We start from the raw sequence: 55994 nt of genomic DNA, 5'->3' as shown, positions 1-55994 counted from the left end.
TTTCGCCAGTTTTCATGAGCTCTTGGCCTGGGTCTGTGATCACCAAAGGAATCTGGTCCTATTTGCTTTCACAATTTGGTCCATTTGGCACCAAAGAAATCAGGTGAGAACCCAACAAAACCATCATCCTTTAAACCATCTCTCTCAGTGGGCTTATGACAGGTACATGGAGTTCAAAGCTCTAAAAGTAGCGCCAACTTCTAGTAGACCAAAGAGTAGAATCCGGTGGAAACCTCCTGTTCAGGGAATATTTAAAATCAATTTTGACGGAGCCATTTTTGTTGAAGAAAAATGCTCCGGCCTAGGAGCTATCATTCATGGCAAGGATGGTCTTGTAATCGCCTCTATGGTTGCTTGGGTTCCTCAAAAGCTCCAACCTATTGAGATTGAAGCATTGGCTACAAACAAGGCGCTAGAGTTTGCTAGAGAGTTGGGTATATCAGTGGCTATACTAGAGGGTGACTCTTCACTGGTGATGACAACTTTGGCCTTAAAGAAAACCGTGTTTGCTCCTTTTGGCTTATTATTACAAGACTCTTTAAATGTTTCTACAGGCTTCTCTAAATTGTCTTACTCTCACACTAAGAGAGAGGGCAACACAGTTGCACATAACTTGGCTCAATTAGCAGTTATCCACCTAAATTGTGTAATATGGATGGAAGATGTTCCATTGGATGTACTATCTTCTAACCATGCTGATTTAGCTGGTATTACTTAATTGAATGCACCATAGTACTGTTTCTCAAAAAAAGAAAAAAGAAAAAAAAGTAGGTTATAGTGACTAAACATATAAGTGGATATTCATTTGAGTGGGATAAATTTACTTTTAAATAAGTTTGAAGTGACTCATTATGTGGCGATTTAAAAAAAAAAAATCATCAATATGTACATTTAGTCATATGACATTTTTAATAAGTCATGTAATTTGTTTAAATAATTTAATAAGTTATGTGATTTAATATAAATAGATGGTTTTATTAAGATAACTGCTACGTCTACAATATTTTCACAACAAATTATATGTGATAAGTTGTTGTTAGTTATAATTTGAACCTACTATTGAAATTACTTTTTGGTCAATCAATAACAGCCAATAGCAACCTGCCACTTAAAATTTGTTGTGAAAATACTATGAACATAACATTTCTTTTTTATTAATAGGTTCATAGTATTTCTCTTTCATTAATGGCCACATTAATCTTTGAGACAGGTTTTCTCATGGAAATTTTCCAAGATTGTAACTTCAGAAAGAAATTTCTCGTCTTTCACAAGGATCACTTTTGGTGAGTTCTTATTTCACTAAATTCAAGACTCTTTGGAATGAATGTACCAACTATCAGCCTTTTAATACTTGTACTTGTGGTACTGAGCAATCTCAAATGGAAGCTCAGCAAAAATAGCATGTATTTTGCTTTCTTATGGGATTGAATAATAGCTATGGAAATGTGACTAGTCAGATCTTGTTGACTAAGCCACTTCCTCCTATCAACAAGGTTTGTTCTTTGATTCTGTAAGAAGAAAAGAGAAGAAGTATAGGTCATGGGGTAAATGTGGTCTATCCAGTTGAAGCTACTGCTATGTATGCTATCATTGGCTACAATGCTAAGGGATATCAAGGTCAAGGATAAGGCCATCAAGGTCAGGGTCAAGGTTACCATGGTGGGAAATGTGGAAACTTTAAAAAGGAGAGACCAATTTGCACTTACTGTGGATCACAGGACATATAGTAGATGAATGTAATAAATTGCATCAAAATCCCCCAGGTTACAAGCCAAAAGGAGGAATTAGGCCTATAGCTAATCGAGTCTCATCTAGCTTACCATCATGAAATTTGGGAAATTTGGATTTTGCTACTGAGAATCTAACTTCTTTCTCAAATGGTGGTTCTTAATCTGAAACTATGACCTTTTCATTGTAGAATTCCTTTCCTTTATTACCATAGGTTGCTATGTCCCAATGTCCCATCTTACAAGTTTAATGTGAGCAATTGCTTTAATTCCTCTCTTCTCTTAAAGAGGTTTCAGGTTCAAGTATTGGTACACAACCTACTCATTAAGCTACTTCTGTGATGATTTCTACTTCTTCCCTTCAACTGACATTCAATTCAGCTATTCCATCTCAATTCCCTACTAATATTTTAGGTAATCCTTATTGGATTATGCCAAATTTGTCTCATTCAATTTTTTTTGCACATGTTTATAGGCATGCTTATTAATCTGAGGATTGAATCATTGACACTAAGGCTACTGATCATATGATTCATTCTATAACTTAACTCATAACCATCACTTTGTTGTTCATTCTTGTGTATATTTCCCAAATGGGGAACAAGCTATAGTGATACGCATAGGCATTGCTCAAATATGTTCAAGTTTAATCTTGACTAGTGTTTTATGTGATCCGTCTTTTAGCTTTAACCTCATCTCTGTTAGTCTACTTATCAAGTCTTATTTTTGTTGCCTCATATTCCTTGGTAATTGTTTTTTTTTTTTTTCTAGGACCTTACTCATTGAAGCACGATTGGTCTGGGTAAATAATGCAGAGGTCTTTACCTATTGCAAGATTCATCTTCTTCCATTACTTTAGTTGCCCATTTTGATCACTCAACATCTTCAGAATTGTGGCATTGTCGTTTAGGACACCCTTCTTATTCCAAGTTAGTTTTACTCAATAAAATTGTACTTTATGTTTTTTCAAGTAAACCACATTGCAATGATGTATGTCATTTTTCATAGTAGAAGAGACTTTCTTTTTCTTCTAGTACTCATGTTTCTAAGGCTCGTTTTGAACTTGTACATTGTGACCTCTGGGGTCCCTTTTTTATTGCTACTATCAAAGGTTTCAAATATTTTCTAATTCTTGTGGATGAGTACTCTAAGTGTACTTGGGTACACTTGCTTAAACATAAATTTGAAACTCAAGATTTGATTCCACAATTTACTTGTATGGTTGATATCGAATTTAACATGAAAGTTAAATGTCTAAGAAGTGATAATAGTACATAATTTTTCTTAAAAGATATTTTTAAAGCTATGGGTATTAAACATTAGTTGTCATGTGTTGATACTCAACAAAATCCTATTGTTGATACAAAGCATCAACACATCCTGAATGTTGCCATGGCTTTGAAATTTCTATCTCAAGTACCATTATCCTTATGGGATGATTGTATTCTCACTACTGTGTATCTCATCAATAGAACTCCCTCTAAGTCTTTAGGTAATAAGAGTTCATATGAACTTATTTTCAATCATTCACCATCTTATTCACATTTAAGGTGTTTTGGTTGTTTGTGTTTCATTTCAACCTTATCACATAATAGACACAAGTTTGAACCAAAGGCCAGGAAATTTGTGTTTCTAGGTTATCCCTATGGAATCAAAGATTATAAGGTTTCAGACCTTGAATCCAACTCTATTCATGTATCTAGAGATATAATCTTTTATGAGCATATCTTTCCTTTTGTTAAATCTTCTCATCCTTATGTTCTTGATATTTCTCCCTCAATATCGCTTGACACTTTTGTTTTCCCAAATTGTGTTTTTGACATACCTGATTCTTTTTATACTTCTTATTCATTGACCATTCGCTCAACTGATTCTTTTTCACCAGGTCCTATAATTTCCACTTTCATCGCATAATTAGATTCTATGCAGAATTAGATTGTACTATAGAAACTAGCTCTTTTATTATCTTTATTCCTTCTCCAGCCATTCCTATTTCTTCACCACCTCTTCCTTTTAATCTTCTTGTCCTGAGAAAATCTTCTAGACCTCATCACCCTCCAGCCTATCTTAAAAAATATTATTATAATTCAGTTAGTTTCAAACCTGCTTCTGGTCTCCCTTATGACATATTAGATGGCTTGAGCTATTTTCATCTTGGGACTACTTTCCATTCCTTTGTTATGACTGTCATTGCTACTCCATTAGAACCTACTTCTTTCACCAAGCAGTTAAATCTTCTGATTGGAGGGCAGCCATGGACAAAGAGATAGTTGCTTTGGAGTTAAACAACAGTTGGACACTTCTTTACCTCCTAATAAATTTCTCATAGGTTGCAAATGGGTATATCGAGTTAAGTATAATTTAGTTGGGACAATAGAGAGGTATAAGGCTAGACTTATAGCCAAAGGTTATACATAATAGGAAGTGGCCAAATTTGTTTCAGTTAGAATAGTCTTGGCTCTAGTTGTTGTGAAATGGGTTTTTGCATTGAATGGATGTAAATAATGCCTTTTTACATGGAGATTTGGATGAGAAAGTTTATATGTGTTTACCACCTAGCTTTCACAGGAAGGGGGAGAACTTGGTATGAAAATTGAAAAAAAGCTTGTATGTTTTAAAACAAGCATCTAGGAAATGGTTTGAAAAGTTTTCCACAACCATTTGGAGATGGGTTTTATACAATATAAATCTGATTATTCACACTTTACTCACACACAAGGATCTTCAATCACTATTCTCTTGGTATATATGGATGATATCTCGTTGACTTGAAACAATGTTGCTTGTGTTAACAATATGAAGAAGCTTCTTGATAAAAGGTTTGGTTTGAAGGACCTTGGATCTACTTCTTAGGTCTTAAAGTGGCAAGGAATGATGAAGACACTAGTTTAAATCAATAGAAGTATGCCTTGGAAATTTTAAATGATACACAATTTCTAGGATCCAAGCCTGTCAAGATTTCCATGGAGCAAAACTTGAGGTTGTCAAAGCATGAGGGAAAACTTCTTGCTGATCTTACTTGATAAGGGTAATTTTGGAAGAAGGATAAATTCGTTCATGTATGAGGAAGCTGATGGTCCCAATGAACCTGTCAGCTTTTGTTGTGCATTTAGAGAGACGAAAACAACGATATCATAAGCTGACAACTCCATCTCAATGCCCGATGACGTTTGTGTGAGACGGCGAAATGCCTAGACGAGATAAGAGGTCGACGAAAGGAAGCTGACGGGGAGAAAGAGGCCTATGACGGGTCCAGTGTGGCCTTGCTTGGCCGCCACGAATGTCTATATAAAGAACCATCTTGCGCTCCATGGTTAACCCTAATCAAGAGGATTCTTACAAGGAAAGGATCCTGTAAAATACATGCATTAATGAGGATCTTCCCTACAAGGAAAGATCATTTCTGCCAAGACACAGATGTCAACTCTACGCTACTATAAAAAATCCAAAACTTTCACAAATCAAGGTACGCATAATTTACCTTTGCTTTGGTACTCTAGAGTGTGAAAGTTCTCTAACTTGATCTTCAGAAAGTATTTAATCGGTACCACACCGGTACTTTCTAAGCCGAAAAGGCAGTTTTTTATTCTTTCAAGAACAATTTTTTACTTATGCATGCATCTATCATAATAAGATGAGTTATTCAGATATGACATGTCTATGTATATGCCTTCACGAAACTACATCTATGACTAAAGTCCACAAGTGGACAAGTTCATCTCGTGGAGATGCCTTGAAATTATTAAGTCCATAAGTGGAAGAGTTCATTATTAAATCCACAAGTGGACGAGTTTATTATTAAGTTCGTAAGTGGACAAGTTCATCCCACGGGGATGCCTTGAAATTATTAAGTCCACAAGTGGAAGAGTTTATTATTTAGTCCACAAGTGGACAAGTTCATCCCATGAGGATGCCTTGAAATTATTAAGTTTACAAGTGGACGAGTTCATTATTAAGTCCACAAGTGGACAAGTTTATTATTAAGTCCACAAGTGGACGAGTTCATCCCATACAGATGCTTTGAAATCATTAAGTTCACAAATGGATGAGTTTATTATTAAGTCCACAAGTGGACGAGTTCATTATTAAGTTCACAAGTGGACGAGTTTATCATTAAGTCCACAAGTGGACACGTTCATTATTGGGTCCACAAGTGGACGAGTTCATCCTATAGGGATGCTTTGAAATCAATAAGTCCACAAGTGGATGAGTTTATTATTAGGTCCTCAAACAAGACGAGTTCATTGTTAATTCTATGTGGACGAGTCCACCAAAGTAGACGGGTTCATCCCAGATATCCACCAAGTTGTTTGGGAGACAGGTACATCCTAACGTGTATGCACAGAACCAGACGGACATACACATATCTCAGAATAAAGATCAACACATAGGAAAAATATACTAAAAGTGATGGATGTAAAATAATAAAAATACACCATGAATAAAATGAAGTGTTTATAAACAAGGCCCAAAAACAGAAGGGCACTTAATATTGTCTGAAAATAAGATACAAGAAAAATAAAAATTAAGCTGAAAGGTTCTGGGTGTCTTGAGAAGGAAGGTTTTCGTTGTCTTCAACAAGAGGGTTCTGGGCATCTTGGGCAGGATGGTTCCCGGCGTCCTTAGGAGGAGGATCATTAGTAGATGTAGCCAAGGGAGTGACGAGCCCTTCGATTGTAGGTTGGGCAAGGATCACACCATCATCTTTTGGATCCTGCTCCAACTGAATAGAGTCGTTGGTCTCCTCACTAACGGTGTCGTCACCTACAGGGGTAGTTGGAAGAGGGTCGTCCATGGTGACTTTGGATAAATTCAAGTTTGGGTAGGTGGACCTGGCTTGCTTCAAGCAGTCCTCAAACCCGTCACCATAGTAGACTGCGTAGGCATCAATGAAAGGCTGGGAAGCCTTGAACTTTGTTATGGTGTCAGCCTTGGCTGTCTCAACTTGCCCACAATGGTCGTCAGCTCTGCCTTTAGATTCATTTTTTCGTCTTGCACCTTCTCTCGGAGATAGGCTTCCTCCTTCAGCTTTTCAGTTAAAGCCGTCACCTCCTTGTTAAGCGTATGGAGAGCCCCCTTGTATTGCTCTTGCTTGTTGGTCAAGGTCTCTTTACGCTTACGAAGCCTGCTGATCGCCCCTTCCCAAGTGACACTCCTATCTTGAAGCGCCTTCATACGCACAAGTGCCTAAAAACAAGAGAACCGTTAGCTAGTGAATGAACAACAGTAAAAGAAAGTTTGAAAAAAGCAAAGAAAAGGGAGACATACGCTAGAAAGGTCAAAAAGACCCGACGCTCCCAACTCTTCTGTCCTCTGCTCGGCACAAGGATCCAAGTCCGTGTCCTTGATGATTGACTCAACCATCTCAATGGCATGTTCCTTATGCATGAGAAGATGACAGACGATTCCCTGAGTGACGGGACCAGTTGCTGTCATTAAACCCTTGCCAGCTCTATGGCTAGGTTTGGGAGGTGACGACTTCTTTAGTTTATCACCTGCAGGGAGGGCCGGTCCTTTCTGAGTAGATGGTTGTCCTTCTCCTCACTCTTTTCCTTAGACTACCCTTTAATGACGCCTTTGGGAGTTGGCGAGGAGGCCCCTTCTTTCTCCTTTTTCTTGTGCGTCGCAGTTGATGCCTTTATTAAAGCCCTTTGCTTAGCTGCCTCCATTTCTGCAAAAGGTAAAAGACGAACGTTATGCAAACAGGCATAAGTATGAAGTAGACGGAAGGAAAGAACTAAGATGAAAGAACTTACGTCGACGAGAATAAGCGTTCTGTCTACAAGCTGCAGGCGTTGACTTAGAACCACTGCAGTAGGCATGCAACATGTCAAGGGTGATCAAGTTCTTGCACTTCCGCTTGTCCAAGGGGATCTTGAGCACCCGACGGATGAAAGCCTCCTGCTCGTCAGTTATGCACGGATGAATGCTAGTTGAAGAAGAAAAAAAAGCAGATGACGTTAGACACTTGAACAAATAAATAAAGAAAAAATGAAAATGTAGACGGTACTAGACCTGAATACTTGACAATACCCTAAGTATTGTCAAAACCATAAGGCATCGTCACCCACTCTTCCTAACGGCACCCAGTCTGTCCATTGAACAAAAAAGTATCTGCCTTACCAATTTCTATTGGAGTTGGGCATGTCAAACACTAGCCTAAGTGTTTTCTTCCTCGCTGCAAATTGGTACATCCCCTGAGACGAGGAGATATGTTGGGGTCTGTAACACCAAAAGAACTCGTCCAATGTCAGTTGACTGTTCCCCCCACTAAGATGAACCTAAAGGATCTCAGCCCCTATGAATATCCTTCAAGCATTTGGGGTGATTTGACTGACAGAAAACCCAATGAAAATGGCCAACTAACGGTGTAGCGCCATTCGAGGCAATCTCAATCCTATCGCGAATATGGCATCATACATGTTGACATCCGCGATCTTCCCAGAATAGCACTTTTCATACTTTCCAGGCAGACGGATTGGAATGTTATCAGGAATTTGGTAACAGTCCCTTAAGTTGTTAAAAATTTTGGTCGTCAATGTCAGCTTAAAGTCATTAATAGTCCATATCGCGGGAAGAATAAAGTGACGGGTATGACCATTCACTGGGCTTCCTGAACTTCCTTCCATAGAAGCTCCCTCGTCACTCTCATCCTCATCCTCATCATCTTCTCCCTCAAGATCCTCCTTATTCTCTCCTTCACCCTCATCATACTCATCCTTATCTCCCTTCTCTTTCTTCTACTTCATAGTCTTCCTCCTCGTCGATAGGAGAGTGGGCAGACGGGTCCCTCTTTAATGACTAGGACAAGCCCTCCTCGGGCCCATGACTTGACTGGAAGACTTCGTCGTAGCCTGCTCCCTCACGGACCGACGATGACTGCTTACTTGTCGCTTCACTATCTCCTGACATCTATTCACCTACAAGAGATGGAGGTATTCTAAGAACCTAGTTAATGGGTCTCTCTAGAGAAGTAATGACCAACTAGAAAAACGGAAGTAGAAAAAGAATGAAAAAGAGGACTTACAAGGTTAATAGACGAGTCTGTAGAGGTGATGGGATCAGCAAGTAGATGGTGGCAAAGATGATGGAATGACAGCTCTCTCTGGGTTTGCAAAGATGAAATACGGAAAAATGAGAGAAGGAGATGAGATATTTATAGGATGAAAATACATGGGAAACGAAGTGACGCTTTTGTTTAGAAACGAGGCCAATCAACTTGTGCCACGTGTCCCAGCATTTAATGATAGCTGCTCGGTGAACCATTAATAAACACCTATTTTTTTTTTTGAACAAATAAAAATAACAAAAAATATACAAATCAAACTCCATAACCTGTCAGCTAAAGCCGACAGAGCCATGGAGTGGGGGCAGCTGATAAGGGTAATTTTGGAAGAAGGATAAACTCGTTCACGTATGAGGAAATCGACAGTCCCAATGAACCCGTTAGCTTTTATTGTGCATTTAGAGAGATGAAAACAACGATATCATAAGCTGACGACTCCATCTCAACGGCCGACGACGTCTGTATGAGACGATGAAACACCTAGACAGGATAAGAGGCTGACAGAAGGAAGCTGATAGGGAGAAAAAGGCCTATGACGGTCCAGCGTGGCCTTGCTTGGCCTCCACAAATGTGTATATAAGGAAACATCTTGCACTCCACGGTTAACCCTAATCAAGAGGATTCTTACAATGAAAGGATCTTGCAAAATATGCGTATTAATGAGGATCTTCCCTACAAGGAAAGACCTTCTTTGCCAAGAAACGAATGTCAGTTACGCTACTATAAAAACTCCAAAACCCTCACAAATCAAAGTATGCATAATTTACCCCAACTCTGACACTCTAGAGTTGTGAAAGTTCTCTAACTTGACCTTCGGAGGGTATTTGGCTGGTACCACACTGGTACTCTCTACAAGATTTTCTTTGTTTTTGTTTCACAAGTGTTGTTTGGAGCACTGTGTGACTTACTGATGATTTTTGGCATCATCATTATTTAATACAAAAGGTTGATTGAGAAACTTTTGAATCTAACCTTGACTAGACCGGATATTGCATATGCAGTACATAGGCTTATCCAATTCCTATCAGAACCAAGAGAGCCTCACATGTTACCTGTTAATAGGGTCCTTCAATATATCAATGTTTCACCTAGAAAAAGGAATTTTCTTTACTAGTAATTTAGATTTGCACATAAAGCCCTTTTGTGATGTTGACTGGGTTGGTTGTCTAGACATTAGGAGGTTTTTAATAGGTTATGGTGTATTTTTGGGAGAAACTTTGGTTTCTTAAAGATCAAAAAAGTAAGTTGTTGTCTCTAAGTCATCAACTGAAGCTGAATACAAGGCCACAGGTAGTGTGGCTTGTGAAATTACTTGGGTGTTGCAGTTGCTCAAAGATTTGAAGATACAATATCCCAAACATGCTATGTTGTTTTGTGATAACTAGGTTGCATTACATATTGCAGCCAACCCTGTTTTCCATGAAAGAGCTGGAAGTTCAGCTTTTACTAGACTTTCTGGAAAATTGGGCTTGATAGATATCTTCATTCCAAAACCTTCAAAGACTTGTTCATTAGTTCAAATCCCAAAACCTGAGGTTTAGGACTTGAGGAAGAGTGTTGAAGCTGCATCAAAAAAGAAAGTAAAGCAAGCAGCTGAAACGGGATCGTTTTGTAAGAAGAAAGCTAAAACACCAAATGGTGTTGATGTCATTCACTTTAATGAAGGTAGTAACAAGCAGATGAAAACGACACCGGATTACTTTGCCAAAAAAAAAAAATGATGAAGTAAAAGAAACGATTGCATTTTGTTTAATGATGACACGAAACCAACACATGTGAAGTTGTAAACCAAAATCGGTTATAAAGGACAGCTGTCAGTTTCCTATTAGACAAGTCTTAAAATATTGTTAGTGGAGTTAGTTAATATGTTTTGTTACTTTCTTTCTTTGGTTTTGTAATTGCTCTATTATAGTATATAAAAACCAGAGCAGATATTTATTTGGCACGCTCTCTCATTTTCATTTTAATTCAATAAGAAAATACCTTTATATTTAGAGAGTTTTTCATTTTAATAAACCATTCACAATAACATGTTCACCGTTGTGAAAAATATTGTATACCTAAACTTAGTCAAAAGAATACTAGGAAATAAATAATGCCGGGCAACAATATCTAAACAAAGGCGTGGGTGCTCTTGCAGAGCTGCTAAGCTAGTCCCAAAAGAAATGTCCATTAATTGAGCACCAATTAACATCCATCTGTAGCTGAACCCAATCCTACTAGTCATCCCATGTGAGGGAAAACCTATGTGGGACCAATGAGAGAGAGAGAGAGGGAGAGTTTTTATTTTATTTTATTTTATTTTATGTATAGGGACTCATTTAATTGAACCACCATTACACTACACTTTTGTTCTCGTTTTTTCAACCCCAATATCCCCCATCAAAATTCTGTTGAATCACAAAATAGTGGGTCTCATAGGAAAAGTTTAGATTCAATCCAAGAAAATAAAAAGAGGCTTAGATTAATTGCAATCCTCAAAATTTAATGTACGATATATATATATATATATATAAAAGTCAATATACACAATCTTGAATCTTGATCCTTGTAATTACCATTGGCATTGTTCTTTTCCCTCCATATCTAGCCATTTTACCCTCATTGAGCATTTCATCTTTTATTACTAGCCAACTTTAGTCTCTTCAACTCAATTAAGAGACATTCATCAACAACGCGAGCCCTTCTTGCACTTAAGTATACCAGCTCCGGCTGTGATAGTACTCACAAGAGAAGATGGTCTTGCACTCAAGCTAGATGCCTTGGCGTAGCTAGAAGACGCTCCGGCCCCAGAAGGCGTGAAGAAAGCACCATTCCCCATCAAATCTCCTTCGGACCTCCAATTCCATTTCTTCCACTCGCTTTGTGGTGCATCTTCATGTTTAGTAACCTGGTCATGTCACATTCTTGTATAAGTGCTACAAACTCATATCATAGCTAATGGTGCATGATTAAGCTATAATACAACGGAAAAACCATTTCATTAAGTAAGGTTGAAAAACAAAAAATCATTACCTCCTTGTTATAACTGTCATTGGGAGCAAGGAATCTATTCCCTTGGCTATTAATAGTAGGAGCTGCACTGCCACCAATTGCATACATTTCCCAATGAGAGTAGTCATTGTTCACAACATGGAAATAGCCATGTCTACATCTGCAATTATGGGTTAAACAGAGAGCAAATTCAATATGAATCAAAACCATGGCCCTATTGTAGATTTCAATGACCTGATCAGAAAATAAAAACAAGCTCATTTTAGAACTTAATTATACCTTGGCATCCTCTGCACAAGCCCTTCTCCAAAATGATTGAAAGCTATAGTGACTTGCATGAATTTGTCTTGTGTGTATGAGTCACTATGACCCAAGAGCATGACTTTGTTATGGTGGGTCATGTAATTGTTAGAGATGGTGATGGCTGTGGATCCATGAATGGCATCAATTAGCCCATCATGACAATTAGATAAAGAACAATGATCCACCCAAATGTGACTTCCTCCAAAAATCGAAACCCCATCACCGTCCGACATAGTCCTCCATCCATAATGATCAGGCGAGTCCCTCACATAAGCATTCCCACCTTGCTTGCAGTCATGTATATTTAGGCCGTGGATAATAATGTTGGACACAAATTGTATAGTAATGCATGGACCGCCAGCAATGTGCACATTTGCACCACGACCATCAATTGTCTTATATGAATTCACGAGAAGCTCTTCCTTTAGCTTGATCACCATGTCATGTTTGAAAATGATCCATAGTGGTTCATTTTGAATCACAGCATGTCTAAGAGTGCCTATCTTGGGGTTCACTGGATTATCATCACCAGGGTCTGTGACCACATATATTTTACCATCTCTGCCTCCAGTGGCATGCTTACCAAACCCAATTGCACAATCGGCTAGGCGTTGCCGGTTCTTTTCCCAATTCGGATCACACCTCCAGCAATCATCAATTGGATTCCCAGAACCACAAGAGAAATAGCCTAAATCCCTCCTAGAGGCATTGATGTTCCTGCAACCAAAACAACCCAGAAAAAGAAAACAATGTCACACATTAGTACATTACATTATATTATACGATACATTATTATGTATTACTAACTAATCAAAGGTTTAATTGTCCTACTTGTGTACTTCTTGTACTACTAGTTCAGGGTCTTGGATTATTGAAGAGGATATGCAGGTTGGAGCTAGAAGAGCCAAAAGTACCAAAAGAATAAGTGGGATTCCCATTACTATTGTGTATTTTAATATTGATACACAAAGAGAAGAAAGTGGGCAGAGAGCTAACCGTTGTGAGGAAGTTGAGAGAGTTTTAATCTTATATAGGGAATAAAGAGGGTGAATATATTTAAAAAAAAAAAAAAATTCTATATCTATTTTTCTTTTTGTGATTCTTTATAAAATTTTCATTTACCCCAAAAGACAATAAATAAAGAGGTTGTCACAGCCTGATTAAACAAAAGGTTTGGGGCCACCATTCCAATTCCATGATTCATGGTTTTTAACTTTTAAGGGTGTCCAATCCAAAGGTTTGGCCTTCAATCAAACTCTCATTGAGAATTTCTTTCTAGCTTTTACGCTTTTCTTGCCTAAAATTTACTGGAATCTAGTGTCATTAGCATACTATTATATATGTACTATAGGTAAAAACTACTATTGAGCTAGCTATAGTGTCTTAGGATGACATAGACAGGCACTTACATAGTTACATTTCATTTGTGACATTATTTACTCTTTTTGCTATTTTAACTATACACACCGACACTTCGTTGATGAATTTTTAGTGTCGGTGTTGAGCTGAAAATGTTGACAATCCCTATAATTTCTTTCTCCATCACACAAAGCTTCTGTTGCATCTAGTTATGGTCGTTACTCGTTAAGCATTGGCTTCATCTTTCATTTTCCCTTTGATTTATTTCTACATTTAAACCATCTTTCCTTCTCATTGACTAATCTAAGGTTTCAGCTTCCAACCGTTGCAGTTTCCCTCATAATGAGGGGACATTGAAAGCAACTTAAAATACTCCTTAATCACAATTTTGTTCTAAGGTTTAATTTGTTATGTATTCATTGAAAATTGTTCATTTATGTTTGTTACCCTTCTTTCAATTTTCAAAGCTTGTAATAATGAGGTGTATTTGTGACAAGGTTTTATACTATCAGAGTTATTGCTTTCACACAGCCTAGCTATACCTCTGAATGTGGCAGAAATATCATCTTGCTTTCAATTAAAATTGGGATTTTTTTTTTGTGGGGTGGATCAAATTTTCTATAGATTCTTATCTATATCGTGGATCTGATTGATTTATTTGAATATCTTCAATGTTCATGCTCTCTGCCCGGTCACATGTTTCAATCCTATTCATATCATGTGAAGGATAGAAAGACCAACCCTAGTTAACCATTGATAATGAGCAATTATCCCATCTTTTATTACTTTGATCTTTTAATTTTTTTAGTTATAAATAAGAATCACGAACTACTTGATGTGATTTGGTGGGCCATCAAATATCATTACAGATACACATAGATTTTGTTTAAACGAGTTCATTGAGTTGTTTTCTGGATCATTCCAAAAACTATTAAGGATGTAAGAAACACAAATTTGTCCCATTCTCTGTTAGCACCAAAAAATAAAAAAATTTGCCCCATTCACAATACTAAATTGACTATAATCATAAAAAATACATAATTACAAAATCAACTTCAAAATGAAAGTCCAATTATGTATTCTAAAAAATGCAATAAAATATTTTGAGTATAATAATGACAAACTTTCTCCTTCACATAAATATAAATAGTTTCATAAAAAATTTAATGGTAAAACTTATATTTATGTGAGAGAAGGGAACACAATATTATCGTATTCTTATAATATTGTATAATTAGGCCGAGCCTAGTAGTGTAGACTTATCACCAAGAGAGACAATAAAAGTGATTGAATTTATGTTGAATTTGTTAAAGTGAAGCTTTGTTTCATTTTGACAAAGACCCTAGCCCATGGGTTAATGGGCCAAACCTCAATCCACTATAGATGGGTAGCCAACAATATTGTATAATTACTCGATATTCTAGTAATGTTTCAAATTGATTATCCTAATTAACTTGTTTCATCGATTTAGTTTTAACTGCAAGATCAAAACGATGTTTGTTCATGATGGTTGTTTTTAGGGATGGAGTTAGGGGGCAAAAGTATAAACAATTTTGTTGTTGTTGAAACTCCAAATAAGTATTCATTTAGAGAGTTTTTTTTTTTTTTTTTTGGGGGGGGGGGGGGGGGGGGGGGGNTTAATACACATATTATTATATATATATATATATTATTTTTTTTTTGAAAAAACAATACAGACACAGTCATGCGCTTACACTTTTTTTCCCTCTTTTTTTTTTTGATAAGCTTTTTTTTTTCCCTCTTTTTTTTCCCTCTTAAGATCCAAATCCAACCTCTTTTCTTTGTTTGGAATTCAATTTTCATACTAAAAAACAGTCAGTTTGTTACATTATTCGCAATAGTATATTAATTCATAAAGAATGAATGCCATGCAGAAAGCACATGCTCGATAACACTGCACGGGAATTTGAAGCCGGCAAACAAATAAACTGACGTGGATCTTGCTGATTTCTTTACCCTCTTTAGCTTCCACTTGTCAAGCTTGTATCCATTTCTTTTCTTTCTTTCTTTCTTTCTTTTTTTTTTTTTTTTTTTTTTTTTTTTTTGTAATTTTCTCTTAACCTTTTCCTCTTGAAAAAAAAATGTTAGAACTAAAAAAAAAAATTAAAATTTTTTTACTGCAATTCGACAGATGACTAGTTTTGACTCTTTAGTAGTGAGAAAAAAAAAGTATTTGTTTGAGAATAATTTATTTAGTTGAAACTGAAATTTTTTTGATGAAAATACTAATTAAAAATAAAAGTTAGCAAAATAGTATAGTATAATTCATGAATGATATTAAAAGTATAGTGAGAATTATAAATAGTAAAAAAAAAACTGAAAGTGGAAGTAAATTAAAAAATTTAGCTCATCCTAAACACATACTAAATATTGATCTATACTTTCACTATTTTATAACTCCATAAGTTGTAATTGTGGCAAAATTTGTGTAATTTTTTTTAATACGAGCTTATAGAGATCACATGGGAGGTCCGTACTATCCGTGAACAGTGAAGAATTGCTGACATGGCCATCTTTTTCTAGGGAGGCACGTTCTCCCATGTGAGCTTTGTTCCCTTGATTATATTCCTCACTGGGGCCCAAGAATTTGATTTTAAATCTACACCCATAGATTCATTTACCTGGGATTTGTAGCCGTTACTTAGTGGTGTTAGTTGATCAACTTATCCAACTGTGTGGTGGGGTCGTTCTGTGGGGCCTGATAAGAAGAAAAAAGGATAGGTGATTGGAATTACCAATGACTCATCCACTAATCATTGTGTATTTGATGTCATTCCTTTCTCGACCTTTTGGCTAAGATCAAAAGTGTTTGATTGCTTTTTTGGCCAAATAGTAGTATTTTGCTAATGCAATTTTTATTTTTATTTTTATTGAAAAGCTTCTTTCTAACTTTATTTAGTTATGCAGAAATTTTTGAAAATCGAATTTACTAAATATGAATTTGATTTATCTTGAAATTTTTTTCAATTACATTGCATTTTTTTACTATAATATTTGAAATTTGAGTTTGATAAACTCGAGTTTCGCTTGAAATTAAATTCGAGTTTCAAAAAAGGGTTACATAATTAAATAAGTTTGGAAAGAACTTTTTAAGTATATATATACTTTTGAAATTTAAAAAAAAAACATTTTTTAGCCTTGAAAAAACAAAAGACGTGTTTGATGCTGATGGTGTCTAGTTAGGCCATATAAGATGATTTTCAGCCATTGGCTTTTGGAGAGTACATGGGCATGGAACCCATGATGTAATATACAGCATACACCCACTTTTGTGCATTATTAAGTGTGTAGTAGAGGTGGATAAGATTACTACGTAAGGTAATTATTTGGGCTTTGAACTTGCTTTAGCTTATTCTAAATATGCTGCATGTTTTATGGAAAAATATTCCCTTCTTTTCGTTGGTGGTCCCCATCAAATCCACTCATGCTTTAAGAAATAAACTTTATAATTGATATGAAGTAAAAGACTTAATAATTGATATGAAGCCAATTCATTTTTTTATATTAAAAAAAAAACAAAAAATGTTTTGTTTAATTGGAGACACTAGAGTGATAGACTTAAAAAACATGTTGTAAATCAGAAAATTTCAAATGTCAAATTCTATATTATCGATCCATGAGGTTCACAAAATGTCTCTTGGGTAGAAAGCGAAATAATTTGACTAGAAATAATCACTTCCTTATACACAAAAAAAAAAAAAAAAAGAAAAAAAAAAGAAGAAAAATGAAAAAAGAAGAAGTTTGGAGCAACAAACACAAATTTCAATGAGTACTAAACACACACACTTTCAGTTAACTTTATGAACAATAAGGGTGGCGATATAATTTTTAATAAAAATTTATTGAGCTCTTAAAATAAAATTTTGAACCCTGGACCTAAATTTTGTTTAAACCCAACTGATATAAGTTTGAATATGATAATTTAATACTACTTTTACAATATTTTCATAATAATTTAACATTAAAGGTTAAATGACAAGTTGTAACTAATTTTTATTAGGACCCACAACTAACATCACTTTTTCCTACTTTAACAACTTGCTATCTAGGTTTTGTTGTGAAAGAGTTGTGTTAATACCACTACTCTTAAAATAATTATTTTAGAAGAAAGAAAAAAAAAGTTTCAAATTTTTGCTCATTTGTTATTATTATTTTATATTTTTGGGTCTTTGGCTTACTTTTCCATTGACAGTTGAAAAAAGTTGTTTTTCTCTGCATTTTTCTTCTTCATCAACAAAAAAGTACACTACTGTTACAACCAATAGATCTCTATCTATATATGTGATTCTTTCATCATTCTCTCTAGCTATCTTTCTTTTCTTTTCTATGTTTTTTTAGTTTTTCTCTCTATTTGATCATGTTGTTTGATAAATACTAGGGGTGTCAATGTTCGACCTAACCCACGAACACGACACGAACCTAACACAGGTTTTTGCAAGTTAGGATTGGGTCTTAGCGAGTTTGGGTCATGAATAGGTTGACTCGAATGCGATAAGATAAGAAATGTGTCATAAGCTGGTCAATCCACATGACTCGCAATAGACATGTTTGATACACTAATTTATTTGTATCAACCTGAAATGACATATTTAACACAACCCGTTTAACTCATATAATAAATAAATATTCATTTTATTTTAGATTTGTCAAATAACTTTTATATACAATCTATATTTTAAACTTAAAAAGAAAAGTAAACAATTAGAAAAACTTACAAGGAATATAATTAGAAATTGAAATAGGTTGAAGACTTAAAGTGTATGACACTATTTTTGGGATGTAAAAAATAAATTTATTTCTAGATAGATGTTATATTTAATATTAAGCAGGTTGAAATGGGTTGTGTCACATAAGATGTCAATCCATTACAACTCGTTTATTAAACGTGTCAAGTGGGTTGAGTTAGGTTAACCTACCTTATTTACAAGTTGGTTTAGGGTGAAAGATTATAACGCGATTATTAAATGGGTCGAGTTGAGTCATTTAGTCGAATACTCCTACCTCAACATGATACGAACCCAACACACTAACCGAATTGACACCCTTAATAAATACACTATAGATTTCCAAATCCAATAAGTCTTTTAGTACTTGTTCCAATTCCAAGAGACTGACCACATTTATGGTTAAGAAGTCATACACTTCAAAAGTAAAAATTATATTAGTTACTATTTTTTTTTTTAGTTTCACATTTAACATTGGTCCAACTCCAGGAGATTGACTATGTGTATGGTTAGTTATTTAATTATATTTGTTTATGCATTCAATGACAATTGTCTTACCAATATTTATACTAAATTATATTAAGAATATTATTTTAAATTATTGTATAATGTATATCCAACAAGCAATAGTCAGTCTTATAACAAATTAATTAGTTATCCAACAAGCAATAGCTTCTTAACCTCTTATACATTGAATATTGTGCTTTTTGAATGGTGTTTAAATTTTAGAACAAAATTTAGCTATAAAATTAGTTGTAGTCTAAGACTTCAACTTTACTCAATAAAATAAACATAAATTAGTTGTAGTCTAAGACTACAACTTTACTCAATAAAATAAACATTACAGCATATTTTGAATGTCTACCCATTGAATTGCATGTTTTTTACGCTTTTAATACACATGTCAAATTTTGTGTCAATCAGATATTATTTATGTGGGGCTAGAAAGTCAGACAGCCCCAGCCCACTTCGAACTGGGCCCAAAAGCCCACACCGAGGATGTATGTAGGGTCTGAGGATGAAAGTAAGAAGCCTAGTGTCTAAGAAACTGGTCCGAGGACGACTCTGTCCTCGGACATCCGAGACCATAAAAGTGAACAGGCAACACACCATCAAGGGGGATCTTCCTAAATATCCAAAGAGGAAAGAGCAAGTACCACGCGTCGGTAATGGAAGCACGGTGGAGGAGCAAGTCTAGGACGAATTGTCACCTCCACATTAAATGCCCACAACTAATGTCCTAGCCGCATTAATTAGGAAGGGACTCCAGAACAGTGCTGCCTTAATTGCTACAACCCACAGGAAGAATGGGAAGGTGGCTGATGGGACAGGCACTCAAGTAATGGCCTGGTTGCTCAACAAATGTAGGTTTAGGATCAATTGAGAAAGGAGTATATAATGTAAGGAATCCCTCTTGGAAAGAGGGGATGGGAAAAAGAAGAGGAAGATGGTAGCAACTTGTATTCTCCCAGAAGCAATTGTAACCAATCACGAAAGAAGTAATAAGAACTGTAAGCTCCCAAGAGAAAGGCCGAGGAGCATCATTGTTCATTTTTATCTACGTTCGTATTATTTAAATCCACGAGCAACCATGCATGGCTGTTGCATCCCTTACTAGGGCCTAGTTCTTGACCCTGCTCTCTATAAATTCATTGTAGAGCTAGCTGGGCTTGTGTCTACTCTCTCAACACACAGAAAGGCCCGAACCTGGTCCCTACAATTTACTATATAATCTATAAGTTTATATTTTATGTATAATTTTAAACTATAAAAACTTGTAATTTAAATAATTTATTGATAACATAGCTATTGATCTTTAATTTTCTAGAAATTTTGCAAATATGAAGAATATAAGAAAAAGATGTAATCCAATAGTAGATTTATTAAAATTCATCTTCAATAAAAAGATATTGAGTAAGATTGTAGCTTAACGCTACAACTAATTTTGAAACTAAACTTTATCCTAAGTTTTATTACATAAATGGATAAACCTTATAAATTGATGTATCAATTTTGAATGCAAAATAAAAAAGTAATTAAAAAATTTATTTCTTATATTATTAACATGCACAAATTATATTTATTGTCATGTCAATTTGTAAACTTTTTTGTAGTAAAATAGATAGTAATTTTAGTAATTCTCCAACCCTCCCCACCCCCCCCCCCCTCTTAACATGCACAAATTATATTTATTGTCATGTTAATTTGTAAACTTTTTTGTAGTAAAATAGATAGTAATTTTAGTAATTCTCCAAAACCACCCCCCCCCCCCCTTTTCTTTTAACCTGGATCTAATGCCATGCTTCACATTGCCAGTTGAACAAATCAATTATTCTTAACGAAACATTCATTTGATAATCACAAATATTGGTGGAATTTGGATTTTATGAATATATGGCAAATTATTATAGCTCATGATGATGCTTGCATGTTTGGTGCCAATAATCCTGTTTAAGCTAGTGTTACTTTCTTCCTAAGCAATGAGCCTTAAGCATCCAAATGGGTTTATTCCGTTCCATAATCCATGAATCATTCAAACATGCTTTATTTCAATCAAACAATTCCTTTGTATCATTATATCATTTTCTTGCCAAATGCCAATCACTATAAGACACAAGGTCAGTCAAGCAAGTTAATAACACTGTTCTTACCTCTCTGGGTTTTTGTTTTTGGTTTTGTTTTTTAATGATAAAAAAGAAGAAGAAGAAGAAACTAGGGACAGTATTTCTAGCATATGCGATATAGCATATATATCATTGTCACCGACACCGTACCAAAGGTCCAAAACCTTAGCTAGTTACCTTCATTTCATAAATACATGTCCATGTGTATGAAAAGTATATACATATGGGAATGTAGTACTTCGACTGTACCTTTTTACATTTATGATGATCATGTGACTGGCATTATGGAGAGAATTTGTGGCAAAACCAGCTTGTTATTTTCTAAAGAGAGATGAGTGAGACTGCACAACCACCAATTCTCATTCTCATAATGAAGGTTTAAACTTAATAATAATGCACTTATTAATGAACTTTGATAGTGATATATATAATTTTTAATCTTCGCCATCACTACCACCACATGACTATAATTAAGAGCTCAAAACCTTTCTCCTTCAACCAATTATAAAATCTCAATACAATTTCATGCAATATACATCTTTATACATATAAAAGACTTATAACTTGCTTCACGTTACCAAAACTGCATGCAACAGTTGGTAACGGCGTGTGAGTTTAACGAAAAAAAACATATAAAAGACTTAACTATGGGTCATAATATAAATATTTCAATTGTGATAAGTGTTATGTGACTTAGTATTAGTGTCTTGTTCTTCCTTTGAGCATAACTTGCATTCAAATCCTTCCTTCTCAACTTGTTGTAAAAAAAGAAAAGAAAAAAAAGAATCAACCATCCAGATAAGTCTTTTGTTTAAATTTAAAGTGTATACAGAAAATCAGTCAAAATATGATTGGGCATACAAAATGAAGAGTCCTCCATGATTCTGAGGAGTTAATTCTATATTTTCCCCTTCTTGGGCTCGAATTACTAGCAATCTTTCTTCAGAATTTTCAATTTACCAATTGGTGCACATCTTGTAATTAGCTAGGGATGCATTTATTTTGGCCTTAACAAATGGCAAGACAAAGTTTGTTGTGTAGGTGCAACCAATGATTTTAACGGCTTAAAAAGGAAACATGATAATTAACTAGTCATGTGCCCAAGGTTTATGCTTGTCATCTATAACAACTCCCGATTTGATTAGACGGCACAATATCATGATTTCATGACATTCTCTTCTTCCTCTCACTCTTGTCTTTATCAATCATTACTATTAAAATAATGCTGCGTTCACAATAAAAATAATCAATAATGTATAATGTTTGAAGGCGATGCCATATATACCACGGCTCTGAGGGTCAAAAAGACCAGGAAGGTTTTGCTGCTATTGGGACTTGAAGTTGAGTTTTTCACATGGCCTAGTTGGTTTATTCGTTAACATATTCAACAATGTTATTTCAGTTTTCACATTGTACCAAGGAAACAAAAATGGTATGTTCTCACTTCTCACTTCTACTTCTCCATTGTGTCTGTAAATGAGCTTTATGTGAATCCACCTTGTGAATGACGACAAAGGATCATGATCACTGATCGAAGCAAATTCATATCTTATCAATTAATGATGATAAAAGACTAAAGAGCAATTGTTTTTCTTTCTTTCTATGGAATGATGATAAGAGCATGAAAGCTCCACACGCATAAAAATAGCATACCAGACAAACTACACGGTCTCAAATTTTAATTTCATCATGGATTGAAATGTTGATTTATAGTGAGGCAACACAACTTTTATCACAATTTTAACGTAGCAGACTGTGAGTGATAGAGAAAAAGTGATAAGTTTATGTAAAAATAATAGTAGAAACTCACTACATCAGAATTGTGACAAAAGTTATGACACAAAACTTATAATAATTAAGAACTCTCATATTACTCATGCAATTGCGTACAAAACATAATTAATAGTACTAAGCCATGTGAATGGAAACAAAACCCTTCTTAATGATTAGATCATGTGCAGAGTTAGTTAGTAAATAATGTCTACATCTTCCTCTATTTATAACTTATCAACTAAATTAGATTAAATTAAAATGTCAAACTTGCTTTATGATATAATATGGCTATATTTTTTGAGATTTATTGCTTTCCACCAAATAATATTTTCTTCAACACAATCTAACAAAAAAAATTGAAAAAAAAAATTAATTTTCATTGATTTCACAAAACTAGCCAAAACAAGAGTCAACAAATGACTTTCAACTTGCTCCTAAAAATAAATAAATAAAGGAACTTCAAAAAAACTTCAAATAGCCTGTCATACACTAAACAATTGAAAGTTTATGTACTCATGTGCTGGCTTTGATGGGGCTGATGTTTATTGGTAACGCCATTCGGATGATCTTATGGTTTCTTAGAAAGTTTGGATACATTAAGGAGAAAGTGAAAGAGAATATTATCGTGTGCATTTTTTTTTTTTTTTATGTAGATTGGGAGTAATTCCTTTGATGTGTGTGCATTTTTTTTGTTACTGTGTACAAAAGAATATTATCATTTATTAGAGTAGTTTGTTTCATAGACCTTGAAAGATGTTTCATATGTTCGACAATTAGTGTATGATATGCTATTTGAAGTTTTTTTTTTTTAAGTACAGAAACTTAAATATAAGTTTAGTGTATGATAAGCTATTTGAAGTTTTTTTTTTTTTTTTTTTAAGTTTCTTTAATTATTTATTTTGAGCAAGTTGAAAGTCATTTGCTGACTCTTGTTTTGGGTAGTTTTATGAAATCAATGAAAATGTAATTATTTTTCAATTTTTTTTTGCTAGATTGTGTTGAAGAAAATATTATTTGGTGGAAAGCAATAAGTAAGGAGAGAGAGAGAATGCTAGTATTAATTAGGTAATAAGGGGAAAAACAATAGCATTTAATGGTTTTTTTTAACCGTTTGATCTCTTAAAAATCTATGGTGTAAAAAATGTGTAAGTTTATAAGAGTTACACCAGGTATAACTTGAATTCATATCATATTTTTTTATAATAAAAAAATTTGCCTTTATGTTTTTGAGATCACAAACATGCCTAATAATTCTGTGAGTATTCTTCACATGACTACAGTTAGCAGATAATATATCATAATGTTGATGCTAGAAAGTGATATTTATAATAAGATAAAGACACGAATATCCTTTAAAAAAAGAGAATAAATTTTGTACACAATGGACGACATTGCAAAACCCCCCAAAACCCAAGAGAGACACAGAGAGAGGGATTTGGGCTTTTATCTAGGAATTGGTAATTTGGTATGTTCTGCTCTGCTCTCACACAGATTGAACTTCAAAAAATGGCCTGGAATTGAGAATTTGAGACTTGGACCAATCTTCCACTTTTTCGTCTAATAATCATATACACTGAGCAAGACCCGTGTACGGTCATAATAAGTCTAAAAAATAAAGACAATTCTTTACATTTAGCAGTGATCAATTGAATATATTATACATTGTTAATAGTCCATGCTAGACATTGATCTTTATAATGGCAAAAAGAAACTTTGAAAAGAGAGAGAAATAGAGATTTGGGCCTTTAGCTAGGAATAGATATGTTGTATCTTAGGATTGAATTTCAATAGGACCTCACATCAAGACCCAACCCAGACCATGCCCACATTGTTCGTCCCATTGTGATATAGAACATTGAGCAAGATAAAGGATGGGAGACCCTTGTAAAAGGAAAGGGCAAAATATTCAAATCCAAAGAACATTTTTTTGGCCAAACTGGGGTGCCAATCTAAACATGATATAAAGGATCCAAAAAATTAAATTGATGATGATATCTCAATGGAATTCATGACCATTTTAATATTTTATTACTTGAAAATTTGTAGACAACAAAGAGAAAGCAATTAGCAACAATACCCTTTGATTTTTTTGGGGTAATAATGTTATGATTGAGATAGAAGAACCAATTTTATGTACTCTTCACATTTTTTTTTCTAACAAAAAAAGCACTTAAAAGTTGAAAGCAACCCACCAGTCACCAATACATTATATACCTTGTATTTTGTGAGTTAGTGTTGTTGAGATGATTAAAGATAAATCTTGATGATTTGGATGCTATGATTTTGATGTTTAAGCCCTTTAGGGTCTTTGGGTAAGGAATGTTTCAAGTGCTTTCTCGAATATGTGAATGCTAGGGTTTGTATTTAAAAGCTTATAGGGTTTCGGTTTGGTGATTTGTTACATGAAAATAATGAGGGTTTTAATGAAAATTGTATGAATGTGAATGCTTCAAGAGAGTTACCAACTCCAAGAATGAGACTATTTCAAGGGATTCTCTACTTCCAGGAGAAAGACTAGAGAGTGTTGAGGGTCATTTTTTGAAATAGATAGAAGGCAGCCCAACCTAGCAATACGGGCAGCAGAGAAGCGGCAGACTAAGTAAAACTATTAGGCCCAAGCGGCAGGAATAATGGATCACAGGCCCTTAATACAAATAAATGGGTCTTGAGAAAGTAAGTGGGCCTAAAAGGCCCAGAAAGAGAGAAAATAGCACCCATGGGCAATATATGGTATGGAAAAGTGAGAATGGGCCGCAGTAGGCCCAAAAGCAATGTAAACAAAGAAAGTTGGGGATAATGGCAAGCCTATGAACCCCAATGATGAGAATGAGGAAATTAGGTCAGGAAAGCCCAATTAAGTTAGTAAAAACCCATGGGATGCGGAGTTAGTAAATGGACCGAGGAAGTCCAAAGGAAGTAAATGGGCCGGAAAGACCCAAGGGAAAAGAAAGGGACACTGGAGCCCATAAGTGAGAACACCAGTGGCCATTTTAAGCCACTGGGGGAAAGAATGGAATGGCAGGCCTGAAAAGAAGCCCAACAGGAACAAATCGCCGCGGCAGGAAATGCCAAGTAATGCGGTAGGAAGCCAAGACAATTAAAGAATTGGATTGAAGGGAACACAAAGCGCAGTACTTGGTAAAGCCCAGACCTTATGGGAACGGGAAATCAGAGTAGCAGCTCGTGGAAAGCCAGAAACGGACGGCAGGCAATACAGGCAAAGTCTCCAGTCCACGGCAGATGCATGAACAGCAGCCAGACTTCAGACATATGCACGCGTAAGGCCCAGGCACCACCAGCTTGTACCCAGCCAATACGGGACATGGTGGGGCCGTGGGTCAGAGGTAAGAGGGAATGGTTTGGAGGTGGGGAGAGGGGAAGACCTGTTTTGAGGTTCCTGCTCAAGTTCTTTTGGGGGATAGATCCTGCTAGGATGACATACCACCCAAAAGAGGCAAGACTGAGTTGGAACCAATAGGTGCATGCCATGAGGGATAGAGAGAGAGAAACATCACAGCGGCAGACTAACAGAAAAAAGTTATCTTTGTCTGTAACAGGGGAACTCGCAAATGAAACAGTAATGGTCGGTAAGTACACCCAGATCAGACAAAGGTGGTTAAGGGGTAGAATAGTAAAATCTGGTCACGGCAGGCACTATAAGAAGGAAGCCTCTGCGGTGTACAGGAACAACAACGACGCAATACAGCACAACATAAAAAAAAAAAGACTCTGAGACATACTTAGGAAAACAGGGGAAGCACAATACTAAAAACCACAATTGTGGAAATCACTAAGGAAAGACTAAAAAGAAGAGAAAGATAGAAAGAAAAGAGCAAGAGTTAACGGCATGCACCGATAGGTCTCTTCCCTTCTCTCCCTCTCAAATCCCTGCTCTCTTCTATAATTGTCTTGGGCATTGTCCATTTAGGTCCGCCTCCCTCAAACCCATTAATTTCCACGGCAGGAATTCTTTTCCTCGGAGGTTGATCGTGTTGAGAAGAGGCGTTCTTCCTCTTTGACCTTGCTCTTGCGGACCGAACTAAACTTATTTCCTTTATCTGTTGATTAATCTTTATTACCATTTGCCCTTACTATTTTATTTGTCAAAATTGTTAATATTATTGTGATTATGGATCATTTGGTCATTTCTTATTAAAGGAACTATCTGGTCATTCCAGAATACATGGTTCTATTTTATCAATTGTATTTGTCTGCCGCAGGTTTCTCTGAAACATCTCTGCCTGCTGCAAGCACTCTCTTGGTAGACAAGGCGTAGTTCCCGTACCAGCCGGTCAAGTTGAGTTCCAGTTGGACCGGTCTCGACTCCGGCAACCTAGAACACTTGGGCCTACAATCACAAAGGGGCAGCCCATCCCAACACAGTAAAAAAAGGCCCACACAGAGAGAAATAAGGAAACTAAGCAACAATTGGGTTTTTCTTTACAACTCTAGCCTTATTCATAGGCTATTTTTTATTGGCTCGCTAATTAGGCATATATTTTTAAGAGTATACACATATAATTGGTGGAATATAAAATATAATACAAAAAATGGCACTGATGATTTGTATTCATGAATAATGTGTTACATGTGCACTAAACATAACTAATTGTAACTAGCTCTTGAACTCACTAAAGTACATGTGATTTAATCACCAAAATGTTTCAATTATAACCTTGTATGTAACTACAATAATAACAAAAAAAAAATGAATAATGAATTGTGAAAAATCTTGCTTAGACCCCTCTATTAAACAACAATGAAATTATTAATTAATTATTATTGATTTAGCTAAATTATGTGACCTACAATATTATTATTAATAACCATAAATCAATAACTCCCCAATGAGAACCACGACCTGAAGCCTTAGTTCGAGGATAAACCCCCTCCCATCTCTGCTAAGGTAATGAATCTTAACGTGGAGATTCAATTGTCTGATGTAATTTCTTCCTAAATTATGGGAATTACATAATAGAAATACTACGTTCATAACATTTTCATAACAAATTTTAAGTAGCAAGTTGTTATAGGATGTTGGTGGTAGGCAATAAAACAATTTCAGTGGTGGATTAAATTAAAAACTTGTAACAACTTGTCATTTAAAATTTGTTGTGAAAATGTTAAGAATGTAGCATTTCTCATTCCATAATGGAGTCACTAATCAATTAATTTCTAGAAAAATTAATAAAACTTTAAAAGATTAATCTTTAATAGTAAATAAAAGAGTACATTGCTTGAAAATTACATTATTGCAACTTCACTTAATAATACAATGTAGCATATGGAAGATTGGTTTACAAAAATTAAAATCCCAAGTTTTTAGAGAAATTGAATTTCATTGATTATTATTTAGCACACTTATAACAATCTTCTTTTAGTGAAACAATTTAGGGGTTTTTATTGGGTTGGCTTTTTTATTTGCCCAATATTTTGGGACATTCTTGAAGTTGAGATAAAGAATGAAAAAATCACCTATATATATATATATATTTTTTTTTTTTTTCTTTTAAAAACCTTGAGTAACATCTTAGAATTGTTTGGACTTCTTATACAATTTTGGCTGGCCTTTTTTTAATTTTATTTTTTATTTTTTATAATTATATATTTTTATAATTGGATCGGCTTTTTCTTAGTCCAATATTTTGGGAAATTCTTAGAGGTGAGAGAAAGAATGAAAAACTCATATATGTGGGCTATTTTTTTGCTCCAGGCTAAGGGTGTCCCTTGTAGCCTTTGGCTTTTTTGCAATCCCACATCGAAAAGAACTTCCCCCACTTTCTGCCTTGTAAGCTGTGAAGCGAAGGAGTAGTGTACCATCAGTTATTTAAGGAAGCTGTGGTCTTCTTCGCTTCATAGCTTATAAGGCAGAAAGTAGGGGAAGTTCTCTTCGATGTGGGATTGCAAAAAAGCCAAAGGCTACAAGGGACACCCTTGGCCTGGAGCAAAAAAGTGGCCCACAATATATATATATATATATATATATCTTTTAAAAAACTTCATTATCATATTAGAATATTTTTGAACTTTTATACAATTTTGGCTGGCCTTTTATTTTATTTTATTCTAACTTTTAATGGGGGGCCTTGGGGACTTTTTTGTAATGTTATTGGGGACAGAGAGCCTTAGGCTTAAATGGCCTAGACTTAGAGTCGGCCCATGTGAATTTGTAACGGAGAAAAACTTCATATGTTTACCCTTTTTTTTTTTTTTTGCAATAAATAATACCCTTTTAAAAAGAAAAAGAAAACTTTTAGATTAAAATAATATTACCACTTTTATATATATATATATATATATATATATATATATAGAGTACCACTTGAAGACCACATTTTCTAAGAGCATCTCCAATAGATTAGCTAAATCTATTTTTTGGTGAACAAACCCCAAAAATCAACTCCACCTTCAAATGTAAAATTTTTCCAAATTTGTTTTTGAAATTGCTACCATGCTTCTCTAGATATAGAAAACATTGTAGCAACTTCAAATAAATTTTTCTACTTAAAAAAATCATACAACTCAATAAAAAACAATTCTTTCTCTCTCCTCTCACAATGGCTACAAACACAACAATCATTTTTCTTAAACATCTCTAAACTTAAGAATAATCAAAATACAAACTCAAAAACCTAATCTTAAAACTAGTCAAATCATAGCAATAAAAGGAAGAAAAAAAAAAAAAGGAAGAAGGAAGAAAAAAAGAAGAAGACAGAGCTAGCAACAGTGGAGCAAGTAAGATTCTGTGCCTGCCTATGTCCTTCGATCAACAATGGAGCAAGCAAGATATCTCTTGCTTGTTCTTTCTTTGTTTCTTATCACATAGAGAGCTAGAGAATGTTCTAGAATCAAGTAGAAAAAGAAAAGAGAGAGAGAGAGAGAGAGAGAGAGAGAGAGAGAGAGAGGGCTGGAGAAAGTGATCTGGAATCAAGTAGAAAAAGAAAAAGAAGGGAGCTAGAGTGGGTATACGTGTGTGGTGGAGAAAAAACAAGAGAGAAAAAAGGAAAAAGAAACGTATGGATGAAATTGAAAGGAAAAATAATATAAAAAATAAGAAATGACAATTAAGAAATGCTACTACAATATTTTCACAATAAATCTTAAGTGATAGATTGTTATTAGCTAATATTGGTGAGTAAAAAAATAATTACATTGGTGGGTTTAAATTAAAATTAGTAATAACTTTTCGCTTAAGATTTTGTTGTGATTCTCGTGAAAGTATTGTGAAAAATGTTGCGAATATAACATTTCTCATTGAAAAATATAGTTGTTGGGAATGAACATATGAAGAATAAATGATGATTAAAAAAAAGAATAAAAAATGAATGAAGAAATAATATTTAAATGAGATGGAAAAAATGATAGAAATTTTGTTGGAAAGGTTATTTGAAAAAGTAAGTAGGTAAAAACTAAATGTCACTGTTCACTGTCCAAATAGTACAAAAATCTAGATAGGTTGTTGGAGATGCTCTAAAGTGATTAAAGAATAGTACACATATTTTGGACAAATATGAATATTGAATAGCATCAGTGCAACTACAAATGGTCCATGTTCACAAATTCACGTAAATATTTGATGTTGAAATGAGACAATTACAACAAATTTCTTTTATTCTTTTTTTGATGAAGAAATTACAATAACTTACAATTATGATACCTGAAACTATATATATTAGAGTTAGTGAGGATATAACAAATAGGCTTAGGATCGTATGGTTTCTACCTACCCATCATTCAAAATTAGTGTTAAAATTAACAAATTAGTAGGTTGGTAGGATCGTATGGTTTATTAATATTATCAAAATTAACAAATTAGTTCCCATTATTTTGTCATATCAATTCCAATCAATCCATTAACTTATGAAGTTTAATATTGATTTTAGATAGTGGAAACTTATCAATGAATCACTAACTGCTAAATCGGGCTTCGAAGTCCGAAGATGACCATATGAACCCGGAACCAACCAGCCCACATAAATCTCACTTGACTTACTTTTTCTTAAAAAAAAAAAAAAAAAAAAAAAAAACTCACTTTTTAAGGTTTTTCCCCCAAACCAATTTGAAGAAATCTCCTACAAGGCTCTTAGTATGTAACTAAAATTACATATTGATGGTTAGTTTAATAGCTATGGTAAAGGCTTGGAATTATGATTAATGATTAAATTACATATTGATGGTTTTTCCAACTACATTGATTGTTGAAGACGATTAGGGCCCAAGTGCGTACTACAAGTCTTTCAAGGAGGCAAGTCCTTTAGTTCGTCTAATCGTGCTAGTCGCTTTGGAGTTTCATATTGGTGTATAAGTTGACATAGTTTGCTTCAATGTTATGAATTCCATTTTGGTGCCCCTACCAGCTTGTCCATTGAAATGTAATATTTTTGTATTAATTCTAGTTTATTGTTTTGGGATTATCGCTAATATATACATATTTAACGCTAAAGTATATGAGTGGCTACTTGATCTTTTTGTATCTTTCTATTAGAGAAATGTTAGAATTATGATTAATGATTAAATTCCACCATTTCTTAAAAGATTTTATTTATTTAATTTTTTTACAAGATAAAATTTTTACTCTAGCCTAATTTAAGTGTATATACGTGTGAAACTCACTCTTAGAGACTTGAACCCCAGTCCTTACCCTCCACACCCCACAAACACTTATATTTGTGGAGTGACCACCGCACTAAGGGTGCGCGGTAGTGCCATTTCTTAAAAGTTTAAACTTTGGGATAATCTGTAATTTATCAAAGTATGAAAGCAGGTATTTATGAGTTTGAATGTTATTTCTACTTTAACTCCCAACTAAAAAAGTTAAATTTTTTTTACATGTTAGGTCTCATTTATGCTCATATGTGGAGAGAAGTATTAAAATTATGACTAATTAAATAAATTCATCGTTTTCTAATAACCTATACTTCTAGAATAATTAGTAATTTTTTTTTCAAAATATGAAAAACAAATCACATTGGTGAGAAATAATAAATGGAGAAATATTTTTTTACTCTTCTTCTCCCTTTTAATTTTTTTTTTTTTTTTAATTTTTAATGAATGCCACCGGATGAATTGAGGGATAGAGAGACTTAAAAAAAAAAAAAAAAAAAAATCACCCAAACCGACTATTTCGTATTGCACATACCATTGTAGGCAACTTTCTATGCCTTTGGAGGTGTGGCTCAGTTGCTGAAATAGCATTTTGATGGTTGATAATTTTGGAGGTTGGATTTTGGTTTTTAAAAAACCAAAAATTCAACCCACTATATTTGTTAAAGATACATATTTTTAGGATTGAGTTTGGCTACAAATTTGATTATAGTTTAAGGCTATAACCATAATAGGAAGATGATATGTGTCTATATCATATGCAATACATATGACTCACTTAAAATAATTGTACATAATTACTTTAAGTGTGGTTTAATAAGTGAACACATATTTTCCTATTGTTGATTGTAGCCTTTGGCTACTACCAAATTTGTAGTCAAATTTTGTCCAACTAAAACCTAGCGTAATCATCTCACCTTTCTTCCTTTTTCAAATAAAGTTTCTCTTTAAACTAGAATAAAGAAAAACTCTTCAAACTCCTCATATATATATATATATATATATTGAATGTGAATTTTGTAAATCTAATAGTTGAATTGCATGTTCTTTATGTTCTTAACATGCGCGATAAATTTTGTTCAAATCGGATATTATTTATTATTCGATCAATAAACATATTTTTTATGCATAATTTGTTATCACAAAAACTTGAAATTTAAACATATCGTTAAAGACATAGTTATTAATTTTTAATTTTTTTGAAATTTTGCAAGCATAGAAGATTTAATAAGAACATGCAATCTAAATGTTAGATTTTCAAATTCACATCCAATAAAAAGATATAGGAGGAATTTGAAGGATTTCTCACCAAACAAGAACATTTTCCTTTTCCTTCTCACTCTTCGCCCCTCTCAAGCCCCCACTCTTTAGGCTGCTGCCCTTCAATCTCTCACTTATTCACAGCTGACCTCTGCACTGTATAAGGCCTTTCTTTCTCCTTCTGTCTCACACCTAACCATGCCAACCACATTGTACTGGCCAATTACCAATCGACTCGGTTTCCTCCATTCAATCAATGCGGCTCAATTCAATTCCATGAATTACAAATTCTACTAGATCAATTCATTGGCAAAACATCCATTGACCTTTATCAAACACCTAAAGTACAATCCTAGAATACTCTTTCTAATTGAAAAATGGAATCATGGTTTCGTAAATTTTACATATTGGTTGGTACCTCATGAATCGTGTGTGTATGTGTGTGTCTATACACACACATATATAATCATTCGCAGAACATGTAAAAATTTTCACGATTGTTAGATTCACACATGAAGCGAAATAATACATATATTCAATCCATGAAATAATTATTGCCTTATTTAAAATTATTTACTTATTTTGTCAAGATCTTTTCAACTTAGTAGTACCACCTCCACCCTTGTTGTGGCTTCATATATGGATTCAATCCATCAGCAAAAATCAAAAAGTTATTTATTTGTTTCTTTTCATTCTCATTCTTTATTTTGGCCATACACAATTAAAGCAAAACAAACACCTAAACCCTGTCTAGCTAAACCTCATTATTAGTTTCATTAATTATACATGTTGAGAGCTTTGAATTTTTTAATGCCATTGAATCTAAAACTATATTTTCAAAGGAAAATACTATACATACTATAAATTTTACTATAAAATATTTTACAAAAAGACGTAGCAATAAATATGATTGAGAAATTTCAACAATCAAATAAATGAATAATTGAAATTGTTTTTTGGTGATTAGTGATGCATTAATTTGTAAGCTTTATATAATAAAATTTGTAAACTTTATGAGAGAATTGAATGCAAACCAATCCATGCCAATCTACCGACCTAGGATCGAGCAGACCATGCCACCACATGGGAATGTTGACATGGATGTTGACACTTGGCAATGGTGATGTAAGAGACACAATAAGATTTTTATTTAATTTTATTTATGATGGGACCGACGAACTCTCTTTCGTTGGATGAGCTCATCAGATATACTCGTCCACCTTGACACCATACAGACGAAGGTAGGGAAGCCATTAACAAGAAGATTCAGTGCCTCGAATAGTTACCAATTAGCTGGCAAACTGTTGGAGGTTTATCAAAACCCACATTAATAAGTCCTGGGGCGTTACAGAAAGAGCACTAAAGCCACAATTAAAACCCCAACGGCTAGAAACTATGAAACTATATATACACACTCATCGAAGACAAACAAGGTACATAGATTCACCTAAAAATACTCTTACATCAATACTCTGATATTCAGAACCTTCTTATTTCTCTCAAATAGCTTTTGTACACTAACTTTGGCATTAGAGACGCTGTGGTAGGCACCATACCGGTGACCACCTCTAGAAGATACTTTGTCCTACATTTGTAGGAATAGTGACGAGGATTTGGCTCCATCTGGACGAACCAACAGGACTGATGATTTACGCATCATCAATATATGTTTGCAAGTCAATAGTATTTTATGTTTTAGGTCCTATTAGTTTAACAGACTATTAGTATTTTAATTTAAAAGTAATGTTATTTTTATAATAAGGCAATTAAGGTTTCTTACATCAATTAGAACTAAAGTTTAACAATTCCTTATAATCAAAGTACTGTACTCATTTTAGAATTAGTATATATTTTGATGAATGAAAAAAATAGTCATTTTGTCTAATGTTAACTTTAGTTCCACTAAGTGTTGACTTTTAGTAGTTTTCTCGATTGGTGCTGACTTCAAGTCAGGTCTAGGTGTTGACTTCTAGGTCATATCTTTTTATTTTCCTGTTGATTAATATTGTCCTGGTTGTCCTTTCTCCTTTTTTGACATTGGCCGGTTAGTATGTCAGTCGTGCATTTTGAACCGACAAATACCAAATCAGTTGTCAGTATCTTTTACAAAATACTTCAAAAGAAAACCCAAAATTTGAAGTTCAAATCTAATATTTGAGATTTCCACCCACACTCATAACAAAACAAACTACCATTTCACACACAATCTCCAATCTTCAAGTTAAAACCAACTACCATTTCACACATAATCTTCAATCTTCAAGTCGCAGTTGAGGCCGTCACTCTACCTTCGTCATCTGGTGGTTGATTGAAGGTTAGTGATCCGTCATCTCTACCTTCATCATCTGTGGTTGATTGAAGGTTAGAGATCGTCTCTGCCTCTGTGGTCTCTAATTGTTAGTCCCAAGTTAAATTGAAGGTTTGTAGTGGGTTGGTTTTGATATTTAGATCTCATCTCAGATTTTGATTTATGAGTTTGAATCTAGGAAGATTTTTTGGTTTGGTTCCAGATCACTCTCTCTCTCCCCGACGCTCAGTGGATTCCGATCACCACGCAAACAGAAACCACCACTAACGTGGCTGGAAAACTGTTCCACCAGCGTGGCAATGGTTTGTAATTTTAGGAAACCGATCACCATGCAAATGGAAACCACCACTAATGTGGCTGGAAAACTGTTCCATCAGCGTGACAATGGTGTGTTTTAGGAAACCGATGGGTCGGGTTTGGTGTGGTTAAAGAATCCTTTCAAAAACCAGCCACACCGGCTGATGAACACCCGTGTACTTTCTGGTAGTATAATTTTAAGTCCCTAAGATCAATTTCAAATATATAAAAGAACATAAAAGAGCCTTCCAGCCTCCATAAGATGTGTGAGAGTGGCAGAAAGAGCCCGGAATATCTAAATTTGGCCATCAATTTTTTGGGACAATATTTGCATCTGATGAGGACCAAAATCTTCCAGAGGCCCTGGTCCTAGCACTTAGGACAGCTCCGACAATGTCACTGACCCGTAGTTGGAACAAATGGACATTGCTTTTAAAACTATGCAAAACTTTCAAAAAAAGAGAGTATGCTGATGCATGTATTTTTTTTTTTTTCCTTGGAATTTTAAGTAAGCAGATGACTTATGAAATCAATTAAAAGATAGAACATGTTATAAATCAACTTTGACAAATGTATCAACTATCAACTACTTGAAGCCTAAGAGCAAGCCAAGTTTTCAGATATAAACAACCATGTGGCATCTGCTTAAGCCTGTGGTTTGTTACCTAGCTTGAACATTCACAATTTTTTTTCTTCTTTGTTTCTATTTACAAAATAAACAAGGAAATCTAAACACCAAATGCAATGCATGCTAATGATAAATTAAGATAAAGCATGGTGCAAGCAGTGGGCAGGTAAAGCTACTAATGATCCTAGCTGAGATCAATATCAACCCGTTCCGGGTTTCCCCTTTCACTCTGGTTGGCAACAAGCTCTATGCCCAGCTGCCCTTTGTCTCCAGCACCAAATGCATAAAGTTTCCCTGATTCAGTAAGGGCAAAAGTGTGGGCATTCCAGTATATAGAATTGGTGAGGCTGATCTGTACCACACGCTCATTAACTTGCTTCAATGATGTTACCAGCTCTGGACTTAATACATTTGCATGCCTGTTTCCCTGAAAAGTACATATCAAAGACAACCAACATAATTCAGTAACTTCATCAAACTGGAAATCTCTCCTTATCATAACAAGTACATATGACAAAGACAAGGACAGTTCTCCTTATCATAACATTGTCGTCACTAGATCTAAAGCTCTAGCTGTCAACAGCTACCTGATATTCGCAAGGTTCATTACTGTCTTTCCCAAGACATTAAAGCATGCGGATGGCAATGGCAAGCACATTATTGAGATATAGAAATTGGGAACTCAACAATTGGTAGGTATAATGTCAGCAAGCACAATATTATAATCAAGAGCAATAAATGTCTTCAAATATAGGAAAGGCCAATGCATCAATAAAGTTGGTTGCAAATCCAGGAACTAGTCAGAACAGTTTGATGATTCAACTAATAAATAAGGAAACTTCTCCATGCAATCAATAATTCAAAGTAATTAAATTTTAGGCAATAAGACAAAGATGTGTAGGCTTAAATAATAGTATCAAAGGTTCAACAACGCATAAATCAGTAGTTGTATAAAATCAGAAAATTGGGTACAATCTCTCCATTGAACCTGCTTAAGCCAAATTAATAGGTTAGATAATAAATAAAAAGTAGAAAAAACCCAGACCTGTCCATCAGCACCATTACTATGTCCGAGACTGGCAGATTCTCCACAGCCAAAGGAGTAAACATCACCGTCATCAGACACCACAAAGGTTGTGTAATCCCCTGTAGCAACATGAACGGCTTTGACATTGCTCAACGATTCCACAACCTTAGGAACTGATTCACATTCTTCATTCCCGTGACCCAAGCACCCATAACGCCCCCAACCCCACGTGCACACCCGTCCATCCCGCCCTACCACAGCGGCATGCCAAGCCCCAGCTGCAACCACCATTGGCTGAAGGTTCAAAAGCTGAAACTGTTCAATCAATCGGGGGTACTTCTCATCAGTTCTTGAACCATGTCCAAGCTTCCCACCCAAGCCACACCCAACGGAGTATACTGACCTGATATGATTTGAGAAGAAGATCAAACAACTCAGTAATTATGTTGATATCATATCCAATGCATTTATTGAAGTAAATGTGCAGCCATATAAGGAAACAAGAGAAATGCTAATCAGGATTTCAGAATGTCACAGCCCTCTCAGAAATTTCAGGATAGTAAATTGATTTAAAAAAAGAAAAAAATCCTGAAGATTTGAAAATTTATCTTCTTAATACCAATTCAGAAACAAATTTAAAAAACGACTTCCTGTGAAAATTAAAAAGAGATACCTGTCTGAGTATCAATTAAAACATATATACAAGTATGCTTATAACTTCAACTAATAGAATGCCATCCCAAGAAAAAGAAATGAAGACAGAGCTTACATGCCACTAGGTTGACAAGCCAGAGCAAGGAGGTAGCAGTATCCTGCTGCAATTTGCACCACTGGTATGTTTTCAAGTGCCCCCAACAAGGGATGGGGCTCCAAATCATTTGGATCAGTCTGGTGACCAAGCTTGAAATCATCACCCCAAGAAAATGTATAAACTCTGCCTTCCCTTGACAGGACAGCCGTGAAGAAATTTCCAATTGCAGCTTGCACAACAAATATGTTTTTCAAGGACTCTACCAGCAGTGGAGTTGTAACCAATTTACCACCTTGAACTCCATACTCGGCTTCGCCAAATGATTCTTTTCCAAAGGCATAAACCAGGCCGGCATCACTGATCAGCATTGTCCTGCCAGCCCCAGCAGCTGCTTGGATAATTCGAATGCCTTGCAAAGATCTGCAACATAATAGAGTTCCATTAACTTTCCTTTTTAAATCAAGTAGTTCCTTCAGATTCTTGCATTTATTGAATCAGGTCTCAGAATGGATAAATGTTCACAACCTGATAGGCCGAGGTCGCCACTCCTCTTCAGTGGTGCCATGTCCAAGCTGTCCTGAGCTGTTGGAGCCGAATGTGTAAACACTTCCCTTAGATGTCACAGCAATGCTGTGACCTGGTCCTGCTATTGCCTGCGATTTCTCCCTCCTGCAACATGCTTCTCCAGCAAGCAAGAACCTCAGGACCAGCTTCCATGAGCCCCCACATTTTTGCTTAAAATCTAGGCGTTCTTCTGTTGCCATTCGCCTAAATATGGCCCTCTTTTGGCACATGTCGAGGGCAGCAAGCTCCGATAAGGATAACTCGAAGTCAGGGGCAAAGTTTGCTTGCTGCCTAAAGAAGGAGCATGTAGCCTGCAATAGGCACATTCAAAATCAAATCAGGAGCATTATCAATTCTTGCATTGCAAAAGAACTTCATTCTCAAAATGTACATAATCAAAGTACTTGCCTCTAGTTTTGCAAGATCCTGAGGATCCAAATTACACGCCGTAAGGACATGAAGGACAATGGAAGGATTGGCAGACAAGGGGAATTCTCCGGGGATGGAATCCCCGAAGCAATGGCGTTGCTGTCTTTGAAATGCCGGTACAGGTGTGGCAACAATAGTAGTAACTGGCTGGTCAGTAATGTTATGGTATTGAATAGTTGGGGTTCCACTTGTTGTTGCATCCATGGGCACTGCCGCAGTTTGCAGTGCCCAAATTAGGCTGATGAATAGATCTAATTTGCTGGGAATTGGGAAACCATGAACAAAAAAATTACTGCATTACTCTCTCCAATGACCATCGAATGCCTAAATTTAAATACATCTTACTATTTATATCCACTATTAGAATATTGGTCAGAGGTATCTACCTTATAATATATATTGATCAGCAAACTTCAAGTCTCAAACCTACAAATAAAACGCATGCTCATAAAAATTCCTTATATGAAAGAAAGTAAAAGAAAACTGGATTATATGACAAACCATCTCCATTTTACATTGCACACTTGTACATATTGAAAGAAATCTCATTTCCCAAAAAAGGCATAAGAAATATAAATCTTCTCATAGAAACAAGGATATACATAGATGTACCAGGCGAATTTATTAACCGATCATCGAATTTATGCTCAAGCCAAGCAAAATCAGCCAAACTCAGAGCATCCAAATATTATCAATTGAATTCCAAGAGTCAAAACAAGACATTTATAAACACACCAAAAAGAAGAAAACTTGGAAGAGAAGAATACCAATACTCCATGGAAAAGGATATTCCAATCCCACACCCAACAGAAACCCCAAAAGAAAAGAATTTTAACATGAAAAGAGAAACTCCTATTCACGTAAACTCTCATCTAAAAGTCAGATTAACCCGATCAATATTAACCAAGCAAGCAAATTTAACATCCACACTTCAAAACCCAGAACAGGGGTCACAATCATTAACAATCTTTGCTTATAGATATAATAAACCAATAAAAAAAAAGGTCCATCTTTCAACATACCCAGATCATAAAATCTATCACAGAATCCAAATAACAAGTATACTTGATCAGCAAACAAAGAAAAAATAAAAATAAAAACAGAATCTCTCAGAAAAACAGAACACAGTAACATGTGCTTAAACAACTTTTTCCATCTGTACATTATGATCATTACAGATCGAAACAAAGTAATACAGAAACGAGGATTACATATCAGAGAAACCCAGGATTCCTCAAAACCCATCTGCATCTGTCAACAACTGCATAGAATTTCAACTTTTTATTTTCTTGTTCCTTTTACCCAAAAAAAAAAAGAAAAAAAAAATTGGATCAAATTGTAGAAACAGAGAAGTGGGTGTGTCTGATCAGAGACTGTTCTGTTATCTTAGCTGATGGAATATGAACTTGGGAGTAAGGATATTTTCAAAGATTTTGAGAGAAAAAGGAAAAGAATTTTGCAGTGGAATGAATAATTTCTCTCTCTCTTAACTTTTTATTTATTTATAAATATATATATTTTTTCACAATGGGAGGTTGTGTTTGTGTTGTTGCTTCTCTCTTCTTCTATTATATATCTATCTACCTCTACGTTTTTATAAAGGGATGAGGTGTCTCTTAGGTGGTGAATTAGCAGAGTTGCTACATTACCATATATTTATACTATGGCTGTGTTGACACGTCAGCCTTTTCTATTGACTATGGTAACTGCTTTACCTCAACCTATGGTTCAACGAAAACAAAGGTGGAATTATTGTAGAGAAGAAAGAAAGAAAGAAAGAAATGTGGTGAATAATGAATATAAATAGGTCTAATCACATAGGCTGCGCCTGTCGATTTCTTTTTTTTTTCTTTGTTTTTTTTGGGTATAATATAATATAAATTATTATTTACACTTTATGTGGTTGTTTTATAATCAGTTTATTACTTTTTGAATATTCGGGTTTAAATTGATGTATTATTCATTACTTGTATAGTTGAAAAGAAAGTTTAATTTTTTTTTAGAGAATTTTAACTTATAATTCTGTTTTTTTTATGATAGTTATTTATTATTATCCTATTAAGATATTAATCGATTTATCTCTTATTAAGTTATTAAAAACTTTACCTTGAGCTAACTTTTTTTTTATATTATTTTTTATTTTTTTTATATTAACCCACGAGGAGGGGTCTATTTGATTGCTTGGAATTCCACGTTCTTTTAGATTTTGCTTTTTACCGTTGTATTCTGATTCAATGGATTAAACTCTCTTTCTCAGTTCTGAATGAGAAATTTCCGCACCATATCTATTTTAGAAGTGTGTTTGTTTCCCAATGTACTTCTGTAAACGTTTTTTTGGTTTTATCTTGGGAGAGATCACAACGTCTACAGTTTTTTTAGCTAGGACTAGATTTTTACTGAGGTGAACCAAAGAAACTTCAATAATAGTGTTGGACCAACTAAAGTTTGAAAGTTGAGACCCCAATTATATGTTAGTATATTATATAGTATATATTACAAGGGATGATTATTTGAGTCCTAGTACCCCACGTTTGCACTATTTAAGATGGCACCAAAACTATATTATATTGTATCAAGTCCCGTGTATATATAGTAATCGGAGTATACTATATGGGGGTTACTTCCTACACCAAGAATAGTATACTTTGATGGGCTTTTGCTATTCTCACTTATTCAGTTCGCTTAACGTATACCCATTCTTATATCTAATTTTACAATTTATTGAGTTGTATAATTGCGTAAGTGATTGCTGAAAAAGTGATGAATTCATATGGTTAGAAAATGTTCACCACTCATAAACGTATAAATCAACAAAAATATGAAATTTGTTTTTGGAATTGCTGTTTGCTATTTCTACCAAAACAAGAGAGATAAAGGACTCTAAGGTACCGTTTGGATTGAGGGAGAGAGGAGGGAGAGTGGAGAGGAGTAAAATAGAATTGACTAAAAATAAGCTAATTTTGGGCCAAATCTACTCTGCTCTACTTCCTCTCTTTCCCCCTCAATACAAATGGACCATAAGGACTAGTTGATGATGACGTTACCAAGATTCCCAAGACATAAATAGTAAGTCCTGAGCATAAAACTTTGAATTGAGCTCAATGACTAAGACTAAATGTTGAAAAATATAACTTTTAATATCAACAATTGAATAAAAAAAGGAAGATGAAAGGTGAAAGTGGTAAAAATATTTTGAGATTGGAAAAAGAGTAATTGCATCAGGTATACCTGATCCTAATTCTAACATTTTATTAGAGAAATACTAAATCCACAATATTTTCACAATAAATATTAATTAGCAGATTGTTACTGGATATTAATAGCAGGTAAAAAAGTAATTTCAGTTGTGAATTCAAATTAAAAACAGAACAGCATACCAACTATGATTTGTTGTGAAAATGTTATGGTCATAATATTTCTCTTTTTATTATGCATAAAATAGTTATGAAAATTCTCCTAAAAGTTATCATGACTTTTGAGTAAAGTTATAACGTAAGTTTATGTTAGAATTTTTTTTCCTCTCTCTGTTTGTTCCTAAAAAAAAAAAAAAAAGTCACTAGAGACTTATAGTAAAACCAATTGGCGAAGGATCTTGGCAAAGAAGGGAGAGTTGTATTTGGCAGAGAATATTTTCCAAAAAGGACCAAGTATCTAGAAGGAGAGGTGGAACGTGTGAACCACGGTGCTTGCTTCAAGTTAATTTGTTTGGAGCATGGTGAAAAGTCTACAAATGAACATAGGAAGAGTGAGAGTGAGTAAGGACCACATTTAGCCAAAGTGCTTGCTTCATCTGCACCTTTCTTTTGAGAGGGGAGGGCGGTGTCAGGTAGCTAGGTCCCTGACAGGCAGAGGCACTAAGAACATAAAAGGCAAGATTGGGTTTTTGTAGGCCGGACTAATATAGGTTTTTAACCAAAGGTCTTTGTGTCCATCATGGACCATCTTGATTGGACTCAAGATGAACCATCTTGGGTCTAATCAAGATCAAATGCTTCGGTACATTGAATTCGATACCATTTAATATATGTTCAAAATGTGTTAAATGTATTTTTGGTGAAGACGTTATTCCAAAATATTAAGTCAATAATATATATATATATATACACAAATTAATTAAAATTATATGTAATGAAGAAAAAATATTTTAATAATTAATGAGTTACTTGAAACTTTTAGAAAAATTCTTTCCCATAATTTTTTTTATTATAGATTTTCACCTAAATAAATTATCTTGATAATAAATACATCATATGACAAAAACATATTAATTTTATGTCATATAATACTGGCAACATATTAACATTCATTAGGAAACCAAAAATAGTAAATTATTTGAGGTTGAAATGAGAGATATTATGTTCCACCACAAATCCAAATCATGATGCCATTTTCTTGTTCCTAAGTGTGCTCTTAAAATGCAATTTATTTTTATATGATATATAATTAAAAAATTATTTTAAATTATTTGAAAATAGAATTTAAATTGAACTATAATTTTAATTTTTTTAAAATTTAAGTAATAGAGTCTTATTTAAAGTAAATTATCTTACCAATAAACTATTTGATATTTTGATAATTCACCCCCACCCCCACCCCCTAAAGTGGTAAAGAAGGGCTTGTGCTTGATTTGGGCCTTACCTCATAAGGACATCGAGATCATATAACAACAAAAAGTTTTAGTCCCAAATTTGTTAGAGTTGACTATGATTACTCAACGAATTCGTTAGAGTTGGCTACATATATTATTTTCCTTCATTTTATTCTGTCTGAAGTCATACTCTCTGTTACTTTCCCAATTAACATGTCTTTTTTTTTTTTTTTATTACTTCTACTAATATCATTTTTTGTCTTCCTCTACCTTTTTTCATTCCTCAACTTACCATAACTCTCCCCCTTTTCCCTAGCTTGGAACCGACTATGAACTAAAATATACAACACTAAGCACAAACACAGGCAGAGTTAGAATTTAATTTAAGATAAACAATCTTAATTAATTATTATTAATGAGAGTATTTAAAAAAAAAAAAAAAAAAACACATCCAAATTTTATTGTGCTACCTTGTGCCTAAACTGGTAAAACACTTCCTTTCTCCTTTTCAGGCTCTTGAAAACTATAATAGCCAAACATTAATAATTTCAGAAGGTAATCATCTGGAGGTGTTTGTTCCTTGAAGTTTGTCAGCTTTGGTTGTTTCGCTATGACTATGAGGGTCCACTAGTTTAGATTACCATGCATGTCGGTTTTCTTTCCATATTGGCAGCACTGATAAAACAGGACAAAAGTCACAAAACAGGATAATGAGTCATCAGTCATACATTGGATACTAAAATGGTGAAACAATGATGAAAGAACAAAGGATCTTACCTCCAATGTTGGGAGTGCTTGCTGTTATAGCATGAATAATTGAATATCCTGTATTCACATTTTAGCTTACTTCAAAATATTAAATTATCTCCAAGAGCCAAGGTTACATTAATTAAGCATTACTCTCATTCATACTTCTAGGCCCAGCCATGGGTATAATTCCAATATCTAATAGACTAATACCATATCCATATGATAGTGTAATTAATAGTATATCATAGAGTTACAGTATTTAGTCTCAATGAGACAACAACTTTCCCTGAAATCTGATATTTTTTAGCATGATTATTTATATCAAGTTTCTCAGCAATTGGGTCTGTTAATTTTAATGCCATAATTGGAGTTTAAGAGCTAGTTAATATATATATATATATATGTAATTGTTGCTATCAGTCTATCATACAGTGCAAGTGTCCAATGCTTTTGCTTTACAGATTAATCACGAAAATTAAAGTAGTAACAGTTCTATAGTTGATTGTCCAAATATGATTTTGACAATCTACATAAATCCATAGTGTAGGTAGACTGGACTTGTTAATCACGAAAATTATAAATTTGGTACATGAGCTTCAAAAAACAATCAGAAAATTAGAAGAATAAAGTAATGAGTAGTAGTAACTACTCTAAGATTTGCTTTTGTAGAGATGCTTTTGTCTCTTTTTTAATTTAAGGTAGGGTACTAATTAAACCTTACATGGCAAGTAAATTCTAATGACAGTAAATTTAGAGGAGATAACAGTTAAATTTTATATGGAAAGTGGTTTGAAACTTGGCCATTCAAAGCAACTTAGGTGGACCTGTCCATCAATTTGCTCTGTGTTTAAGGAACACACATATGCATGCATTTTCATTAGCTGTCGTTTGATAAAGGAAACATAGCTTGTCATTATGTACACTTCTGTTTGAAACATGACCTAAGGCCATTGATATTTTTGTATCGAAGAAGCCATACTAAAACCAGATCTCATAATTTATAAAGTTACAATCATAGTTTCTTCTTTCATCGAGCAGAGTCTCAAGGTTCTCATTTTCTGCCTATTACAAGATCATAATTGTATTTCATTCCCTATTGCTTTTCTTTGTCCTGCAACACTTTCAAGTAGCTTAATTGACTCGCCACTAAAAATATTGCTAATCACCAAAATACAGGAATTTCCAGCAAAATTTCAACAATTGTGATTATAATATATTTTCTGCTGAAGAACTGGCCGGACCAAAGTCATCAACAACGGCAAACTATCACCAGAGGGACTGGACATGACTAAGAGAGCCTACTCCACCGTGTTTCCTCAAAATTTCCAACTAAAAACTAATTAATGTTTGTGGCTCAAGGAGTTTTTTTAAAATGCTGTTGCCTGGATTTGAACTAGGGAGCTCTTAGTCGAACCCAAGACCGCCACTTTGAGACCGAGTGCTCAACCACTTGGTCAACCCCACTAGGTTAACTTTCCATTACATTTAATATAATAGGATATGTCTCTCTAAAAGAAAATCAAAACATTGAGTTGTCCAATTATTCTTTGAAGATCACTAACTAGAATGACAAACATCAAATCAATCAAAAAGGCTGGGCTTTAGGGTAAGATTTGGGATAGGGAAGGAGGTGCAATTAGCAATTTTTAAAAACCAAACATTAGAACAAAACCTAGATAATTACTTTGTTACTCTAAAACCTAGACTGACTTTGTCATCAGAGTGTCACCGTTAAACTCCGAATGGACATTGGACAACGATCTCTGTTAGTGTTTGTAAATACAAATGCCGACGAAACAACCTAACTTCTATGATCATCCTAACTCAAAGAATTTCCCCCCACAATTATTAAAAAAATATTCGTTATATTTGTTCATACATTATATCATGGTATTAAAGCCAGCTTCTTGTAGCCTACATGATTTATCAGAGTTAGGTTTTTATGACTTCCACTAATCCATATCTCCAATTGTCGTATTCAAAATCTTTCCCTTACCATCTTCGTGATGTCAGGTGCATTCAATGGTAAAATGCTTCTTCTAAACATGCTTTTCGGCTTTCCTTCTAATCAATCACTCTCAACCATCGTGGTTGAGTATCACTAACCACATTGATTAGAAGCACTTTTAATCAGTTTTTTCCTTAATCATGCGTCTCTCTCATCTTCAAGGCTTCAAGCCTTGTGCTATTCCTTTGAGCAATAGTTTTATTAGGTTTCTTTCTAGTCACGATTTTTACTTTCTTCAAATAGAGTATTTCAAATCATGTCTCTTAGTAGTAACCTCCATAGCCATAGACATGACATGCACTACACCCGACATTCAAGGGCGTAGCTATGTGCAAGAGAGGGGGGGGGGGGGGGTCATGGACCCCAAAATTTAGAAAATTTTTTAATATATATATATATATAATTATTTTAATGTTTTCAAAATTTAGTCTAAAAAATAGGAGTTCTTCCCCCCTCCCCCAAATATTAGATTTAGTCCAACAATGCTCTTAAAAAAAAAAAAATTGGTTTAATAGTTATAGAGACATAACTTTATTTTTCACAATTCTATTTTTTATCATAAAATGTGTTTTTATATATGTTAAATATTTGATAAATTTTGGCACCAAACATGTTTGAATCTATATATTTTTCAACCAATTATGTAGCAATTAACAAGTCATTGACTCATTAAAAAAATTATTGTCAATAAAACTACACATGATATGTCTCTTTAGTTGCCACATAATGGACTAGAGCAAGATAGCTTCAAATATATTTGGAATCTCACTTATTCCTCTAATTTTTGGATCATTCATGTAGGGATGTGTAGCCAACTCCACATTTATTTTGGTCATCATTTCCTTCAACATCTTACTTTTCCCCAAATTATGTTAACCAACCTCTCTCCAGATCCAGCAGAGCTAAGAATGAAGTGTAGTTCCCCAAATTATCTTACTATCTTACTTTTTTTGTGACAAGATTCAAGTTTCATTCTGTAGATAAACACTAGAATATTCATATTTGATTTGAACTTTATTTTATCACTTTATAATTTAAATTATACAGAACTCATCTGTAAGAATATACATACTAAAAATATAGATCACTTTGGTAACGTATTGAAACCAAATTTTTTCTCATTCTTTCAAATTCAAGTTGTTTTCAAACTTCCCAAATTCAACTTATCTTCAAACCTCCATCCACCTTGATTTCAAACTTCCCAAATTCCAGTTGTCTTCAAACTTTAATCGACTAAAGAAGATGGTAAAGATATCAAAACTTAGGGTAAGCTCGGAGTGCAAGCAAAATAAACCTACACATTAAGTAATTTGAATCTTCGTTATTATAATTTATTTGGTGTATAAGGCGAAAATCTCTAACATTGGGCATTTTATTATAATTGATTTTCTGTGGAAAATTATTAGTTTCTTCCAATATCACAACGGTGATCCTCGTAGAATACTTTTTTGCAAAGACATCAATTTCATATGTGAGTTTTAACAACTTTAGTCTTAATTGAAACGATTTATTTGTATTAATACCACAATAATATGCCAAAATCACGAATATTATCCATGCTATTGGCATGTTGAGTTCTTTTCATGTAAAGTATGACCACATTGGTATGAGGGTTTTTCATATGCATAGAATATTTTAAATATAAAATAAAATAAAGTAAAAAAGAAATTTGTAAATTCTAAATGGTGTAATTTCTGTCAAATATCTCAATTCAGCTTCAAACAATTTCATTTTTAAATTTCACTCAAATTTGCAGTTCGCAATAATTAGGCCCAGTCTATGGTGGGCTCAACACATTTTGTCATTTTGCAGCCTAAGATAACAATTTTGAAGTGGGACATTCTCTAAATTTTAAATATTTATTTAATAATATTTTATTTTTATTTTTTTAATTAAATTTTTTTCTTGCTTTTTGTGATGCATAATTACTATTAATTATGTTTTTTTTTTTTTTTTCAAATTCTGCTAATATTTCCTTATCAATTGGCAATATTGCTAATCCACTTAATATTTCTTGTGAAATAATCAATTTTAAATGATATAAATGTATTGTTAGTTAATATTGTATAAGCAATACATGCATTAGAAAAAAAATCTAGCATTTTTACATAAATTAATATGTTAATTGGACTTTGTTTGTATATTTATAAAACATATTTTAAAATTTTTTATTCTAAAAATAAATCTAAAATATCAATATTAACATAAAAAATCACGTTTGAATGGTCTCCGTCTCTTTTGGCAATAGGAAAAAGTTAAATATTAATTACTATAGGGTTAGGATTTGTGGCCCAAGCCCAAAACAATAAATTTGTAGAGTATGGGTGAAAGAGCTAGGTTGATTATGGGATCAACAACAGCTAATGACAACTCTCAAGCACAAACCAACATGAATTTTCACGTAGAGAATGGATATCCGAAGAGCTATATTATTGATTATGTGGTGAATACAGATCTTAGGGTTACAGTCAAGGTCTTATTCTTTTCTTCCCCCACTTTCGTTAGGAGCTTCTTTCCTTTATATAACCTCCCTTCTCCTCATCTCCATCGTCCACTTGTTCCTCATCCGTGAGTCTACTGGAGTATATGTCATGTCAAGCATCTCCTTTAACTCTGTGTAAGTGGCGGTAGGTGAGGATACACTGTTCAGGGGTCTTCTCCACATAAATGCGGCCAGAAAAGTTGCTACAGAGTATTAAATACGGTGGTAACAACTTTCCTTTTAGATATTTCTTCATTCTTATTGTCTCCAAGTGTACTCAGAGTTTATCTTGATCAGGAGGAGTCCTCGGAAGATCATCTTGACCTTTTATACGTTCAATTGATCTATACTATTCACATCAGAGGAATATAACCTCTTCGGACAGAAGGCGACCTCTTCGGATTGTAATCACTTTTCTCTCTAGGGGTCCCTCTTCTAGATGGGCCTTGCCCTTACCATCTTCTTCTTCTCGGACGCACAGTAATCTTCATATGGGCTCTCGGCCCACTCTGTTAGATTGGGCCTTTTTCCTCCCACAATTACAATTGTTACATTGTAAAATATAGACAAGACAGTTTGTTGGCTAATATAAGAGTTTTTTTTTTTTCCCTAGGTGAGAGAAGTAATTTTTAGTTATTATTTTTTAGTATTACTATAAGAAAAATAGATATAATATTATTATATTTAATTTGCTTTTAGGGTGTGTAAAATTGTATAAAATAATTTGTGTGCAATAAACACTAAACTGGTTTTCTTCTGTTTGAAAGCCTTAGGCCATTGCCTAAATAGCCTAATGGTTGAGCCACCCTGTGAGGGAGGGGATATCTTGAGGGAAGGTGGTGCTCTGAGCCAAGATGTTGCTGTCGTGGCCGACGATGGCTGCGGCGGTGAGACGCTGATCATCGATGATGGAACCTAAAGAATTTTTCCCTAATTTCTATTCAAATTAAACACAGAACTTAAAACCCTAAATTCAAAAATTGAAAAAATATAAATATAAATATAATTACCTCTCTTAGCTTCCCTCTCTTTCTTTTTGGCTCTTGGCGTTTCACTCTCTCCCTCTCTCTCTTTCTCTGCGAAACAACCAAAGATTTGAAATGTCAAGAGGTTGGAGACGAAAGGTTTCGAAGTGGGGGGTGAGGGCTAGCTTGAGATCTGAGAGATGGAGGGTGAGGGTTGAGATCGGGCTTGAGAGATGGAGGATGATGTGTGATGGCAGAGGCTAGGGTTGAAAATGTTTGCCTATTGCCGCGTTTTTAACCTATGGCTTTAGGCAAAATCTGAAGCCACATTTAAGAAACACAGCCCCATCCCAAACTAAAGCCGCATTTTAAACATGTGGTTTCAAACTAAATTTAAAGCTGCATCTATAAAACGCGGCTTTAGGCAAGCTAGAGCTGAATTTTATAAACGCGTCCATAGTTAAGATTTTTTTTTTTTTTTAAAAAAAAAAAAAATTGAAATAGGAAGGTCCTATAGCCGCGTTTTTTTTAACGCGGCAATAGCTCCACCCCCAAAAATGCAGCTATAGCTCATAAAAACGGGGCTATAGACATATTCTATAACTGCATGTTTAAAACACGACTTCTTTTGCCTACTTTAAGCCGCGTTTTTTAAAAACGCGGCTTTATGCCGTCTGTAGCCATGTTTTTACAAACGCGGCCTACGACCCATGTGTTTTGTAGTAGATGATGAACCTTATAAAAAACCTTCTTTCGCTGCATATATACGCAGATACATCATAGTTTTGTAATCGACTTTGCAAAATTAGACTGAACTAAGTACTGACCGATCACCCTTTTTTCATCATATTTAATTTGTTGAATTTATTGTACAAGGGGAAAGCCAGTTGGTGAAAATATATCAAATTTCCCTGATCAGTTATCATGTGAACCAAACTCTACAGTCTGAATACTTTTTTTTTCCCCTTTAGGTAGAATGTTAGAGAATTGGGAAACAAGAGTTTCCAGGGAAAACTTAAAAGGGGAACCAACATGGATAATTGCAATGTTATCTCTCTTTACTGAAGTTCGAGGATTCCAGGATCAGCATATGGCAGACCAAATTAAAATGCTTGCAATACACTTAGTTTTTGCATTATGTTTACTGCCAACTTTGAACATAAAAAAATGAAAAAACAACAAATGTTGGGCTTTAGATTACTTATGGTTCATGTTGGCCATTGTCCTATAATTGCGGACAAGGTAACCCCATTTTGTTGTGTAAACAACCGTAAGCAATATTGCAAGCAATGATATCATTGAAAATAAGCAAAAATATTAGTACTTAATTAACAAAAAAGTCAAAACTAATAAATAGAAAGAAAGCAAGGAAGACAATTCATATGGTGAAAAGTAAAAGCACAATTGCACGCATGAATTCATTGTTGTAATTTTGGAAAAAAAAAAGTTTTTTATTTTTTATTTTTTTAAAATTTCATTTTCAATGTTGAAGATTTATTTGGGTTCAAAAAAGAACTAAAAATTCTCTTAGGGGATGAACCAAATTGAGTTCATGCCTAGAACTAAATAGTTCCTTTTGTTTTAACGAACATGAACCATGATTACAAATTCCAAATACCGTGGAAGGAGTTGATGACTAGTTTAATAGTAATCCCTTCTGAGGCACCGTGTGGATTAAACGTTAGACCATCGTTGTTATGCTGGAAAGTGACTTGGTCTTCAATCAAATTTATTCAAATCTCTCCGTGTACGCCAAGGCATTGAACTCATACACACCCTGTAACAGACCTTTACTAATGTATTAAAGGGCTTTATGGTTGAGGCCAATCAGTAATCAGTTCTCCGACACTAAAAAGAAGAAGGTTAGACTTTGAGACACGAAACAAAGAAATTATAACTTGAGAAATGCTTTGTTTATAACATTTTTACAATAAATTTTAAGTGACATATTGTTATTGGTGGACAAAAAAAAATAATTTAAATAATGAGTTCAAATTAAAACGAGTAACAACTTGTCAACTATAATTTGTTGTGAAAATGTTGTGGACATTACACTTTTCTTATAACATACTGTGGTGGGAAGTTGTGATTAGTATATCACTGACACGGTTTTTATTGTACACCAATTATAATAGGTCAACAAACTCCAACGGTTTGGCCTAGCGATTCCTATGAGGCTATGACATTATAATATTTATGAAAATTGGGTTTGAAACCTTTTACTAGCATCTTTGAGTTCATTCTCAAGAGTTGTGTGTGAGACAGGAATTGCAAACACGCAAGTTTCTAGAAAAAGAAAAAGGAAAATTATAATAGGTCAACTTAACAATCGCACAACTTATGGTGGAACTAGCTGTTTGCATATAATTAACCAGCTGAACACTTTTAAGGCTTAAAACCAATAATTCTAAAGTTCTTAACGGGCAAAGGAGAGTTGAGATTGTTGATGACTGTTATCTTCTTTTAGTCGATTGGAAGCAAATTTTATAATATATATGATGACGTTAGGATTTGTGATCCACTTATGCTTTTGCCAATGATGAACAAAATTGGTGACACTAAACAGATAAGTCAAAATATTTAGCCAACTTTCCATTTTAACTAGCCATATTTTTAGATACACTAACAATTTTTTTTTTTTTTTTTTTTTATTCTTTCTATTTTCTTTTTGAATTATTCTTTATTCTAATAGGTTAGGTCAAATCGGACCTGTCTCTTTTCTTATTCCCCGTTTCCCCCCCATTTTTGTATTTCTCACTTTAGACTTCAAATCAAACCCTTCCTCTTCAATTTAATAAGTCCATTCAATTTGGGTAGTCCAATGCTCTATCATGGTCATGGAGTCCATAAGGACATCACCAAAGTGTGCATGATGTTATGTGGGTTTTCTTCGGTCTTAAAGTGATTTTTTTTCCTACTTGTTTATGATGAAGGGCAATCTTTAGGTAAATCCGAAAGGTATGAAGGTAGGTGAGGTTTGTTGCATGGTGTAACTGTTTGGACTACCGTATGTGGTGGCTAATAAGAGCATTCCATCCCACCCGATGCTCTAAAATGTGTTTTTAGCTATTTTGCATTTTATTGTAGTACCAATTGCACTTTATTGTAGTACCAATTGCTCTACATTGTTGAGATTTTTGTATGCTGCTACAATAACATCTAAAAATAGATGTCCACCGTAACATCTATATCTTAAACACTATTATTTTATTCCATGTGGTAATGTAAAATTGATAAAAGATAGCTTTTTGGTGATGCAAGTTTTTTTTTTTTTTTTTTTTTTTTTGGCATTTCTGCGTGTGAATGCTCTTATTGTTAGGGCCATCGTGTATTATTATATTTTGGTAGCTAGTCTCTCAACACTCTTTTTAACTTGTATGTTGAAGCAGGGTTGGGGACCCAACTGCCAAAGTTAGGAGAAAAAATGGCATTCCTCTTTTGTTGGAGATGCTCTTATGCATAATGCATCATACTCATATTCAAATATTGCCCTTATCGAGGAAAAAAAAATAATAAGGAAGAAGAAGAAGAGTAATTTAGCAAAGTTGGTGACTTCAATTAAATAAACATAGAAATTTCATGACTTTTAGGTAATTGTTACTAAAATTGCAGTCATCAAATCCAACTTGAACCATCTTTGCAGCAATTTTTTTTTTTTTTCACAAGTTAAAAAAGACAGCTTAATTTGGAATTTTGCAGGGTAAAAAGAACACTCGCTTATAAACTAACAATGGTGAAATTGTTGGCCATCGATTAAAACAACATAGACCAAATTGCCTTTCAATTGGAATATTCTGACCACACAAACGGGTGCGCACACACTTTTACTACATGCAATTCATCCAAGTCGGCATTCAAGAGAACTATAAGTTGGTAAAGTTTCCATTTCAATGGTCACCATAAATTAACATCTCAACTGTAACTGCTCCTGTCTTGAAAGTTCAGTTAGGACAATACTGAAACAGTTCCAACATCGTATAAAAAGGCAAACATTTAGACACTCATTCAAATATATCGAACCTGGAGAGAATTATCACCACCAATCATTTCCGACTAAGTATCTTCTAAGTAACTAATGTGTGGATTTAACAGGGAAAAGAAGGATCAAAGACCAAACAAAGTAATAAGCTCAATGTGAGGGCCACTGAAATTATGTCATCTGCCCCACTGAAAACTGTATTCCTAAGAAAGGAAAAAGAGAGAGAACGTGTGTTTCACTTTCCTGTTGTTACAGATAATACATAATGCCCCAGAAATGCTGAAAGGATGAAAAAGCTACTGATTGCAGACTACTACTACTACTTTAAAGCTCAGGTTACAGCAACACAGAACCACCAAAATCCCACTGATCCAGGCATTCATCTCCCAGAGAATTAACATACCTCCAATTAATCACAGACCACCATGGATGCAGAATAGATAATTGATAAGCTGCGTGCTTCTGCCGGGGCAAGAAGTGTATCATAAGCTGCTGTCCCTATTATATTTTAGCTTATAAATAACTAGGCTTGCCAAATCTTGTTATACTGAACCATCATAACAAAATTTCCCCCCTCTTTTGATTGATCATTCCCTTCTAGCTTGATGCGTGTCTTCTCCAGAAAGTTTGTTATCTTTGGTCGTTGCAGTACTGTATAATTCAACTGTTTCCTGGAATATTGACAAATTTCCAATGGCATAAGAAGAAAGTAAGTTAAAAACTGATAGCAATAACAGATATAGTCATAAAACTACTCAATTTCAATTTATTAAACCACCCGCCCACGCTCAACAACGCCCCCGCCCCCCCCCATTATTTGCAAATATGAGTTTATGGATGAAATAATAAATGACATCTGATTGATACAAAATTTGAGGTGTGTTAAGACTTAAGAGCAAGGATACCGTGTAATGACACGCTTTATTAGAGTTTGGAACATGCTACTGGCTTGCATATCTGTGCATGGTAATCAATCTTGAAGTTACACTTCATCGGGTCTCATGAAATGGGGGGGGGGGGGGGGGGGGGGGGGGGGGTTGGTGGGGGGGGTGTAAAGTCACACTTAGGCTCAATTTATAATAGGGAATGCTTCTGGATTCTAGACTCTAACTGGAATTAAAGTCATGTTGTAGCTCAATTGGATAAAAATTAGTGTGGCTGTATCCATATAGTGTCATGATTGATTCCCCCCATTTTGTTTTTTCAATTAAAAAGTCCTTGTAGTTACAATAATTACTTGACACATGCTCAAAAGAATTACTATTACAATAACAATAATTTCAATGCAATGAAAATGATGATGTTTACTTCTTTATTAGGCCACCATAATATATAGTCTTGAAAATATCAATACCATTTGGGTATCCAAGCTGCCAAACCAAAAAATCTTGCTCTGGAAGCCAAACTTTGCTGGAGGTACAAATCTAGTCCTAATGCTAAATGGGTAGAGGTTCTAAACCACAAATACTCCTCAAACACAAATGCCAAAAGACCAAACTAATCCAGAACCTGGAAAGCAATCAAAACTTGGTGAAAGCATATTTGATAAAGGAGCTAGGTAGCTTCTAGGAAACGACAGTATGCTCTCCTTTTGGCATGATAAATGGCTAAAAGATGGTACTTTGAGAAGCCTAATTCAAGGTCCTCTCTCCAGAGAGGAAGATAATATTGTTGTTTCTTTAGTATCAATGGTGAATGGAATCTCAGTTGAATTTCCATGGTCCTTCCCACTCACCTACTCCAACTAGTTAAAGCCACTCCCTGAAGGAAATTTTCTTAAGCCAGTGACAAGCTTGTATGGATTTCTTCTACTAATGGTTCCTTTGATCCTCAAAATGCCTACAAGATGGCCACAGCTAATCCCCATATACTTTCCAATTTCTCTGGTTATTGGATATGGAACATCCCCACACTTCCAAAAATTCAGTTTTTTGTTTGGAAATGCTTGCAAAATAGTTTACCTGTCAAACAAATACAGATGCATAGAGGCAATTTGAAATCTGATACATGTGACATTTGTAACACTAGCAGTAAGAGCATAGCTCATATCCTTAGGCATTTGTAGTTGTAGTTCAACTTCAATTTGCTTCTACTTTTAATAACTTGGTAAAATCTAGCAATGTGCATGTGCCATATCACTCCTTCGTGCCATGTCACCATGTCATCTCAACATCTTCCATGTATTGCATTAGACTCCTACATCAAGCTTTTTGGCTATACTCTGGGGTTGACCATCTGGATGATCATTTCTTTAACTCTGATATTCTGACTCTGAGTTGGCTAAAATACAATGCTTGTGATAAGATGAATGTTGATCTGAAGCATTACAATTGGGGAAACTATTTCTTGTTTGGCATTTGGTATTTATGGATCCAAAGAAACAAACTCAGCTTCAACAATAAAAACATAACCCTGCTCTTCACAGTGTTGTGAAAAAGCAAGTGCTGGAATTTATTTGCTGTCTAGGACAGCAACCATCAAAATACCTCTTGTATCAGACAAGTCAGGTGGGACTTACTCAATCTCAATTGGGTTAAACTAAACTCAGATGGCTCTTCCTTTGGAAATCCGAGAAGGACTAGCACTGGCAATGGGGGTTTAATTAGAGATGACCAAGGGAATTGGCTCAAGAGTTATTCTAGAGCCACAGGACACACCACTGGCATAATTCCTTTTTTCTTTTTCTTTTTCTTTTTTCCTTTTTTTTTATGTAGTATTTGAATGTTACCAATTTTTTTAAGGTTTTTTTTTTTTTTTTTTTTT

The 55994-nt window shown here is 34.4% G+C and overlaps 2 protein-coding genes across 3 annotated transcripts; both read right to left on the bottom strand.

Annotated features, from left to right (window-relative positions):
• Window positions 1-11226: 11226 nt before the first annotated feature.
• LOC112015903 (probable pectate lyase 5) lies at window positions 11227-13114 on the bottom strand. Its single transcript, XM_024048362.2, has 4 exons — window positions 12922-13114; window positions 12067-12807; window positions 11809-11947; window positions 11227-11683 (listed from the first exon to the last, which is right to left on the bottom strand). Exons 1-4 carry the CDS (start codon window positions 13026-13028, stop codon window positions 11462-11464), a joined length of 1209 nt encoding a protein of 402 aa, XP_023904130.1. The 5' UTR covers window positions 13029-13114; the 3' UTR covers window positions 11227-11461.
• A 22467-nt stretch (window positions 13115-35581) lies between these two features.
• On the bottom strand, window positions 35582-40083 carry LOC112015914 (ultraviolet-B receptor UVR8). 2 transcript variants are annotated; one of them, XM_024048379.2, is made up of 7 exons: window positions 39671-40083; window positions 38846-38885; window positions 38439-38718; window positions 37992-38341; window positions 37485-37886; window positions 36734-37118; window positions 35582-36115 (listed from the first exon to the last, which is right to left on the bottom strand). In XM_024048379.2, the coding sequence occupies exons 3-7, from the start codon at window positions 38661-38663 to the stop codon at window positions 35873-35875; spliced, it is 1605 nt and encodes a 534-aa protein (XP_023904147.1). In that variant the 5' UTR covers window positions 38664-38718; window positions 38846-38885; window positions 39671-40083; the 3' UTR covers window positions 35582-35872. The 2 variants fall into 2 exon arrangements, with proteins under 2 accessions (XP_023904147.1, XP_023904148.1); XM_024048380.2 differs by lacking the exon at window positions 39671-40083 and adding an exon at window positions 39072-39651.
• Window positions 40084-55994: the final 15911 nt, after the last annotated feature.

The sequence above is a fragment of the Quercus suber genome, unplaced genomic scaffold (genome assembly GCF_002906115.3).
Source record: "Quercus suber isolate HL8 unplaced genomic scaffold, Cork oak 2.0 scaffold_770, whole genome shotgun sequence".
Taxonomy (NCBI): domain Eukaryota; kingdom Viridiplantae; phylum Streptophyta; class Magnoliopsida; order Fagales; family Fagaceae; genus Quercus; species Quercus suber.
The sequence above is the reverse complement of the archived record's forward strand: the minus strand, read 5'-3'. Positions and strand labels throughout refer to the sequence as shown.

Excerpts from the sequence above, each read along its gene's own strand:
- LOC112015914 (XM_024048379.2), bottom strand. The coding sequence starts at position 38,663 with ATGGATGCAACAACAAGTGGAACCCCAACTATTCAATACCATAACATT. Across the intron at positions 37,119-37,484 it reads GCTTGTCAACCTAGTGGCAT|GTCAGTATACTCCGTTGGGT; the intron begins GTAAGCTCTGTC and ends AAATCATATCAG. Across the intron at positions 36,116-36,733 it reads GTAATGGTGCTGATGGACAG|GGAAACAGGCATGCAAATGT; the intron begins GTCTGGGTTTTT and ends TGTACTTTTCAG.
- LOC112015903 (XM_024048362.2), bottom strand. The coding sequence starts at position 13,028 with ATGGGAATCCCACTTATTCTTTTGGTACTTTTGGCTCTTCTAGCTCCA. Across the intron at positions 12,808-12,921 it reads GTAGTACAAGAAGTACACAA|GAACATCAATGCCTCTAGGA; the intron begins GTAGGACAATTA and ends TTTTGGTTGCAG. Across the intron at positions 11,948-12,066 it reads CTTGTGCAGAGGATGCCAAG|ATGTAGACATGGCTATTTCC; the intron begins GTATAATTAAGT and ends CCATAATTGCAG.